This window comes from Ranitomeya variabilis, chromosome 2 (genome assembly GCF_051348905.1).
Source record: "Ranitomeya variabilis isolate aRanVar5 chromosome 2, aRanVar5.hap1, whole genome shotgun sequence".
Taxonomy (NCBI): domain Eukaryota; kingdom Metazoa; phylum Chordata; class Amphibia; order Anura; family Dendrobatidae; genus Ranitomeya; species Ranitomeya variabilis.
Genome location: NC_135233.1, coordinates 274,655,994 through 274,728,082, shown reverse-complemented (window position 1 = coordinate 274,728,082; position 72,089 = coordinate 274,655,994). Strand labels below are relative to the sequence as shown.

The window sequence follows — 72,089 nt, the reverse complement described above, 5'->3', positions numbered from 1 at the left end:
CACATCCGAGTTCATGATCCATGATTCATAACCCGTAAGACCCGAATTTGTCAGCCTGATAAGCTAATATGACGCTGTCCCGATCTAGTTACTCTGGCAAGGAAGAAGGTTGTCCCAGACGTTTACAGTAAGCAGCGGAGAGGAAAGACCCCGGAGCCAGCATCAATGGAGCATCTGAAGGACCCTCCTGCAAGTTAGCTTTGGTGGCACGCATCGGTTGGTGAATGGCTACTTTCCTCTTGACCACGCAGCAGTCAGCGGACTCATTATTACAGCATCTGGATCCAGGTCAGTAAGTCCTGAGATCAGGCCCTACCACAGTGATCGCGTTGGGAGTGTTGGCTAGCCTGCAAGCAAATGTAGTTAGTTTAGCCCCAAACTTAGGCAATTATGGGCACCGGATTGCGTCAGTGCCCAGGAGACTCCGCTCTCAGACATAACCATATAGGAAATGGACCACAGCAGTGGAAAAGTGTGCACAACGCCATATCGAACATTTGCTAGGTGAATTACCTATGGGGCAGGAGCAAAGGGAGATTAAGGCTATGTGCACACATTGCGGATTTGTGTGCCGATTTTTTTGCACCGTTTTTGCAAAATCCGCAGGTAAAACGTCCTGCATTTTACCTGCGGATTCCACCTGCAGCTTTACACCTGCGGATTCCTATTGAGGAGCAGGTGTAAAAGGCTGCGGAATCCGCACAAAGTATTGACATGCTGTGGAATAAACAACGCAGCGTTTCTGCGCGGTATTTTTCGCAGCATGTGCACAGTGGATTTGGTTTTCCATAGGTTTATGGATCGCCCCCAGTGTAGGGCAATGGGGTACTCGGTACCGGGTCCTGCGGTTCGAGGGATGTCACGGTGGCTGACCCAGTCCGTGACCCTCAGGGGTGTCCAGTAAAAGAGTTTATATATGGGCAAGGTGCAATAAAGAGAACAAGGAGACAGGTTTGCAGTCTTTTACCTTGTTTACTGAAGACTTCAGATGGTATCCTCAGCCCGGAGCAGAGTCCGGTCGGTCTGAAGGTAATTCCAGAGTCCCCTTGTCCAGGTGGAAATCAGTAACCTTCCTACCAGCGCCTGGGTGTTGTAGTACCTCCCTGCTGAGCTTCTCGGTAAGGACCTCACAACTCTTGTAGATGTTCTAGATGTTGTTATTTCTTCCTCTCTGTCCCCCAGATGGTATGGATAGGACAACCCGTATGACTGGGATAGCCTGGGGCTTGTTTGTAGGGACCCTAGAGATGCCCCAACCCCCACAATTTGCCACCGTGTCTTCTTAGGTATTAAGGTCGGGCAGCCAACTTGGAATTGACTGTTCTGCCGGTCTCTGAAGTAATGCGTAGAGTCAATTACTCCCTCGGTGTTCCTGGCTTCTGCGCCTCAGAAAGGAGCAGCTTGTTCCTGGCTGATCTCCCTCTGATTTTCCCCTCCTGTGCTCTGCTTTCCTGCACACTCTCTGCAGTATGTTCACCTTTTTGTGTCTTTTTCCAGGAGTTGCAGCACTTCAGGCCAGCAGAGCTCCACTTCTTCTGTCTGCCTGACAGAAACTGAACTCCTCTCCCTCCAGATCAGGATGTCAATAGGGGAGCTCACCCTAAACAGGCTTAGAGCTCCCCCTTCTGGTCTGGAGTGTGAACATGTTGTATGCGTGTGATACCTGAATGTGGTTGTCTTTCACTGCCTTCAGACATGACATCACTTCTCCCCTGAAAGGATAATGACATCACTGCGACAACCAGGACACTGGGGCACCGCATTTACATGGTACTGTAAACCGCATGGAAAACAGCTGCGAATCCGCAGTGGCCAATCCGCTGCGGATCCGCAGCCAAATCCGTAACGTGTGCACATAGCCTTAGAGTTTGCTGCTAAGTTTGTGAACCACCAATAGGTCATCCTTGACACCCATTTGATTACACATGTATCCTAGATAAACTTTTCTTCTACCGTACTAGGCGGGGGTGCTATTAGGCAAATTAAAGCAACGTAGTGACTACACCTGAGTCTACTGAGTTGTGCAGCACAGTGGTCCTAGTCAGCAGTGATTGGGTGTATGTGAATCTATTTGGGATCTTTTTCTTGTTTTTAGAAAAGCCTTTATTCAAGGTCGTTAGTTTTTTTTAGACTTTTTTTTCCCCCTTATTTGATGTGGTTTTGGTGCAGATGTGAAGCAGCCTTTTTTTAAGTGGTTTTTTTTTTTTATAGTACGGAAAAGCTTTGATTCTGCACTTAAAAAAAAAAATAACTGCAGTTTGATACATGCATTTATTTTATTTTTAGGCTCCACATAGAAACTTTTAGTTAAAAAGTACCAAAACTGCACAGTTCAGCAGTGTGTTTAGACACACAGCGGGAGAAGTTTTCATGAAATCACGTCCACTTTGCTTGAACAATTAATTTCTGTGCAAAAAAAAAAGCAGCAGAAAATAGGCTACATGTGAACACGGTCTAAATATCCAAGCAAAGTGGATATCATTTAATGAAATCTCCGTCCTCTGTGCCTCTGAAGATGCTGCTGAACTGCAGGTTTGGTGCTTTTGTTTCTCCTCTATAGGCTTCTATGTGGAGCCCGGAAAAAAAATTGCTGTTGCATTTTTAAGCGCAGAATCAAAACATTTCTGTAATATAAAAATAAACATTAAAAACACGACTTCACATCTGCATCAAAAACACATCAAATATGGGGGAAAACACTCAAAAGCTCAGCAAACACACAATAATTAGATAAGATTGTTATTGCATCGTGATGAAGAGTATACAAAAAAAAAGCATCAGAAAAAAACAGAATTTATTCTACGTGTGAATATGGCCTCAGAGGTACATTTTTATTACATTTTTTTAGGAGTTTAATAGAGAAAAACATCAATTCCGCCATTTTTTGGCAACATTTAACAATCACCATAAATATTCTGATTGTTGTGTGGTCTTTACGATTATAGGGGCACAAATATGTATGACATTTACTGATTTGTGATATTTATTTATTTTATTTTTTAAAGTGCAATAAAAATGACATTATTGTAATTTTTATTTTATAGTAATTTATATGAAGAAAAAAATCCTTTATTCTTCCTCTAGAATAAAGGGGCATGGAGATACATCTGTCCATAGCATTATATCGCTATGTATCAGTATAATTTGCTTCTAGGGTCACTTCCTGCACTACAGATCAAATATACAAAATTTTCCCAGTGATAATTGTGCAGCGCCCCAGGGTCCTGGTCGTTGCAGTAATGTCGTTCTTCCACCAGGAGGAGTGATGTTATGTCTGAAGGCAATAAAGGAGATCTTTTTACCAGGTATCACAAACCACACAACACACTTCACACTCCAGTCCACCAGGGGGAGCTATGCTCCTATCTATTAGGGCACTCTTCACAATTAGGTAAAACTGGTGGGCTGGACAGGAAGTTAGGCAGAAGCGAGCTGGGCTTCACCCAGTAAGTGGTAGTGGGCCCCTGACAGGGGTGGGATCCTGTCACAGGCCTAGACAGAAGGCCACGGAGCTGCGCCTGCCCGACGTGCGGCAGCATCCTAAGAAAGAGACATTGGAAGAGAATTGGTACAAAACTAAAGAACTCGCAGTCAAAACTTCCCATAAAAGTATAGCTTTATTAGTACAAAAATACACATAAAAAACACTGAAGACCAGGTTAATGGACAGTAGGGGAACCAAGACACACATAATTATAATAACGGTCCATATGCCCACAGGCTCAAAGCAGGCTAGCAGCGACGACATCCGTATGATAAAATCACTCTAATGCATAGAGTATGGGGCCCATGTCAAATGATATAAAAAGTCAATACCCCAGAAAACACAATAATAGCGCAGCATTAGAAAATCGGTATAAACATGTATAACTACCTGATGCCGTACACAGCCAGACGCCGAGACCGCACCCGACGTACGTTTCGGAGCTCACCGCTCCTTCCTCAGGGGGCATGCCAACACCAGTTGTGAGGACCTTACCGAGACGCTCAGCAGGGAGGTACTACAACACCCAGGCGCTAGAGGAAGGCTACTGATTTCCACCTGGATAAGGGGACTCTGGATTTGTCTTCAGACTGGCAGGACTCTGCCTATCCTGTGATCTCGTGTTCTGGACTGTGGATGCTGAAGCCTTCAGTAAAGGTAAAGAGACTGCAACCTTGTGTCCTCGTTCTTCACTGTGCCTTACATCATCCACCATCCACCATCTACACTCTGGGAAGCCCTGGGGATACACTTCACCTGTGGGAAGGTATACCATCTAGCTGCCATAACATCACCCCAGCGGACCCCTCACAGCAGCATCGGTCACCCTGACCAAATACCACAGGTGGCGTCACAAACATTATCCCTTTAAAGACCTTTCCCCATTTACCACGGACGTCTCTAGGGCCACGGACTGGGTCAGCCACCGTGACATCCCCCTTTAGAACCGAAGGGCCCGGTACCGAGTACCCCATAGCCCTACTGGGGGCGCTTCAATTGATTTCAGTGGAGCTGGGGCTCATGGCTTTTGCTCCTGCCTGCAATGTTGTAGGTTGCGGGTTCGACTTCTAGGGACACTCACAAAAAAGAGTAAATGCTCTTTTGGTCATAGTTTCATTGTTTTTAGTAGTTTTAAGTGCAAAAAAACTGACTTTTTCTTCACCTCTAGAATATAAGGATTTAGAAATACACTGCTATTTACAGATGTATCTCTATGCCTCTGTATCACCTTCTTCTGGAATCACTGACTGCAATACAGATTAAGATTACCAAATTCTGCTTTTGTTATTGTTGTGGGCTGTGGCTCATGGATTAAGTTCCTGCCTGTGAACATATGGATATTTTGAGACCAGATCACAAGGGAAGAAGGCAAAGGTTTATTTAATTTATGTAATTGTAGAGCTGGCAGTCCAGCCCACAAGGAGGAGGAACAATGGAGACAGGTGAATATTGGAAGTTGGGAAAAAACTCTGATATGTTGGGACAGTCCTGCTGAACCTGGGAATTTTGGGAGCTATGCTGTTCATAAATTAATCTGCTACACTGGGCAGACTTCATTGTTCTCACTATGGCAATAGCATGGTCTATAAAAGGAAGGAGGCATGTACACTGGAAGACTCCAATCTCCTAATCTTATAGATGAGAGAGCCATACTCTGTTTTCTTAGATATGGTTGGTATAAGATGATATTCAGCCATTCCCCAGCAATGCACAGTTTAAGCAAGCAATTAAACATGACATTTCTGCCTGAAAGAGGCAAAATCATCCACATAAATACATTTTCATACACACAGGCCCATCATTGCTCAGCATATCAGTCATAACTAGAGATGAGCACATTTATTGTAGTGGAATTGAAATCCAGTTTTCAGAATACAGATTTTTTTTTGTCAATTTGCTTTAAGCGTATTCAGCATTTTGCTTATCTGTAAATGGCCAGCAAAGGTGTTTGTTTTTTTGTTTTTTTTTTAAAAGCAAATTATACTTCCTTCACTGCTCACCTGTCAGGTCCCTACACTGCTCACTGCCCGCCATACAGTACTCAGTGCTGCCCTTTTTTTTCCCTTGCCGCAAGCCAAATTTCCTGGCGTGTTCACTCTAGGCTGGGATTTTGGCTGTGACAAGGCCTCCGAGATCACTGCATATTGCATGTTGTGACCCATGGATTTTTGACATGTGTAACACCCCAGGGTCCTGGTTGTTACAGTGCAATTGCTTTCCTCACAGGGAGAGTGATGTCATGCTTGGAAGCGAAGGAAGATCTTCTCTATCAGGTATACACAACATGCAACATGTTCACACTCCAGGCCAGAAGGGGGAGCTCTGAACCTGGTTTTCAGGGGAACTGGATATTCTGGTCTGGAGGGAAAGTTAGTCCGTTAGTGCCAGACAGCAGTCTGGAGCAGTCTGAGGCAGAGATCAGTGTGAGGGGTTGTGCAGCCAAGAGGGTGCTGCAGCTCTAGGATTGAGAGAATACGGAGAGAACAGTTTGTAGAGAGCGTGCAGGAGAGCGGAGCATAGGAGAGTGAGACCTGGGGAGGATAGCTGCGACTGAGCTATCTCCGTGCAGAGCGCAGTTACCGGTAGCCAAAAGACCGAGATTGTGTCGGAGTCCACGAGGCACAGCAGGACAGCTGAACTGCACGTCACCAGCCCACCCTAACACCCAGGAGACACCGTGGCACATAGAGCCCGGGTCATAATAGAGACCCTGTAAAAAGGCTCAACTCACCTGTAATACAGGTTTGTGTCCCACCTTTATGGAGGACAGAGAGAACAGGCACAGGCAGCAAAGGACTACACCACCTGCGCGAGTAGGAAGGCTTTTAACTCCACCTGGTAAAGGGGACTCTGAACTCGCTTCCAAGCCAGCCGGACCCTGCCTGTACCTGTGATCTGGTGCCCTGGACTCTGGCTGCCTGAAGTCTTCAGTAAACCAGGTAAAGGGACTGCAAATCTGTGCCCTCTTTCTTACTGCATCATCCACCGTCTTCATCTACACATCGGGAGACCTGGGGACCCAACTTCACCTGTGGGAAGTTATACCATCTTAGCTGCCATAACATCACCCCAGAGGACCCCTTTAAGTAGCATCGGTCCCCACTGACCGAATACCACAGGTGGCGTCACGAACACAAACTTTATTCAAAACCCCTTTAAAGACATTCCCTTTACTTTGGCGCCCAGGGCCACGGACCGGGTCGCTGCCACCGTGACATCCCATTTAAGTACCGAACCCAGTACCGAGTACCCCTAGGCTCTGGCGGGCGACTCACATGCAGTGCTTGTTATTTTAGCATTTGGACCCTAAATGTTGAGGCATCTTCAGGTTTTCACCAGGATGTGTTTGCCATCCAACAATACCTTTTAGAAATTGGACATAGAAGCCCTCAGAACTCTTCTTGTTGCTGTTTAGGCTCCAACATAACTCCCTGCTTCAATCAGTCCCAGCTCAAATCGCAAGTGAAAGACACAAGAATTGAAATCATAAACTTCCCCTTCAAAAAATGAAAATGTAGTGGTGAAAAGGACATTCTGGTGGTAAGATGTCTGCAAGATGAAAACATTTCTTTAGCACAGCATAATTTCAGAATATTACCGCTAGCCATCCTTATGAATCACACAGCTATTGTTGTTAGCTATGTCCACTAGTATTTTTATGTTCCATTTCATCAGCTAAGAGTGGTCTGTGGCAGCTGGATGAGAGAGGGAGTAAAACCGCTTACCTAGTGTGGCATCCACGGCTCTTCTTTTGATTAGGCAACATGGTTCAATATCACATGCATCACATGGCAAAGATGGTATCACACCTAGCCGGCTGGTAAGAGGCGGAACTCCATTTCCCATCCAGCGGCCACAGACCACTGTTATGTCCCACCAAACAGGACTTGTACTGTAGATTGAATCGCATCAACTCCAATCTTCACTATACTTTAAAACACTGTAGTATCAAAGTAGAGGTCTGAATGGGTGGAAAGGAGAGGGCAACCGGGACATGTGCCCTGGTTGCTAGCTGTGGTATGTGGGGGATTGAGTACTTGGGTGCAGACAGTAAACTCTTTGCCTGTTCCGAGGTATTTAGATACAGGATGATGCCAATATATTAAATCTAACAAACAGGCAATCCCTGCATGTGTTTTAGCTGTTGAACACCCGTGAAACATGCAGGCTCGGGGACTCAAAACATATTTTTCGAGCACGCTGAAGTCACTCGATTAGCACCCGTGCCTGCTCGGATGACACTTTATCCAAGCACTTTTACTCATCACTAGTAGTGAAGTGGTGTTCCTTGTATAGATCGCTGTTCCACCTGTTGGAGCCGACAGAACAGCTCATTAAAACAATTTTGAGGCAAAATATAAGACAAAAAATAACCTGATGGCCCAAGGAAGAAATCAGATCGATTTTAAAACAGGTTGCTGTCTTTTTTTTAATAAACGTGCGGTTTTGTTTTCACATATCTCATCCTACTCCTATAATATCAGTATTTTTAAGGTGTATTCAATTTACAATACAAGAACAGTGGCCTACTATAGGGCGATAAGATATTCCTCTGCTGATATACAATATCTCATATTTGTGTCCAGGAATGTTAGTCCAGGGAGCAGCTCCTCTAGTACAAGTCCACTGTATTAACATAAGACAGAAGGCGACAAACTTCTCAGGGCGCTAGCAAAAGTCTTTGTAGATGCAATGGAAATGGCCTTTGCTGATCCTTTGTGACACAATGGGATGAACCCATAAGCTTGGCCTCCTCCTTTCTTCTCTAGCCTTTGCTGCTCTCACCAGCCAGACCTTGAGGGCACGGTCAGGAGCCTCAATGTGGAATGTGGCATTCTTTCAAGAATAGAAAGCACAGTTGGATTACCAACAGAAAAACCACCATTGTCCGGTGCCTTCTGTGCTGTGTAACAGGAGACAATGATGTGATTGCTATCATGTGACCTTCCTGGAGGATTTGAATATGGTCTTGGTCCAAAAGTTGGCAAACGTGCGACATCCTTGTGAATTTTACCATCCAAGAGATATTGAACAATTTTTTTTTTTCTCAGATGTCACCCTAGTTGCATCCATTTTTTTTCTCATGCATTTATTTCCAATTAAACTGTTGGTCTGAATTTTTTTTATCCATTTTGGCTGGGTTAAGATGATTACATTAGAAATTTGTGTGATTTTCTTCCAGAAAAAATGGACGAGTTACATTCATGTCATCTGTGTGTCCTGTTTCTTACATCTGTATTGCATCCTTTTTTACTACATCAGCATCTTAAAATGTACAATCAAATAGTTTCCTAGGTTAATAATGGCAATGGATCTGTGAAAATCAGATGCTACACAGATGATCCATATAGGACCCTATTTTTTAAATTTTTTCATACACCTAAAATGGGATAGGTGAGTCTTATCCAAAATATGGAAGACAATAGTGCATATTGCAATTTTTTTTTTTTTCACGTGGACACTGGATACTGGTGAGAAAACTGTCATCTGGACAGCCCCACTGAATTACATGGTCTGTGTGCTGTCCATATATCTGCAGCAGATGGAACACTGAAGAACAAAGTATGTCTTCCATGTTTTATACGGATCCCCATAGACGTTAGTGGCTGAGTCTGATCCACAAATCCGATGAGGTTAGGAAATGGGCCACGCTCATAAATATGTAAGCCAAAACCAGGAGCGCAACTGCAGCGCCCCAGGGTCCTGGTCGTTGCAGTAATATCATTCTCCACTAGGGGGGAGTGATGTTATGTTTGGAGGCAAAGAAAGACAACTGAAACCAGGTATCACAAACATGCAACACATTTTGCACTCCAGGCCACCAGGGGGAGCTCTGCTCCTATTTATTAGGGCACTTCTCACACTTAGGTAAAACTGGTTGCCTGGGGAGGAAGTTATTGAGTTGGTGGCTGGGCTTCGCTCAGGTAGCTGGTCCCTGACAGGGGTGGGATCCTGTCAGAGGTCGAGACAGAAGGACACGGAGCTGTGCCTGCCCTAAGTGCGGCAGCTTCCAGAAAGAGACACTGAAGGAGAACTGTATTGTAGAGAGGGTGAAGAAGTCGTAGCAAAGGAGTGGATATCAGAGGAGTTCTGCCCTACACAGGCTGCCTCTTTCTGAGGCGCAGGATCCTGGTAGCTGGAACACCGAGGGAGCAACGATCCTTTATGCCTTGTTCCAGAGACCGGCAGGACAGCTAATTTCACGTTACCTGTCCTCCCCTACACCCAGGAGGCAAGGTGGCACCCCTTAGAGGCTGGGGCATGATAGAGTCCCTGTAAAACACCTCAAGCCACCGGTCATACGGGTTTGTCCTATCCATCTGGGTGACAGAGAGAGACATAACATCTTCAACAGTTGTGATGACCTTATGAGAGGCTTAGCAGTAAGGTACTACAACACCACGGCGCTAGAGGAAGGCCACTGATTTCTACCTGGACAAGGGGACTCTGGATTTGCCTCCAAACTGGCCAGACTCTGCCTGCCCTGTGGTCTGGTGCCCTGGACTGTGGATGCTGAAGCCTTCAGCAAAAGATAAAGAGACTGCAACCTTGTGTCCTCGTTCTTCACTGCGCCTCTCACCATCCACCATCCACACACCGGGCAGCCCTGGGGATATACTTCACCTGTGGGAAGGTATACCATCTAGCTGCCATAACATCACCCCAGTGGACCCCTTAAAGCAGCGTCGGTCACCCTGACCGAACACCACAGGTGGCGTCACGAACATTATCCCTTTAAAGACCTTTCCCTTATTACATATGTTTATAAATCAACAGCCAAATTTACATAATCAAATATTTCCTGTATTAATTGCAATGCATATGTAAAATTTTAGTGCACTATGGATGATGTGAATGTGCTCCATTTTTTTGTGTGCACCCATAGACTTGAGTAGGCAAGTCTCATCTAAAATATGGAAGAAACTCGTTCATACTGCAAATTTTAGTATGCCAAAAAATGGGCAGCCCTATCCAGTAACATTGGTCAGTGTGTTGCATGCGCTATCCAAATTTAACCCAGTCATCACGTAGACATTTAATACACTAGTCTGAACAAGCGCTTAGTGCATGCACAATCTGTGATCGGGAGTTTCCATTGAGAGCTATAAGGAAACTAATAGAAATTCATTAGACAGTCAAACAATGTGATCTTAAATGAAACTATCTCCCTCTCGGTCATGACAGTCCCCACAGATGTGTGGGAAAGTTCTCAGATTCCTAGTGACCTATTTTAAGGAAGCTAATCTATCTTCTTAAATGTTGAAGTAAAAGTCACAGGAAATGGAAAGGTTAAAGATTAAAATGTAATGTAGAAATCAAAAAATAAATATTACAGTAAAATTGTCAGTTTATTTAACCCATTTATGACTAAATATAACATACAAACCCAATTTAAAAAAAAGTTGGAATGCTGTATAAAGAAAAGAATACAATGATTTCCAAATCTTATAGCCATATTTTATTCACAACAGAACCTAGAACACCGATCAGAAGGTGACATTTAGACATTTATCTATTTTATTTGATACATTTGCTCATTTAGAAATTGGCATCAACACATTGCAAAAAAAGTTGGGACACGGTTAACAAAAGGCTGTAACAGTAAGTGGTGCCAATGAACAACAGTTGAAAGGTTAAAGGGAATCTGGCAGCAGGTTTTGCTACCTCATCTGAGAGCAACCTGAAGTAGGCAAAGAGACCTTGAATCCAACGATATATCGCTTAGATTACTGGGTGCAGCCGTTCTGACACTGAGTTCTTAGATTTATAATGAAGCAGGGCTGAGGAAGCTAACCACGCCCACACCAGTCTCTGCATATACAATGTCCATAGACAGTGAGCTGCCTATCACAGGAGGGGGCGTGCTGGACCAATGCTCACAGGACCAGCTAGTCACAGCAATGATAAGCTTCTGATGCTAAAACAATCATTCTAAGTAAACAAAACCTTGGAACTTGATAAGAGAGGAGTTGCTGAAATCTGTATTTTAACCCCTACATCATGCTGTCTTCAGATTACATAGAAAAATCCTCCCAACAGATTCTCTTTTATTTGCAAATAAGGCACATGACTGTTGATACAAACAGCATGTTAAAGAGACACAATCTCTCAGAAGTAAAAATGGTCAGAGATGTGACAGGCCAGGCCTACCACTGTGCTGCTTCCCTTAACAACATTCTGTAGATTTCTGACGAGTGAGAAGACCAATTGCTGAAGTTTTGAAACAGTAATGTTGCCCCATTCTTACCTGATGTAGGATTCTAGCTGTTCAACGGTCCTGGGTCTTTTTTGCTGGACACGACATCTGTGGTTTCCATAAACAATTTCAAATTTTGATTAGTTTGACCACGGAACAGTTTTCCATTTTGCCTTAGTCCATTTTAAATGAGCTTCAGCTCAGAGAAGAAAATGTTTCTGGATTATGTTGGTATGGCTTCTTCTTTTTATGATTGAGCTTTAACTTGCATATGTGTATTGCATGCTGACCTGTTCAGACAATGATTTCTAGAAGTATTGAGCCCTTGTAGTGATTTGCATTACTGAATTATGGCTGCTTTTAATGCAGCTCCGCATAAGGGTCCGTTGATAATGAGAATCCAGTATTGACCGTCAGCAGCGTCGGACTGGAGCACCTTGGGCCCATCAGAGAAAATCATTCTTGGGGCCCACTATGTAGCTACATAGAAATAAATACAAGACCACAATTGTGCGGTAAAATGCGCTAATATTAGGGTATAATATAAGGTAGTGCATGTCTTAATTGTGTAGCAGGGGTTGGGGTAGCCCACTTTTAGAATATAAAGTAGCCCCATCATAGAACATAATGTAGCCCCCTCATAGAGCATAATGTAGCCCTCTCATAGAATATAATGTAGCCCCCTCATATAGTATAATGTAGCCCCCTCATAGAATATAATGTAGCCCCCCATATAATATAATGCAACCAGGACTCACTGGGCAATAAAATATATATATATATAATCTATCTATATCTCTAATTTATATAATTGCCTTGTAATGTTTTTATTTACTGTTCTGTCTAGATGTCACCGGATCCCAGAATTCCAAGCGGAGGAAGTTCACCGACCGCCATATTGGGACACCCAAGTGATGGGTGTCTCAATATGGAAACTGCTGCGGGTGCCAACCTATTGCGCGGTACCACCAGCGGAACACCGTCGCACCACACACACTCACACTCACTCACACAGCCTCTTGCGCGGTACCACTAGCGGAACACCATCATGAACACGCCGCTGTCGGGATCAGCCAAATGATTCACTGACTGCCGCCATCTTTGTACAGGAGGAGCACACGCACAGTTTTAATGTGACTGTCGCTATCTGTCTACACAAGGAAGGCGGCCATCTGATTTACTGCGCGAATTACGAGCAGGTACAGTGCATCATTCGGATGATCCCGACGGCAGATGCGTGACGTGTCTGCAGGCAGAGGTGTTTTCCCACAAGCAAAAGTTCATTTTACAAATTGACTGTGCCTGACGTGTACAGAGCATACCAGTCAGTCGTACGGAGTCAGTATTGTCTTTTGCTTCCTCCCCTGCCCAGGATGTTCTGTACACGGTCAGACACATAAACCGCACCACAAAAAGTTCATTATTTACATCAACGGAACATCATAAGCACTGACAGGCTGTTCCAATGGCAGATACTTCTCTGCCCGTAACCCCCTTTATCTGGAGTTACATTACAGGAGCTCCTGCTCCACACACTGACTCCTGTCAGTTTTGGTTCCTAGGGAAGCTGCCAAACTGGCATCACCGTCCTTGTTACCAGGGCACTTCAGATAGTCCAGACTCCCAGAAGGAACTGTAGCTTCCCCAACACAGTAGCCATCACAGGCTCTGCAGATACGGCCTCTCCATGCGCTATTCAGGAAGTCCAGTCCCAGGCACTTCCAACACAAAGCCCCTCAGTCCATGGCCTTACCATGTGCTTCCAGGAATCCAGTCCACTCCAGGACATTCCAACACAGACCATCCAGGACTTTACACACTGACCATTCTGGTCCATACACTCTGAACCATGTGACCAAACCCTGGTCACATTATGTAGCTGTAATCACCCTCATAGGTGGGAGGTGTGTGTGGTTAGCCAGACCCACCCAGCTCTCTGACTAACCCTGCAAGCCTCCCTTTTAAGTAAACAAACACAAATACTTGTGGGACTACAGGTCCCAGAACAACAATACTACAGGCTTACAGCGCAGACTCCCTCTGCGACATATACTGTCCATTTACAATTCTGCCGGTCACTGTTTCACCATCACCATTACAGATACACCTCCATGCATATCCTGAGGAGCACATACAGCGCCCCTGGCTGTAACATGGGTCACTGCATCACATACCCTCTCCCTCTGTTCAAACTTGCGGGGTTGAGCACTTGACATAAACCAGGGGTCCCGAGACCACGTACCCATGTCACCTTACCCTACAAGTTGAGAGGACCGTCTCAGTCGGTTTTGGGGGTCATTCAGCAACACACCTTTGTTAGGCCTCCCCCACCCCCAGCGGTCAATTTGTCGGACTTGGGCTTCAACCCTTGAGTCACTCTCTGTCTGTGTCACCAGACCCTTTTTAGTCAATTCACTTTCCAAGTGTGCCCCTTCTTGTGACCTTTCTTTCCATGGCCGCCACCCACGGTTGTTGTGGTCATGAGTTCACCATCCTGTCGAGCCTAGTGACTGATCTGAGTCTTACTCTTTGTTACTACGTCTGCTACCGGGTCTCCACCCGGGTCACTCAGCCCTGAGCTAACAGAGGAGTCACTACTTTGAACTCTTCTATTCTTTATGGTATTTTTTCGTATCTCCAGGCCCTAGATTGAAAGTGGTCGTCATCTTATATTCTGCAGCTCTTTATTAATCTGTAGACGGACCATTCTTAGCTGCTCTATCTCCTTCAGATCTGTCACCCGGTATTCAAGAAGCATTCGAATGTTGCTAAGGCTTTCTCTTGAGCCAATTACGACAAATGGAACCATCCCATCTTCACCAGCTACCTGGACTTCACCATCATCTGGAATCCTCACTCTCACCACATTGGATTTATTCACCAGGTCTTGCATCACTTTTCCTAATCTTCCAGCTACTTTCACCACCAAATTTCTCTATCTATCTATCTATCTATCTATCTATCTATCTATCTATCTATCTATCTATCTATCTATCTATCTATCTATCTATCTATCTATCTATCTATCCCTGTGTGTGTGGTGTGTGTGTATGTATGTATATATATATATATATATATATATATATATATATATGTGTGTGTGTGTGTGTGTGTGTGTGTGTGCGTGTGTGTATGTATATATATATATATATATATATATATATATATATACGCGGTGAACTGGTGTCATCGAGCACCAGCTTGCAGAGGGGACACTCCTCCATTATTGCTTTCATCTGTATCGGCATCTATATATCAATACAGTTGAATGCGGAGTGCACTGGGGGGCGGCACTGTCACTGGGTCCCCCTGACTTATTGCTCCATGGGGGCGTGGGGAAAAGTGAATATTCATTTATTTTTAGCAGCAGGGACATATGAGCCCCATATATTGCTACATATAGTATAATGGGCCACATATAAGGATCCATACAGAATAATGGGCTCCATATATCGCTCCATACAGTATAATGAGCCCCATATAATGCTCCAAACAGTATAATGAGCCCCATATAATGCTTCATACACTAATAATGAGCACCACATATTGCTCCATACATAATGGGTCCCATATAATGCTCCAGTATATGATGGGCCCCACATATTGCTCCATATATAATGGGTCCCATATAATGCTCCATACAGTATAGGATGGGCCCCATATAATCCTCTATACAGTTTATGATGGACCCCATTTAATCCTCCATATATAATGGACCTCATATAATGCTCCATATATAATGGGCCCCATATGATGCTCCGTATATAAGGGTGGGCCCAATATGATGTTCCAGTATATGATAGGCCCTATATATGATTCCCCAGTGTATGGTGATCTCCATATAATGCTCCATATGTAATGGGCCCCAAATATGATGCTCCACTGCATGATGGGCCCATATAATGATCCATATATAATGGGTACCATATGATGTGCCATATACAGTTATATGAAAAAGTTTGGGCACCCCTATTAATCTTAAGCTTAATGTTTTATAAAAATAGTTTTTTTTGCAACAGCTATTTCAGTTTCATGTATCTAATAACTGTTGGACACAGTAATGTTTCTGCCTTGAAATGAGGTTTATTGTACTAACAGAAAATGTGCAATCTGCATTCAAACAAAATTTGACAGGTGCATAAGTATGGGCACCCTTATCATTTTCTTGTTTTAAATACTCCTACCTACTTTTTACTGACTTACTAAAGCACTTTTTTTGGTCATTGAGCTTTGAACTTCATAGCCAGGTGTATGCAATCATGAGAAAAGCTACTTAAAGTGGTCACTTGCAAGTTGTTCTCCTGTTTGAATCTCCTCTGAGGAGTGGCATCATGGGCTCCTCAAAACAACTGTCAAATGATCTGAAAACAAAGATTATTCAACATAGTTGTTCAGGGGAAGGATACAAAAAGCTGTCTCAGAGATTTAACCTGTCAATTTCCACTGTGTAAGGAAATGGAAGAACACAGGTACAGTTCTTGTTAAGGCAAGAAGTGGCAGGCCAAGAAAAACATCAGAAAGGCAGAGAAGAAGAATGGTGAGAACAGTCAAGGACAATCTTCAGACCACCTCCAGAGAGCTGCAGCATCAACTTGCTGCAGATGGTGTCACTGTGCATCGGTCAACTATACAACGCACTTTGCACAAGGAGAAGCTGTATGGGAGAGTGATGCAAAAGAAGCCGTTTCTGCAAGCACGCCACAAACAGAGTCGGCTGAGGTATGCAAAAGCACATTTGGAGAAGCCAATTTCATTTTGGAAGAAGGTCCTGTGGACTGATGAAACCAAGATTGCGTTTTATGGTCATACAAAAAGGCGTTATGCATGGTGGCAAAAAAACAGTGCGTTGTATAGTTGACCGATGCACAGTGACACCATCTGCAGCAAGTTGATGCTGCAGCTCTCTGGAGGTGGTCTGAGGATTGTCCTTGACTGATCTCACCATTCTTCTTCTCTGCCTTTCTGATGTTTTTCTTGGTCTGCCACTTCTGGCCTTAACAAGAACTGTACCTGTGTTCTTCCATTTCCTTACTATGTTCCTCACAGTGGAAATTGACAGGTTAAATCTCTGAGACAGCTTTTTGTATCCTTCCCCTGAACAACTATGTTGAATAATCTTTGTTTTCAGATCATTTGACAGTTGTTTTGAGGAGCCCATGATGCCACTCTTCAGAGGAGATTCAAACAGGAGAACAACTTGCAAGTGGCCACTTTAAGTAGCTTTTCTCATGATTGCATACACCTAGCTATGAAGTTCAAAGCTCAATGAGGTTACAAAACCAAAAAAGGTGCTTTAGTAAGTCAGTAAAAAGTAAGTAGGAGTATTTAAAACAAGAAAATGATAAGGGTGCCCATACTTATGCACCTGTCAAATTTTGTTTGAATACAGATTGCACATTTTCTGTTGGTACAATAAACCTCATTTCAAGGCAGAAACATTACTGTGTCCAACAGTTATTAGATATATGAAACTGAAATAGCTGTTGCAAAAAAAAACTATTTTTATAAAACATTAAGCTTAAGATTAATAGGGGTGCCCAAACTTTTTCATATAACTGTATAATGGGCCCCATATGATTCTCCAGTGTACGATAATCCCCATATAATGCTCCATATATAATGGGCCCTATATATGATACTCCAGTGTATGATGGACACTATATAATACTCCATATATAATGGGCCCCATAAATGATGGGCTCCATATAATGCTCCATATATAATGGACCCCATATGATGGTCCCCATATATTGCTCAAAACATAAAAAATGAAATACCGCCCCTCGCTGATCTCTGCTCTGCTCCGGACTTCTCAGTGTCGCCGTCTTCCGGCTCTCTGCAGTGTGACTGTTCAGGCAGAGGGCACACAGACGTGATGTCATCACGCCCTCTGACCTGAAACGTCACAGTCAGAGGATGCAGTGGGAATAGCTAAGTATTGCAAGTGCCGGGGCTCTAAGCAAGCGGGGGGCCACTTGTGGGCACCAGCACTGGCACAGGCAGCAGGCCTCCATAACATGCTGGTGTCCCCGACGGCGAGTGGGGCCCCCTGCCTGCTCAGGGCCCCGGCACTTGCCTGGGAACGCTGGTGCCAGCCCTGGCACTGCATATGTAGGTTGTATACAGGAACTGAGGAGCATGTACTGAATATGCAGGCTGCTATGTATGGGCTGATATCCCTTGATCCCAAGCTCCTTTCTGCTTCTTATAAATTACATTAGAAAGAGACTTTCCACAATTTTTTGGAGGAATACACGTAAGACTAATTCTTTGTTTTGTCAGAAAGAAATGATATAATGTGTTTAGATTATTTGTTTATTAGATTTGCCAGCAATACTGCATACAATATCTGTCTATGGATATTACTCCTTTGTATCTTATCTTTAATGCCTTATTCATCAGCGTACACAGTTATATGAGCATTATATATGACATATTCTCATTGACAATCTCTCAACAAGACAGAATCGTTCCCTTTACTTTCTCTGTAAGCCATAGACTAGGAATGTTACATTTCCGTAAATTAGTTGGTAAGTTAAATACATTCTCTTTATTAGTGTGTTCTAAAGATTACTGTTATCTAAGGGGTAAAGTGTCTCCTTGCGGAGACTGACATGTCAAGCCTGACATACCAAGGTTTCACTGAGTGATCGACAAAACCTAAGAGGCAAGCTTATTCCAGTTCACATTAGGATGTCACTAGTTTTATTCATATTTGCAAAACATTTAATTTGTTGTTTTCAGAGTCAGCCCTGCAAATGAATAGAACTTTTTGTACATTTCCGGGGACCGCAATTGTGTGAATATGTTTTCCTATATTACCAGATAATAAAAAAACCTTGAAACTAAAAATACATCCTTGCAATTAATGAAGTCAGTATGAAACCTAACAATAGTTTGAAGCTTTTAACCGTTATATCGAGTTAAAGATGCAACAATTTAGTACACAATTTGTATTATTTCTTCCTAAACTTGGGCTCTCAAGACCATGTATAAGATACATTGGTTTACATGAATAATTTAAGGGCCTGAATAATGGTGCTATTTTCAACAAAATTCACGAAATGTTGCAAAATTTTTGTGCAAAAAATGTAGACATTTTTTATTCTTACAGCACTCTGCGTCAGCTCCACCACTTTTTAAAAAAATAAACAAAGCTTCACGGGGAGTGGGCATGTCAATGCACAGCCATCAAATTCATCATAATTCACGTCACAAGCATAATTAACCCCTTCATGACCCAGCCTATTTTGGCCTTAATGACCTTGCCGTTTTTTGCAATTCTGACCAGTGTCCCTTTATGAGGTAATAACTCAGGAACGCTTCAACGGATCCTAGCGATTCTGAGATTGTTTTTTCGTGACATATTGGGCTTCATGTTAGTGGTAAATTTAGGTCGATAATTTCTGAGTTTAATAAATAACGTTTCCCACATGTCTACTTTACATCAGCACAATTTTGGAAACAAATTTTTTTTTTGCTAGGAAGTTATAAGGGTTAAAATTTGACCAGTGATTTCTCATTTTTACAACAAAATTTACAAAACCATTTTTTTTAGGGACCACCTCACATTTGAAGTCATTTTGAGGGTTCTATATGGCTGAAAATACCCAAAAGTGACACCATTCTAAAAACTGCACCCCTCAAGGTGCTCAAAACCACATTCAAGAAGTTTATTAACCTTTCAGGTGTTTCACAGCAGCAGAAGCAACATGGAAGGAAAAAATGAACATTTAACTTTTTAGTCACAAAAATGATCTTTTAGCAAAAATTTGTTTATTTTCCCAAGGGTAAAAGGAGAAACTGGACCATGGACGTTGTTGTCCAATTTGTCCTGAGTACTCTGATACCTCATATGTGGGGGTAAACCACTGTTTGGGCGCACGGCAGGGCTTGGAAGGGAAGGAGCGCCATTTGACTTTTTGAATGAAAAATTGGCTCCAATCTTTAGCGGACACCATGTTGCGTTTGGAGAGCCCCCGTGTGCCTAAACATTGGAGCTCCCCCACAAGTGACCCCATTTTGGAAACTAGACCCCCCAAGGAACTTATCTAGAAGCATAGTGAGCACTTTAAACCCCCAGGTGCTTCACAAATTGATCCGTAAAAATGAAAAAGTACTTTTTTTTCCCAAAACAATTATTTTAGCCTCAATTTTTTCATTTTCACATGGGCAACAGGATAAAATGGATCCTAAATTTTGTTGGGCAATTTCTCCTGAGTACACCGATACCTCACATGTGGGGGTAAACCACTGTTTGGGCACATGGTAAGGCTTGGAAGGGAAGGAGCGCCATTTGACTTTTTGAATGAAAAATTATCTCCATCGTTAGCGGACACAATGTCGCTTTTGGAATGCCCCTGTGTGCCTAAACATTGGAGCTCCTCCACAAGTGACCCCATTTTGGAAACTAGACCCCCCAAGGAACTTATCTAGAGGCATAGTGAGCACTTTAAACCCCCAGGTGCTTCACAAATTGATCCGCAAAAATGAAAAAGTACTTTTTTTTCACACAAAATTTCTTTTAGCCTCAATTCTTTCATTTTCACATGGGCAACAGGATAAAATGGATCCTAAAATTTGTTGGGCAATTTCTCCTGAGTACGCCGATACCTCATATGTGGGGGTAAACCACTGTTTGGGTGCACGGGAAGGCTCGGAAGGGGAGGCGTACCATTTGACTTTTTGAATGGAAAATTAGCTCCAATCGTTAGCGGACACCATGTCGCGTTTGGAGAGCCCCTGTGTGCCTAAACATTGGAGATCTCCTACAAGTGACCCCATTTTGGAAACTAAACCCCCCAAGGAACTTATCTAGATGCATAGTGAGCACTTATAACCCCCAGGTGCTTCACAGAAGTTTATAACGCAGAGCCGTGAAAATAAAAAATAATTTTTCTTTCCTCAAAAATGATTTTTAGCCCAGAATTTTTTATTTTCCCAAGGGTAATAGGAGAAATTGGACCCCAAATGTTGTTGTCCAGTTTGTCCTGAGTACGATGATACCCCATATGTGGGGGTAAACCACTGTTTGGGCGCACTGCAGGGCTCAGAAGGGAAGGCACGCCATTTGGCTTTTTGAATGGAAAATTAGCTCCAATCATTAGCAGACACCATGTCGCGTTTGGAGAGCCCCTCTGTGCCTAAACATTGGAGCTCCCACACAAGTGACCCCATTTTGAAAACTAGACCTCCCAAGGAACTAACCTAGATGTGTGGTGAGTACTTTGAACCCCCAAGTGCTTCACAGAAGTTTATAACGCAGAGCCATGAAAATAAAAAATAATTTTTCTTTTCTCAAAAATGATTTTTAGCCCAGAATTTTTTATTTTCCCAAGGGTAATAGGAGAAATTGGACCCCAAATGTTGTTGTCCAGTTTGTCCTGAGTACGATGATACCCCATATGTGGGGGTAAACCACTGTTTGGGTGCACGGCAGGGCTCGGAAGGGAAGGCACGCCATTTGGCTTTTTGAATGGAAAATTAGCTCCAATCATTAGCGGACACCATGTCGCGTTTGGAGAGCCCCTCTGTGCCTAAACATTGGAGCTCCCACACAAGTGACCCCATTTTGAAAACTAGACCTCCCAAGGAACTAACCTAGATGTGTGGTGAGTACTTTGAACCCCCAAGTGCTTCACAGAAGTTTATAACGCAGAGCCATGAAAATAAAAAATAATTTTTCTTTTCTCAAAAATGATTTTTTAGCCCACAATTTTTTATTTTCCCAAGGGTAACAGGAGAAATTGGACCCCAAAAGTTGTTGTCCAGTTTCTCCTGAGTACGCTGATACCCCATATGTGGGGGTAAACCACTGTTTGGGCACATGCCGGGGCTCGGAAGGGAAGTAGTGACGTTTTGGAATGCAGACTTTGATGGAATGGTCTGCGGGCATCATGTTACGTTTGCAGAGCCCCTGATATGCCTAAACAGTAGAAACCCCCCACAAGTGACCCCATTTTGGAAACTAGACCCCCCAAGGAACTTATCTAGATGTGTGGTGAGCACGTTCAACCCCCAAGTGCTTCACAGAAGTTTACAACGCAGAGCCGTGAAAATAAAAAATCATTTTTCTTTCCTCAAAAAAGATGTTTTAGCAAGCAATTTTTTATTTTCACAAGGGTAACAGGAGAAATTAGGCCCCAATATTTGTTGCCCAGTTTGTTGTGAGTGTGCTGGTACCCCATATGTGGGGGTAAACCACTGTTTGGGCACACGTCAGGGCTCGGAAGGGAAGTAGTGACATTTGAAATGCAGACTTTGATGGAATGGTCTGCGGGCATCACGTTGCATTTGCAGAGCCCCTGATGTGCCTAAACAGTAGAAACACCCCACAAGTGACCCCATTTTGGAAACTAGACCCCCGAAGGAACTTATCTAGATGTGTGGTGAGCACTTTCAACCCCCAAGTGCTTCACAGAAGTTTATAACGCAGAGCCGTGAAAATAAAAAATAATTGTTCTTTCCTCAAAAATTATGTTTTAGCAAGTAATTTTTTATTTTTGCAAGGGTAACAGGAGAAATTGGACCCCAACAGTTGTTGCCCAGTTTGTCCTGAGTACGCTGGTACCCCAAATGTGGGGGTAAACCACTGTTTGGGCGCACGTCGGGGCTTGGAAGGGAGGGAGCACCATTTGACTTTTTGAACGCAAGATTGGCTGGAATCAATGGTGGCGCCATGTTGCGTTTGGAGACCCCTGATGTGCCTAAACAGTGGAAACCCCTCAATTCTAACTTCAACACTAACCCCAACACACCCCTAATCCTAATCCCAACTGTAGCCATAACCCTAATCACAACCCTAACTGTCATGATCTCCATGGCCAGAGAACTAGCATAAGCCTCAATAGGAACAAGCTCTTGGAAGATGTAACTGTACTGACCATGAACTAAACCTACCGCATCATCTAGAAGTAGCCAGGTAGCATGTCCTACTTTTTATCCCTATATGCCCAGCGCCGGCCGGAGAACTAAATAATGCTAGCAGAGGGAAATATAAGACCTGACTCACCTCTAGAGAAATGCCCAAAAAGGAGACAGAAGCCCCCCACATATATTGGCGGTGATATGAGATGAAACAACAAACGCAGCAGGAAAATAGTTTTAGCAAATTTGAGGTCCGCTTTCTAGATAGCAGAAGACAGAAAGCATACTTTCATGGTCAGTAGAAAACCCTAACAAAACACATCCAGAAATTACTTTAGGACTCTGGCATTAACTCATAATACCAGAGTGGCAATTCCTGATCAACAAGAGCTTTCCAGACACAGTAACGAAACTGCAGCTGTGAACTGGAACCAAAATACAAAAACAAAACATGGACGAATGTCCAACTTATCTAGTAGATGTCTGGGAGCAGGAACAAGCACAGAGAGGCTTCTGATAACATTGTTGACCGGCAAGCATCTAACAGAGAAGCCAGGTTATATAGCGACACCCAGATCTAATCAGAACAGGTGAACAGGGAAGATGATGTCACAAGTTCAATTCCACCAGTAGCCACCGGGGGAGCCCAGAATCCAAATTCACAACAGTACCCCCCCCTCAAGGAGGGGGCACCGAACCCTCACCAGAACCACCAGGGCGATCAGGATGGGCCCTATGAAAGGCACGAACCAGATCAGAGGCATGAACATCAGATGCAGTGACCCAAGAATTATCCTCCTGGCCGTATCCCTTCCACTTGACCAGATACTGGAGTCTCCGTCTGGAAACACGGGAGTCTAGGATTTTTTCCACAACGTACTCCAACTCACCCTCAACCAACACCGGAGCAGGAGGCTCAACGGAAGGCACAACCGGTGCCTCATACCTGCGCAATAACGACCGATGAAAAACGTTATGAATAGAAAAGGATGCAGGGAGGTCCAAACGGAAGGAAACAGGGTTAAGAATCTCCAATATTTTATACGGACCGATGAACCGAGGCTTAAACTTAGGAGATGAGACCCTCATAGGGACAAAACGAGAAGACAACCACACCAAATCTCCAACACAAAGCCGAGGACCAACACGACGGTGACGGTTGGCAAAAAGCTGAGTCTTCTCCTGGGACAACTTTAAATTGTCCATCACCTGCCCCCAGATATGATGCAATCTCTCCACCACCGCATCCACTCCAGGACAATCCGAGGATTCCATCTGACCGGAGGAAAATCGAGGGTGGAACCCCGAATTACAGAAAAACGGGGACACCAAAGTGGCAGAGCTGGCCCGATTATTGAGGGCGAACTCCGCCAATGGCAAAAAAGCAACCCAATCATCCTGGTCAGCAGACACAAAACACCTCAGATATGTCTCCAGGGTCTGATTAGTCCGCTCGGTCTGGCCATTAGTCTGAGGGTGAAAAGCAGACGAAAAAGACAAATCTATGCCCATCCTAGCACAGAATGCCCGCCAAAATCTAGACACAAATTGGGTTCCTCTGTCAGAAACGATATTCTCAGGAATACCATGCAAACGAACAACATTTTGAAAAAACAGGGGCACCAACTCGGAAGAAGAAGGCAATTTGGGCAGGGGAACCAAATGGACCATCTTAGAAAAACGGTCACACACCACCCAGATGACAGACATCTTCTGAGAAACAGGCAGATCTGAAATAAAATCCATCGAGATGTGTGTCCAAGGCCTCTTAGGAATAGGCAAGGGCAACAATAATCCACTAGCCCGAGAACAACAAGGCTTGGCCCGAGCACAAACGTCACAAGACTGCACAAAGCCTCGCACATCTCGTGACAGGGAAGGCCACCAGAAGGATCTTGCCACCAAATCCCTGGTACCAAAAATTCCAGGATGACCTGCCAATGCAGAAGAATGTACCTCAGAGATGACTCTACTGGTCCAATCATCAGGAACAAACAACCTATCAGGCGGACAACGATCCGGTCTATCCGCCTGAAACTCCTGCAAGGCCCGCCGCAGGTCTGGAGAAACGGCTGACAAGATAACTCCCTCCTTAAGAATACCTGTGGGGTCAGAGTTGCCGGGTGAATCAGGCTCAAAACTCCTAGAAAGGGCATCCGCCTTAACATTCTTAGAACCCGGTAGGTACGATACCACAAAATTAAACCGAGAGAAAAATAATGACCAGCGCGCCTGTCTAGGATTCAGGCGCCTGGCGGTCTCAAGATAGATCAAATTTTTGTGGTCAGTCAATACCACCACCTGATGTCTGGCCCCCTCGAGCCAATGGCGCCACTCCTCAAACGCCCACTTCATGGCCAAAAGCTCCCGATTCCCAACATCATAATTCCGCTCAGCGGGCGAAAATTTACGGGAAAAGAAGGCACAAGGCCTCATCACGGCGCAGTCAGAACTTTTCTGCGACAACACTGCCCCAGCCCCGATCTCAGAAGCGTCGACCTCAACCTGAAAAGGAAGAGTCACATCAGGCTGACGCAACACAGGGGCAGAAGAAAAACGGCGCTTAAGCTCCTGAAAGGCCTCCACAGCATCAGGGGACCAATTAGCAACATCAGCACCCTGTCTAGTCAAATCGGTCAATGGCTTAACGACATCCGAAAAACCAGAAATAAATCGACGATAAAAGTTGGCAAAGCCCAAAAATTTCTGAAGACTTTTAAGAGAAGAGGGCTGCGTCCAATCACAAATAGCTTGAACCTTGACAGGATCCATCTCAATGGAAGAGGGAGAAAAAATATATCCCAAAAAGGAAATTCTCTGAACCCCAAAAACGCACTTAGAACCCTTGACACACAGAGAATTAGACCGCAAAACCTGAAAAACCCTCTTAACTTGCCGGACATGAGAGTCCCAGTCATCCGAAAAAATCAGAATATCATCCAGATACACTATCATAAATTTATCCAAAAAATCGCGGAAAATATCATGCATAAAGGACTGGAAGACTGAAGGGGCATTAGAAAGACCAAAAGGCATCACTAAATACTCAAAATGGCCCTCGGGCGTATTAAATGCGGTTTTCCACTCATCCCCCTGCCTGATCCGCACCAAATTATACGCCCCACGGAGATCAATCTTAGAGAACCACTTGGCCCCCTTTATGCGAGCAAACAAATCAGTCAGCAACGGCAATGGGTATTGATATTTAACCGTGATTTTATTCAAAAGCCGATAATCAATACATGGTCTCAAAGAGCCGTCTTTTTTTGACACAAAGAAAAAACCGGCTCCTAAGGGAGATGACGATGGACGAATATGTCCCTTTTCCAAGGACTCCTTTATATATTCTCGCATAGCAGTATGTTCAGGCACAGACAGATTAAATAAACGACCCTTTGGGTATTTACTACCCGGAATTAAATCTATAGCACAATCGCACTCCCGGTGCGGAGGTAATGAACCCAGCTTGGGTTCTTCAAAGACGTCACGATAATCAGACAGGAACTCAGGGATTTCAGAGGGAATAGATGATGAAATGGACACCAAAGGTACGTCCCCATGAGTCCCCTTACATCCCCAACTCAACACAGACATAGCTCTCCAGTCAAGGACTGGGTTGTGAGACTGCAGCCATGGCAATCCCAGCACCAAATCATCATGTAGATTATACAGCACCAGAAAACGAATAGTCTCCTGGTGATCCGGATTAATACACATAGTCACTTGTGTCCAGTATTGTGGTTTATTATTAGCCAATGGGGTGGAGTCAATCCCCTTCAGAGGAATAAGAGTCTCCAAAGGCTCTAAATCATACCCACAACGATTGGCAAAGGACCAATCCATAAGACTCAACGCGGCGCCAGAGTCGATATAGGCGTCCGTAGTAATAGATGACAAAGAGCAAATCAGGGTCACAGACAAAATAAATTTAGACTGTAAAGTGCCAATGGGAACGGATTTATCAAGCTTTTTAGTACGCTTAGAGCATGCTGATATAACATGAGTAGAATCCCCACAATAGAAACACAACCCATTTTTCCGTCTAAAATTCTGCCGCTCGCTTCTGGACAGAATTCTATCACACTGCATGTTTTCTGGCGTCTTCTCAGTGGACACCGCCAGATGGTGCACTGGTTTGCGCTCCCGCAGACGCCTATCGATCTGAATGGCCATTGTCATGGACTCATTCAGACTTGCAGGCACAGGGAACCCCACCATAACATCCTTAATGGCATCAGAAAGACCCTCTCTGAAAGTAGCCGCCAAGGCGCACTCATTCCACTGAGTAAGCACAGACCATTTACGGAATCTTTGGCAGTAAATTTCAGCTTCATCTTGCCCCTGCGATAGGGACATCAAAGTTTTTTCTGCCTGAAGTTCCAAATGAGGTTCCTCATAAAGCAAGCCCAAGGCCAGAAAAAACGCATCCACATTGCGCAACGCAGGATCCCCTGGTGCCAATGCAAAAGCCCAATCTTGAGGGTCGCCGCGGAGCAAGGAAATCACAATCCCAACCTGCTGTGCAGGGTCTCCAGCAGAACGAGATTTCAGGGACAAAAATAACTTACAATTATTTCTAAAATTCTGAAAGCTAGATCTATTCCCTGAGAAGAATTCCGGCAAAGGAATTCTCGGCTCTGATACCGGAGCATGAACAACAAAATCTTGCAAACTTTGTACTTTCGTGGCGAGATTATTCAAACCTGCAGTTACACTCTGTAGATCCATTATAGACAGGTGAACATAGAGCCATTCAAAGATTAGAAGGAGAGAGAAAAAAAAGAAAGACTGCAGCATAGACAGACTGGCAAGTGATCCAATTAAGAGCACACTCACAACTAGAGAAAAAAAAAAAAAAAAAAAATTCTCAGCAGACTTCTTATTTCTCTCCTTTCTCAGCCAAGGATTTTAACCCTTTAGTGGCCGGTCAAACTGTCATGATCTCCATGGCCAGAGAACTAGCATAAGCCTCAATAGGAACAAGCTCTTGGAAGATGTAACTGTACTGACCATGAACTAAACCTACCGCATCATCTAGAAGTAGCCAGGTAGCATGTCCTACTTTTTATCCCTATATGCCCAGCGCCGGCCGGAGAACTAAATAATGCTAGCAGAGGGAAATATAAGACCTGACTCACCTCTAGAGAAATGCCCAAAAAGGAGACAGAAGCCCCCCACATATATTGGCGGTGATATGAGATGAAACAACAAACGCAGCAGGAAAATAGTTTTAGCAAATTTGAGGTCCGCTTTCTAGATAGCAGAAGACAGAAAGCATACTTTCATGGTCAGTAGAAAACCCTAACAAAACACATCCAGAAATTACTTTAGGACTCTGGCATTAACTCATAATACCAGAGTGGCAATTCCTGATCAACAAGAGCTTTCCAGACACAGTAACGAAACTGCAGCTGTGAACTGGAACCAAAATACAAAAACAAAACATGGACGAATGTCCAACTTATCTAGTAGATGTCTGGGAGCAGGAACAAGCACAGAGAGGCTTCTGATAACATTGTTGACCGGCAAGCATCTAACAGAGAAGCCAGGTTATATAGCGACACCCAGATCTAATCAGAACAGGTGAACAGGGAAGATGATGTCACAAGTTCAATTCCACCAGTAGCCACCGGGGGAGCCCAGAATCCAAATTCACAACACCTAACCCCAACACACCCCTAACCACAACCCTAACCGCAACACACCCGTAACCCTAATTCCAACCCTAATCCTAACCCTAATCCCAACCCTAACCCTAATCCCAACCCTAACCACAACTGTAACCCCAACGCACTCCTAACCCTATCCGTAACCCTAACCACAAGCCTAATCTTAACCCTATTTCCAACCCTAGCCCTAATTCCAACCCTAACCCTAAGGCTATGTGCCCACGTTGCGGATTCGTGTGAGATTTTTCCGCACGATTTTTAAAAAATCTGCAGGTAAAAGGCACTGCGTTTTACCTGCGGATTTACAGCAGATTTCCAGTGTTTTTTTGTGCGGATTTCACCTGCGGATTCCTATTGAGGAACAGGTGTAAAACGCTGCGGAATCCGCACAAAGAATTGACATGCTGCGGAAAATACAACGCAGCGTTTCTGCACGGAATTTTCCGCACCATGGGCACAGCGGATTTGGTTTTCCATAGGTGTACATGGTACTGTAAACCTGATGGAAAACTGCTACGAATTCGCAGCGGCCAATCCGCTGCGGATCCGCGGCCAATCCACTGCGGATCCGCGGCCAATCCGCTGCAGATCCGCGGCCAATCCGCTGCGGATCCGCGGCCAATCCGCTGCGGATCCGCAGCCAAATCCGCACTGTGTGCACATGCCATAACCCTAACCCTACCCCTAACCCTACCCGTAACCCTAACCCTACCCCTAACCCTAACCCTACCCCTAGTTCTAACCCTAACCCTAGTGGAAAAAGAAAAAAAAATATTTTCTTTATTTTATTATTGTCCCTACCTATGGGGGTGATAAAGGGGGGGGTTTATTTATTATTTTTTTTATTTTGATCGCTGTGATAGAACCTACCACAGCGATCAAAATGTACTTTGTAATGAATCTGCCGGCCGGCAGATTCGGCGGGCGCACTGAGCATGCGCCCGCCATTTTGGAAGATGGCGGCGCCCATGGAGGAGGCGGACATGCACCGGGAGCCTCGGTAAGTATAAGGGGGGGAGATCGGGGCACGGGGGGGGCGTCGGAGCACGGGGGGGTGACATAGGAGCACGGGGGGAGCGGACAGGAGGACGGGGGAGCGGAGCACAGGACGGAGGGGACTACGGGACAGATCGGTGGCTTGGGGGGGCGATCAGGGGGGCGATCGGTGGGGTGGGGGGGTCACTTCAGTTTTTCCAGCCATGGCCGATGATATTGCAGCATCGGCCATGGCTGGATTGTAATATTTCACCAGTTTTTTAGGTGAAATATTACAAATCGCTCTGATTGGCAGTTTCACTTTCAACAGCCAATCAGAGCGATCGTAGCCACGGGGGGGTGAAGCCACCCCCCTGGGCTGAAGTACCACTCCCCCTGTCCCTGCAGAGCGGGTGAAATCGGAGTTAACCCTTTCACCCGCTCTGCAGCGACGCGATCATTCCATGACGCCACATAGGCGTCATGGGTCGGATTGGCACGGGTTTTCATGACGCCTACGTGGCGTCATGGGTCGGGAAGGGGTTAAGTAAATTAAGATAAAAATGACTGGTGTAAATCAGTGGTGCCTGGCAGCTGAAAGAGGCACCAAATTCATTAGGATACCACTAACTTTTAATGAATTTTCAATCTCACTCCAGCACACTTATTCATCAAGACTGGCGTAAAAACTCCAGTCTTGATTAATTGGCGCCTAAATTTAGATAATGGCTCACCTCCTTGTTGGATTGGGATTGGGAGCAGATACTCATTTTCCCTGGGTGTTTGGTTTTTGTTATCCTTGCATCAGTATTTTTAAAGTAACAGGTGTTTTCAATTACTCATTTGTCTGCTTTATCACCTTTCGGGTGCAGCTTTATATACTTTCCTTCTGCTGGTATTTCTTTCTGGTTATAGTCTCATTTGGATGTCTAGCTATTCTGCTGTAGTACAAGCCAGTCAGTGAAAAACCAGCCAGGGTTTATCTCTCTCTTCTGTTTATGTCCTTTACCCTGCACCTAGGAAGCAGGTGGCATATTATCTAAGAATACATACTTAATCCTTTATTTTGTGGTTTTCTTTTTACTCACTCTGGGATCTTTCTATTTTAGAACATTTTCCTTTCAATAGGCAATTTGCTTCACTTAGTTTTCTTTGTGCAGCTATTGTGATACAATCAGAGTTTTTAGATCTAGCATAATGCAGAGCTCATTGCGCTAACCTCACCCACACCATATCTTTCTATATACATTGTCTAATGGTAGTGAGCTGCTTATCAGAGGAGGGGACATGTTCGGACCAGGGTTCTTGTGAGCTGTAGTCCAGGCAGTGATGATTTCCTGGTGATTAAAGCCTTCATTGTAAGTAAACAGCACACAGCCTGATAAGTGACACATTGCTGAATTCAGTGTTTTAACCCCTGCCTCATACTGCACTGAGATTACATAGCAAAAACCTGCTGACAGATTGCCTTTAATGTTTTTACCATAATAAATCAATTGACGTCATAATTTTTCATCCAGAGGTAATCATTGTATGGCATTTATTGCAGCACATTGTACCAAAAATCTTTCAAAATGTTCCTTTACTAGTGACGGTGAAGCACACTTCCTTTGCCTCAGATTTCCTTTTCTGAATTTGTCTTGGAATTTCAGACGATACTTTGTTACTCCTAAATTTCCTTGAAAGACGAACCTTTCGATTACCAGTTGTAAGAATACAAACTACGGAGACAATGAGAAATATTATTAAAATGATGATGAGAATTGTGAGGAGGCTTAGCATTGTTTTCGGGGGGCAGTATTGGCTCTGAATGTAAGAGTTATTGACAGGTACACTCATATTAGTATCTGCATAAATGCAATTTGTGTTTTCAAGATCTAGAATTTTGATTCCAGTATTCGGTAAATGATCCAACCAGGTAAGGGAGCAGCAGTCAAATGGGTTACCACTGACAAACAGCCGTCTCAGACTTTTCATCCTATCAAGAACTGTTGTTTCCTCCAGAAGACGCATATCATTATTCTGGATGTTTAGACTCTCCAGTACAGAACACTGTAGATGGTCTGGAATCACAGTAAGTCTATTACTGGACAAATCCAGAGTTTTCAGCCATTTTATACAGGGAAGGTTTGTCTGCGAGTCATTCATCAAGTTCCCTTTCAGTGATATTATCTGGAGGGTCTGCTGAACCTCAGTTAGAGCGCCTTCATGTATGTTTAACCCTACATTGTCTGACAGATCTAGAAAATATAAAGGTACGTGTAGAAATACATTTGGTGGAAGGCGTGTAATGTTATTGTTTTGCAGATTTAAATACCGGAGATGATGAGCCCCAGAGAACGTGGTGCAGACATTTACTGTTGAATAGTCTGTTTCTTCAGGAACGCAAAACCTAATGTTATTGTTCTTAAGATTAATTTCCTCAATTTCAGGTAGCAAATCAAACAACCATGGTGGGATATAAGTAATAAAATTTCCATGAATATGTAGCGTCCTCAAAGTGCGGAGAGCTGTAATACTATTTGTTCTGTTTTCATGGGACATCTCATAGTAGAAGGCATCAGTCATGTCATGTAGGCAGTTTTCGGCCATGTTAACATGTTGGAGTGAGCTGACGTAGGATAGAAATTGCCAAGGAATTGAGGTTAGATGGTTGTAACTAAGATCCAAATCCATAATGTTTGTCAAATGTGAGGTTTGTGGAATGTTTTCCACAGTACTGAGAAGATCCAGATAAGCGATGGTGTCATGCCAGGAGGTCAATTCTAAGTTTTCCTCAGTTTCATTGGATAAAATGGACAACTCAGCGATATTATTCCTTGAGAGATTAAGATGTTGCACCATGTTGATTTTGGGCAGAATTGGAAATCTCACCAGTTTGTTTTGGCTTAGGTCTAAATTTCGTAATTGGTAGAATTTTTGAGAACTCTGACTAAGAAAGAACCTAATGGAATTTGAACTCAGGTTCAGTAAATGTAGCTGAGGGAGATCAAAGCTTGAAATGCAAGTTATGGCATTCTTAGCAAGGTTTAGAGCCCTTAGGTGCAGCAGAGAGTCAAATGTGCCGCTCTCTATCTCTGCTATATAGTTGTTGGAAAGATTTAACTCTACCAGCCGTGGAACCCCATCAAACATTCCGGAGAACAAAATTGCAATTGTGTTCCATGGCAAATCCAGATTTACTAATGAAGTAATGTTTGACAGATAGCAGTGTACCATATCACTATCCAAGTTATTATGTGCAAGATTTAATCTTTTTAGACTTTGTAAACTGCCAAAAGCGCCTTTGTTAGATAAATAATGTTTGTGCAATCTGTTAGAGGCAAGGTTAAGAGACTGAAGTCGTAATAAAGCATCCATTGCTCCATTTTCAATGGTTTCCAGGTGATTATGTTCAATGTTGAAATTCTCAAGATTAAGCAGATTTGATATAGATATATGTGTTAGTTCTTGAACGAGGTTATGAGATAGATCTAGTGTCTTCAAACTGTCTGGCAGTCTCTTCGGAACAGACTGCATGGCGTTATGTTGGCATTTCATTTCATACATATTCTAGGGAAAAAAATACCTTAGAATTAGAACCATATTTGAGAAAACTCAGGACAATCATAGACATGAGTATTATTAATTGGCCATGCATAAAAAGCAAATCTACCTATTTCCAAATGAAGGTTGCTGCATTCATCATATGCTGTTTTAGCTAATCCATTATAATAATAATTATTTTTTGCAAAGTTTCCTGATATATACACTATATTACAGTGGCATGAGAAAGTTTGGGCATCCCTGGTCAAAATTACTTTTAAGCAAGCTGAAGATTAAATTATCTCTAAAAGGGCTATAGTTAAAGGGAACCTGTCACCTGAATTTGGCGGGACCAGTTTTGGGTCATATGGGCGGGGTTTTCGGGTGTTTGATTCACCCTTTCCTTACCCGCTGGCTGCATGCTGGCCGCAATATTGGATTGAAGTTCATTCTCTGTCCTCCGGAGTACACGCCGCGCAAGGCAATATTTCCTATGTATTTTCGGTAAATATATATATTGTTTTTTACATTTAAAAAATTACTAAAAGGAAAGTGAGCCGATGCAAGTGTTTGGGCACACTTGGAGATTTGTGTGCTCAGATAACTTTGACCAAGGTTTCAGACCTTAATTAGCCTGTTAGGGTTATAGCTTGTTCACTATCATTGTTAAGGCCCCGTCTCACTAAGCGATTTACCAACGATCACGACCAGCGATATGACCTGGCCGTGATCGTTGGTAAGTCGCTGTGTGGTCGCTGGGGAGCTGTCACACAGACCGCTCTCCCCAGCGACCAACGATCAGGGGAACGACTTCGGCATCGTTGAAACTGTCTTCAACGATGCCGAAGTCCCCCTGCAGCACCCGGGTAACCAGGGTAAACATCGGGTTACTAAGCGCAGGGCCGCGCTTAGTAACCCGATGTTTACCCTGGTTACCAAAAAAAACAAACAGTACATACTCGCCTTTCGGTGTCCAGGTCCCTTGCCGTCTGCTTCCTGCTCTGACTGAGCCGCCGTACACTGAGAGCAGAGCGCAGCGGTGACGTCACTGCTGTGCTCTCACTTCTCACTGTACGGCCGGGAGTCAGTGAGAGCAGGAAGCGGACGGCAAGGAACCTGACGGACACCGAAAGGCGAGTATGTAGTGTTTGTTTTTTTTTACATTTACGCTGGTAACCAGGGTAAACATCGGGTTACTAAGCGCGGCCCTGCGCTTAGTAACCCGATGTTTACCCTGGTTACCAGTGAAGACATCGCTGGATCGGTGTCACACACACCGATTCAGCGATGTCAGCGGGGCCTCAACGACCAAAAAAAGGTCCAGGCCATTCCGACACGACCAGCGATCTCGCAGCAGGGGCCTGATCGCTGGTACGTGTCACACATAGCGAGATCGCTATGGAGGTCGCTGTTGCGTCACAAAACTTGTGACTCAGCAGCGATCTCGCTAGCGATCTCGCTATGTGAGACGGGGCCTTTAGGAAAGGCCAGGTGATGCAAATTTCTCAGCTTTCTAAAAACCCAGCCTCCTCTAACCTTGTGCCATAAAACAGCAGCCATGTGTTCTTCTAAGCAGCTGCCTAGCACTCTGAAAATGAAAATGGTGTGAGGCCCACAAAGCAGGAGAAAGCTATAAGAAGATAGCAAAGCATTTTCAAGTTGCCCTTTTTTCAGTTCAAAATGTAATTAAGAAATGGCAGTTAACAGGAACTGCGGAGATCAAGATGAGATCTGGAAGACCAAGCAAAATTTCAGTGAGTAAAAACCTATAAAACTAAATCCAAAAAATTAGGCAGATAATAACACTGTACAATTTATATTTCTTTATTATTAATATATTAAATCATAGAAAACACAAATTAGAAAGTGAAAATGGGAAACAGGAAAGAGGGGTGGGAAAAGATAAAATGAAGAGGGGAATCAATGTGCACTGGCTACATATATCTCCAATGTAACAAATCAAAGGCCAATAATGCATAATGTAGCATCATAAACCAAAAATCATACCGATATTAATATCAATCCAAAGGATGAAAGTGCACTTTATAAAAATAATTAGATATAATAATACTATGGTAACCAGGATGACATAGTAGAAAAAAAACCATGCAGGAATGCAGAAAACAGCTGTAAAAATAATGAATATGCATAAATGTACCGGTATATGAATTGCAATAAATAAATGACCATTGTACAGTGCTGAGTATGGTTAGCACAAGTGTGGCTATCCAATGATGAAATTATGAAGGCCATGGGGAATATGGAAAATGTACCATATCCTAACCAGGAGCACACCGCCACCCCCTCCACCTACTGAAACGCATGTTTTGCTGCTGCCAAGTCAGGGAGTCCCTGGAAAAGTATAATGTTACAGGGTATATACACTAGATTCCTTGATAAGGCGTTGATCCAGGGAACTAGTCTGATTGCCGTATGTGGAGTCGGGAAGGAATTTTTTTCCCCATGGTGGAGCTTACTCTTTGCCACATGGGTTTTTTTTGCCTTCCCCTGGATCAACATGTTAGGGCATGTTAGGTTAGGCTATGGGTTGAACTAGATGGACTTACAGTCTTCTTTCAACCTTAATAACTATGTAACTATGTAACTATGTACATTTATGTACCCAGTGCACATCCATCCCATTCTCATTTTGTCTTTTCCCACACCTCTTTCCCTTTTTTACCAGTTTTATTTTCTTTTTAATTTGTGTGTTCTATATTTTTAATATAAATAAAAAATAAAGAGAAATTTTACAGTGTTATTCTCAGCTATATATATATATATATATATATATATATATATATATATATATATATATACCGTATTTCTCGCTTTGTAAGACGCTCCGGATTATAAGACGCACCCCAAAATTTGAGGAGAAAAATAGGAAAAAACTTTTTTTAATAAATTGGTGGGGCTTCTTATAATCCATGCGTCTTATTGCTTACCAGGGGTTGTGGCTGCAGTGGATCAGGGTCCCAGGGTCGTTGCTGGAGGCAGGAGTGGAGCATTGCTGCAGGCTGGGATGAGGGGGTCTGCAGGGAGGCTCCTGTGCTGAAGGCTGGGTTGAGGGGGTCTGCAGGGGGCTCCTGTGCTGCAGGGGGGCTCCTGTGCTGAAGGGGGCTCCTGTGCTGCAGGCTCGGATGAGGGGGTCTGCAGGGGGGCTCCTGTGCTGCAGGGGGGCTCCTGTGCTGCAGGCTGAGATGAGGGGGTCTGCAGGGGGGCTCCGGTACTGCAGGGGTGTCTCCGGTGCTGTGGGGGGGCTCTGCCGACATTTTGTGAAAGCCCAGAGCCCCCGGCAGTTCGTCCATGCTTTTCTGTGTGGTGGACTTCGGGAAAATGGCCGCCGGGAGGCGGCGCATGCGCAGATGGAGATCTTGGGACCAAGATCTCGAGAGATGAGATCTTAGCACTGAAATCTCATCTCCCGAGATTCCGGCAGCCATTTTCCCGGAGTCAGTCATACAGGAAAGCATGGACGAACTGCCGGGGGGCTCTGGTCTTTCACAAATTGTCGCCAGAGCCCCCCGCAGCAACGGAGCCTCCAGCATCACCTGGGGCAGCAGCGGACAACCGCGGTGGCGGGCGGCAGCGGTGGCGGACAACCGCGGCGGCGGACACCCCCTCATCCCAGCCTGTAACGGTAAGCGGTATATCCGCTTTGTAAGACGCAACCCCATTTTCCCCCCAAATTTGGGCGAAATAAAGTGCATCTTACAAAGCGAAGAATACGGTATATATATATATATATATATATATATATATATATATATATATATATATATAGTGTTGTAGGGTTATATTCAGTTATATCTATTCTGTTATATCTATAGGCTTTCATATATTTTGAAATTTTTGGTATTTCCTTCTAATGTAGGTTTGCGGTTTAACATTTCAGTGAGAGCTGCTCATAGGATTGCTAGAAAGGCAAATCAGAACTCCCACTTAACCCCTTCATGACCCCAGCTTTTTTCAATTTTGCATTTTCGTTTTTCACTCCCCTCCTTCCCAGAGCCAAAACTTTTTTATTTTTCCATCACTATGGCAATATGAGGGCTTATTTTTTGCAGGACAAGTTGTACTTTTGAACGACATCATTGGTTTTAGCATGTCGTGTACTAGAAATCAGGAACAAAAATTCCAAGTGCGGTGAAATTGTTGAAAAAGTGAAATCCCACACTTGTTTTTTGTTTGGCTTTTTTTGCTAGGTTCACTGAATGCTAAAACTGACCTGCCTTTATGATTCTCCAGGTCATTACGAGTTCATAGACACCAAACATGTCTAGGTTATTTTTTATCTAAGTGGTAAAAAACAAATTCCAAACTTTGCTAAAAAAATTTAAAAAATTACACAATTTTCCAATACCCGTAGCATCTCCATTTTTCGTGATCAGGGGTTGGTTGAGGGCTTATTTTTTGCATGCCGAGCTGACGTTTTAATGATACAATTTTTGTGCAGATACGATCTTTTGATCGCCTGTTATTGCATTTTAGTGCAATGTTGCAGAGACCAAAAAAAGTAATTCTGGCGTTTTTAATTTTTTTCTCTCTACGCCGTTTAGCGATCAGGTTAATCATTTTTTTCATTGATAGATCAGGCAATTCTGAACTCGGCGATACCAAATATGTGTACATTTGATTTTTTTTTGTTTTATTTTGAATGGGGCCAAAAGGGGGTAATTTAAACTTTTATTTTTTTTTCATATTTTGTAAAACTTTTTTTAACTTATGCCATGTTTCAATAGCCTCCATGGGAGACTAGAAGCTGGCATAGTCTGATCGGCTCTGCTACATAGGAGCAATGCTCAGATTGCTCCTATGCAGTAGAATTGCTGCATTGCCATGAGCGCCGACCACAGGGTGGCGCTCACAGCAATCCGGCATCAACAACCATAGAGGTCTTCAATAGACTTCTGGTTGTCATGCCGACACATTGCTGACCCCCGATCACGTGACGGGGGTCAGAAATGTGTGCATGTCCGACCCGATGGCCGGAAGCCTAGTGAAATGCCGCTGTCAGCATTTGACAGCAGCATTTAGCTAGTTAATAGCGGCGGGTGGATCGCAATTCCACCTGCCACTATTGCGGGCACTTGTCAGCTGTACCAAAACAGCTGACATGTCCCGGCTTTGATGCGCTATCCCGTCCGAGGTCAGAAAGGGGTTAATGAAAGAGTAATCGAAGAAAACCTCTCCTGCATCCTTGCCATAAAATTTAGCTTAAGTATGCAAAAGAACATCTAAATAAGCCTGATGCATTTTGGAAAAAAGTCCTGTGATCCGATGAGGTTAAAATAGAAGTCTTTGGCCACATTGGTCAAAGGTATGTGTGGAGAAGAAAGGGCACAGAAATTCAGGAAAACAACATCTCATCAACCATTAAAGGGAACCTGTCACCCCCAAAATCGAAGGTGAGCTAAGCCCACCGGCATCAGGGGCTTATCTACAGCATTCTGTAATGCTGTAGATAAGCCCCCGATGTAATCTGAAAGATGAGAAAAAGAGGTTAGGTTTTACTCACCTGGGCGGGCGGTCCGGAGCCTCCCATCTTCTTACAATGATGTCCTCTTCTTGTCTTCATGCTGCGGCTCCGGTGCAGGTGTATTTTGTCTGCCCTGTTGAGGGCAGAGCAAAGTACTGCAGTGCGCAGGCGCCGGGCCTCTGAAGCTGAAGGTTTTACAATGGCCCTCACAGTCCCCTGATCTGAACATCATTGAAAATCTGTCACTAAACCTCAAATAGCATTGCATAAAAGATAACCCAGGGATATCACAGAAATGGAAGAATTTTCTAAGGAAGAATTGATGAAGATACTGCAAACAAGAACTGACACTTGTCTGACAACAAAAGCGTTTACAAGCTGTGATTCTTTCAAAAGGGGGTACTACTAGGTACTAACCATGTCCAAAAGTTTGCTTTGGCCCATTTTCCCTTTTTCCCTCTTCTGTTATCAGTGCCCCTCCAGTCATATTCTGCAGTTTGTGACCAGCTGGATCGCTCCAGTGTTTGCTGGGTGAGCCGGAAGTCACTTCACATTGTAAGTCTATGAGAGCCAGAATGGGGCTCTCATAGAATTACACTGAGTGCTTGTAGTCGTTACCTCTGACTTCCGGTCAGTTAGAAGCTGTGGTGACAAGATAACGATGCAGGACCGGAGCAGCGCTAGGAACAGATGAAGAAGGTGGCTAGTAGGTATAATACTAGTGGCAGGGAACTTAGATTAGTGACACCACTGCAGTACTGAAATAAGAAATTGCTCTAGTGGTCCTTTAATCTCTTCCATGCCTGTGTGTGTTGTAGAAATTATATACAATATATTTTAGATTTTATTGATTACAGCCTGAAGCAACTATACAGCAACCTTCCCTTTTCATTGGAGATAAAGTTGCATTGTCATTCCTGAGAAGTATCACATCCGTACACATTTCCTTTTTGAAAAGCAAGAAGATACCCATATCTGTAAATAGTCATACAGTGCTGACTGAAAGTAACATTATATATAGTCTGTACCACAGTGGTATTTTCCTTGATATGTTCTCATTTTTATAAAATTTAAACTTTTCCAAAGTTTAATCATCACAAGAAAGTCTGAGTTTCTGCACACAGCCATAATGCGGGTCAATGTGTGAGCTGTATACATAGTGCCTGTACAGATATCCTAAGGATCAATCATGACCGCGTATCGCCAAAACTGGGTCTTTCCCGTACCCAATCTTCCTGACCCCCCACCCCATCCCCAGGGCGCCATTCTCCCCTTCCCCTGTAAATAAAATTAAACACAACACGTAAATTTCTTTGGATAATTTTGGCCACAGCGGCCATTTTATTAAAACAAACAATAACATAAATAACAACATATATACCATATGTAAAAACCTTGAGGGGAGGGTTCTTGGGGGTAAGAAATCTGGCTCAAAAATAGGCATAAAGCCACCACCAACTTTAAAACCAAAACACTTCTTTACCCTCAGCCGTGACCACCAGCTCAAGGGCACCATGTAACCCATTTCGGGCAAACCAAAACCCCAAAGCTCCCGAGGTAAATTCCCCGTCCAGAGCCCGTAAACAAAAGCCAGATCAACCCCGTAAAAACGTCATCACCACCTCCAAGAACCCCACCCCCCGCCAAACTGCCACTGTGACAATGATAACGAAAAATCCCCTCTGGCAATAACTGATTAAAACACCGAAATGAGAAAAAACCCAACTCCCCGGCTACCCCCCCAGCAAAACTGTTCACTTAAACTAATCCTCAACAAAGGGAGGGAGGGTGGGCTTCTCTCCTGGTGATTCACCTCACAAGTGATCCTTCCCGCACTTTCCCAGCCCCCGCCTCCTTTCTCCACTAGGTACACCCCCTATTCAAAAATTTCCACCAATCCCCTTATGATCCCTGTTTATATTCAAACTCCAAAACTCCCTTCTTGGCAACGCAGTCATGTGGGGGCTTTCATCCAGCTGCGCCCATTACAGCCCCCCTTCTTGACCGCGTATCGCCAAAACTGGGTCTTTCCCGTACCCAATCTTCCTGACCCCCCACCCCATCCCCAGGGCGCCATTCTCCCCTTCCCCTGTAAATAAAATTAAACACAACACGTAAATTTCTTTGGATAATTTTGGCCACAGCGGCCATTTTATTAAAACAAACAATAACATAAATAACAACATATATACCATATGTAAAAACCTTGAGGGGAGGGTTCTTGGGGGTAAGAAATCTGGCTCAAAAATAGGCATAAAGCCACCACCAACTTTAAAACCAAAACACTTCTTTACCCTCAGCCGTGACCACCAGCTCAAGGGCACCATGTAACCCATTTCGGGCAAACCAAAACCCCAAAGCTCCCGAGGTAAATTCCCCGTCCAGAGCCCGTAAACAAAAGCCAGATCAACCCCGTAAAAACGTCATCACCACCTCCAAGAACCCCACCCCCCGCCACACACGAACAGCCCTGACCACCTCAGGCTCGTGAGTGCCCCACCGCCACCAAAGCTCTCTCGACTCCTTCCTGTAGCCCGAGTGCCCATAAATCCATACCAACATCATTAAGATGCACTCCATCATCCCTCCAATAATTGCCAATCCCATCCTCCAGCTCCAAATGTCTGACGGCAATACCCCCGTTCCGAGGCACAAATCCCGCCACCGCCCTATTCAGCTTCACCCGGGCTCTATTAATCCCTTTATGGGACCGTACATCACGCCACTTCCGCCGTGGTACAATGTCCGACCACACCGTCACAACACCCGGGAAAGATACCCACAACCGTAAAAAATCAAAACGAATGTCTCTAATTAACTCCCTCACTGGCCTAACTCCCAAATCATTTCCTCCAAGGTGAACCACCAAAATGTCCGGGGGTCGATCCAGTCTAGCGGCGTTGGCAACTGCCGGCAACAAACTCCGCCATAACATACCCCGAGATCCCAACCATCTAATAACCACCGCATCCCTTCCAAAGCCTAATTGCCTACCATTTTGCCTGACATCCGCACGAAGCGCACCCCAATGAAAAAAAACCATGCAGGAATGCAGAAAACAGCTGTAAAAATAATGAATATGCATAAATGTACCGGTATATGAATTGCAATAAATAAATGACCATTGTACAGTGCTGAGTATGGTTAGCACAAGTGTGGCTATCCAATGATGAAATTATGAAGGCCATGGGGAATATGGAAAATGTACCATATCCTAACCAGGAGCACACCGCCACCCCCTCCACCTACTGAAACGCATGTTTTGCTGCTGCCAAGTCAGGGAGTCCCTGGAAAAGTATAATGTTACAGGGTATATACACTAGATTCCTTGATAAGGCGTTGATCCAGGGAACTAGTCTGATTGCCGTATGTGGAGTCGGGAAGGAATTTTTTTCCCCATGGTGGAGCTTACTCTTTGCCACATGGGTTTTTTTTGCCTTCCCCTGGATCAACATGTTAGGGCATGTTAGGTTAGGCTATGGGTTGAACTAGATGGACTTACAGTCTTCTTTCAACCTTAATAACTATGTAACTATGTAACTATGTACATTTATGTACCCAGTGCACATCCATCCCATTCTCATTTTGTCTTTTCCCACACCTCTTTCCCTTTTTTACCAGTTTTATTTTCTTTTTAATTTGTGTGTTCTATATTTTTAATATAAATAAAAAATAAAGAGAAATTTTACAGTGTTATTCTCAGCTATATATATATATATATATATATATATATATATATATATATATACCGTATTTCTCGCTTTGTAAGACGCTCCGGATTATAAGACGCACCCCAAAATTTGAGGAGAAAAATAGGAAAAAACTTTTTTTAATAAATTGGTGGGGCTTCTTATAATCCATGCGTCTTATTGCTTACCAGGGGTTGTGGCTGCAGTGGATCAGGGTCCCAGGGTCGTTGCTGGAGGCAAAATGTCCGGGGGTCGATCCAGTCTAGCGGCGTTGGCAACTGCCGGCAACAAACTCCGCCATAACATACCCCGAGATCCCAACCATCTAATAACCACCGCATCCCTTCCAAAGCCTAATTGCCTACCATTTTGCCTGACATCCGCACGAAGCGCACCCCAATGAACAAATGAATGTCCGATAATCCATGCCAAGAGGGAGGTTCGACCTGAAAAAACACAACAATGATTAACACCATAACAAGGCTCTCTCCCCCACAGACTTAATTCCTAATATAAGACAGATATCGATCCGAACTCCATCTGCCTATTCTTTTGATCACATCAGCGCCTAGGCCCAGACCATCCGCCTCGGACGCAGCCCCAATTCGAAACGAATGCGACCCGAAGTTCTTCGGGTCCACACCCAACGATCCCAAACCCCCCTTCAACAGCGCCGTAAATTGGTAGCGCGACAAAAATTCCCCGTTCTGGTGTCGTAACAAAGGGCCTGCCCTCAGCGGCGACAGACGCCAATAAGATTCCAAACAGTGCTGCGGGCACATCCCGCTACCGTCAACTCTCCCCAGCACCACTCGCCTACCCCTACCAAGCTGATCAGTCTTAGAACGCCTGATCCAAAATACAATACCTCCTGCCCAAAAATCAACATCTTCCGCTAACAGACCACCCACCTTAGTTTTATTTGGGGACACCAGCTCCCCCAGGCGCAAAGCGCCAAAGAACGCTAAAGAGAAGGCTAATCTAAACAATACAACCTCAAACTGCGAACTACAAATACCGCCCAAAGCCTCCCCAAGCCGTTCCAGCATACCAAAAGAAATCGGCCTACGCTTATCAAAAGACACATTGCCCTTCCGAAAACCCTTCAAAGCCTGCCTTATCAAAAAATCTTTTGTCACATCAGCTGAACCTTGCAACCGAAAACCAAAGGCCAGGCCCGCAACAACTTTGTTTAACCTCGAAACGGACCATCCCCATTCGGCCGCCTTACCCATCAAAGCCAGCAGAGCCATAGTCTTATCGCCTTCAGATTCCACTGGGCCGCATTGGACCAACCAACCTTCCCACATCTCCCAAGCCGCTTCATAATCCGACCATGTCCGGCTTGACAGTGAGGCCTGTATTAAGCGACCTCCCCTTCCGCAACAATCTGCCACAGATGCGAAGGACATCCTGCTCCTGTAGGTTCTGAATCTGGCGCCAGTTCCCGGAATCGGTCCCACTGAAAACGAGATAAAGCATCAGCTATAGTGTTTTGGACACCTGGCACGTGCACCGCCGAAATCCACGAATTCAATTCCAAACACCTCAACACCAATTCCCTAACCAACCTAATCACGGGGGGAGAAGAAGAAGATAAACTGTTAATAACTGACACGACACTCAAGTTATCACAATGGAATCGTACCCGACGATCCTTAAAATTCTCGCCCCAAATAAACGCTGCCACTACAATTGGGAACAACTCCAACAATGCCAAATTTTTGGTTAGCCCGTTTTGTCGCCATTCTTCCGGCCACACTCCGACACTCCATTTGCCTGCACAGTAGGCGCCATAACCGGCTCCCCCTGCTGCGTCCGTATAAATTTCACAATCAAAGGCGTTCAAATCCTCCTGCTGAATCAATGTTCTGCCATTATAATTTTCCAGGAAACGTTGCCAAACCAACAGATCGTCCCTGTGCTCCCGGTTCAAACGTATGAAATGATGAGCTGCACGGACTCCCGCCGTAGCTCTGGACAACCTTCTGCAAAAAATCCGGCCCATAGGCATGATCCGGCACGCAAAATTCAAGCGCCCTAGCAACGACTGTAACTCCTTCAACGTCACTTTCCTCAATTTTCCGATTCTGGACACCTCCTGTTTCAGCAACAACAATTTGTCGTCGGGTAACCTGCATTCCATCTTTCTAGAATCGATAAGAATCCCGAGAAAATTTAATACCGTACAGGGACCCTCTGTTTTCTCCTGCGCCACAGGGACCCCGAAATGCCCGGACACCCATTCCATGGTGGCCAATAAATTACCGCACACCGCAGAGTCCGGGGGGCCCACAAACATGAAGTCATCCAAATAATGAATGACCGAAGGAACATCAGAAACGTCTCTAACAACCCATTCCAAAAAAGTACTGAAAGTTTCAAACAACGAGCAAGAAATTGAACAGCCCATCGGCAAACACCTGTCTAAATAAAAATCTCCATTCCAAAAACAACCTAGTAACGGAATGCTCTCCGGATGCACCGGCAGAAGCCGAAAGGCAGACTCGATGTCTGTCTTTGCCATCAAGGCCCCCGCTCCGTACATACGAACCCACTGCACTGCCGCATCGAACGACGTGTATACAACCGAGCATAATTCCTCCGCAATGCCATCGTTAACAGAACAACCTTTTGGATACGATAGGTGCTGGATTAAACGAAACTTATTTGGCTCCTTCTTGGGCACCACCCCCAATGGAGAAACGATCACCCCTTCCATAGGCAGAGAACTAAACGGGCCCGCCATTCTTCCTAACTCCACCTCTTTTGCTAACTTACACGAAACAACCTCCGCATGCAAACTCGCTGACCTCAGATTTTTTGTAGAAAAGGGGACCGTATGATTCGGGCGAGGAATCCTAAAACCTTCAGCAAAACCGTCCCTAATCACCACCGCCTTCAACCGGTCCGGATATCTACTTAGATAAGGGGCCATCTTTTGAAGCCTCACCGGCGTCACCCCCATGACCGCTACCCCCTGTTGGCTTGCCCCTTGCTTTTCTGAAACATTTTGAAGCCCCGTGTGAAGTTCCGCTACAATGGGAACACACGTGCTTAAACCTGCAGTTATTGCCATACTTGCACTGGCCGTCATTGAACTGCCAGCACGTGCCCGTTTTTTCTTTCGCCCCTTGGTACCCCTGTCCTCCTCCTCCCCCTTGTCCCGATTGCTGACCACTACTCCCCGCGCCCCCCTGAAAGGACTGCCCGTACCTCACAGGGGCCATCACCTTCAGCCACAATCCAATATCCTTATGCTCCCATTTTATCTCAGGCCTAACCGCCTTCCGCTGCCTGAATTGTTCATCGTAACGCAGCCAAGCCTGGCCCCCATACGTACGATGTGCCTCACCAATAGAATCAAAGTAACAAAAAAGACCCGAGCAATTTTCCGGGAATTTTTCTCCTATCACACTGGCCAAGATAGCAAAAGCCTGTTGCCAATTAACAAACGTTTGCGGAATCAGGCGCCAACGCCTTTTTTCCTCCTCTTCCTTTTTGCTATCATCTTTTTTCCCTTTGTCCAAATTAAATTTTTCCAAAGGGAGGAGGGAGAAAATCTCAACAAATTCATCCTTCCAGATCTTCTCCTTCACCTCCTTCTTTAAATGGGCACCGAGGGGACCCTCAAAGCACACAAAGACCTCCCCTTTTGCCCGATCATCCAACTTTATCTCATCCTTCTTACCCGTCTCCGTTTGAACCGACACTGACACCCCAGCTGCCTGTGCCAACACGGCTGCCCCAGACCTCGCTGAGTCCCCGGGGCCCCCCCTCCCATCTGCGCTACAAGGATCCACCAACCAAGCCCCAGCGGGTGACCCTCCCATATTACTTGCTGGCCCCGCGTCCAATCGCCTCAAAATATGCGACATACCTGCCAAAAGCTCTCTAACGCCAGGAAGCCCAGCGTCCCCTACCCCCTCCACTAACCCCACCGTACCCGGCACCGAAATAGGAATAGACATGTACTCACGAGGCTGCGCAGGTGCTGTGTCCCCACCAGCCGTGTCTCCGGAATCCCGCTGTTCGCCATCTTCCGGATGCTCGCTCTCAGATCCGGGGTCGTCGCAGCCGCTGAATTGCCTCAGGCCCGCGCCCCTGGCCTCCACGTCACCAGGGGGGACCGAGACTGGCGATACACTCCTGTCGCTGGACCTCCTGGCGGATCTTGACCTGACGGCTGTTTGTAATCCACCTCGGCCTCCTGGCCTACTTGCCCGACCGGCACCTGCCCCACGACCAACGCGTCCGGGGCCTAGCTGAACCACCGATGCCAGCCTGCCCGTCGCCCTGCTCTGTCGTCCCGTGCCGCTGCCAGGCCCACCTGGGGGAGGTGAGCCCGCCGCTGCCACCGCTGCTCCATAGCTCCCCCTCACTGCTGCCGTCGCTGGACTCCCGGCTCCTCCTGTTGTTGCCGCCGCTGACCGCGCTGTAACTCTGCTGTTCCTGGCGCCGCTGGGGGGCGCCGCACTTCCCCTCGATCCCGGACTAGGCCGCACTTCCTGTGCGGCCCTCACCGCTGACGTCGCTGTGCTCCCTTCTCCTCCTGACGCTGCCGCCGCTGTCCGCGCTGTGCTCCGGCTGCTTCTGGCACCGCTAGAGGGCGCCGCACCGCCGCTCGCTCCCGGACTAGGCCGCACTTCCGTTGCGGCCCTGGCATCGGGCCGTGCCTGGCTGGTCCCCGCTCCACGTCGCCGACTCGCGCCGGCAGGGCCGCCGGGTGGATTCCTGCCGGAGGGGGGAACGGGCAGGATGGTCGCGCCACGTCCCGCAGCCCCCGCAGGGTCCCCGGAGGGGCTCCGCGGCCTGCGCCTGCCGCGCGGCAACAAGTCAGGGGACAATCTTTCTGGGGGCCGGGTCCTCCTGGTCCTGCTGCCCCGGCTCCCGCAGTCGCCCAGCAGCCTGGTGAGCTGCTCCTCCAGCCATCCATCGCTCCTGGACCTGGACTCCCTGCGCAGCTGCTCCACGAGGCTGTCTACGGAGGCCATAGTGAGTAGCTGCACACTTCTTCTCTCCTGGTGATTCACCTCACAAGTGATCCTTCACGCACTTTCCCAGCCCCCGCCTCCTTTCTCCACTAGGTACACCCCCTATTCAAAAATTTCCACCAATCCCCTTATGATCCCTGTTTATATTCAAACTCCAAAACTCCCTTCTTGGCAACGCAGTCATGTGGGGGCTTTCATCCAGCTGCGCCCATTACAGCCCCCCTTCTGGTAAGCTGTACCAAAAAAAAAGTGTTCGTAAAGCCTGATGTGATTACATATGGTGAGTTCGGGTCCCATTCTAGGTACTAAATATATATGGCTTACACATTGATCTGCATTACAGCTGTGTGTGGACCCGTACTATGGAAACCTGTTCCGGTTTTAGTATAGAAATGTGGATCTGCTTCCATGTGTTCTGGTATGTTATAAAGGATATCATTATTACTCGTTTACTGCTTGCAGTATTGGTCTATCACTATCATCCTTTTTGCAGCCAGCTTATGCAGCTTTCAGCAACTAACTTAAAAAACTCTGCATAATGAATTGGTTTAAGCTTAAGGTTAGACTTAGGGCTAGGGTTAGGCATAACACTATGTTGAGAGTTAGGCTTATGCTTAGTGATTAGATAAAATTGTAACATAAAAAAAATTGTAAGCTAAAAAAATATAACCATGTACAACTTTTCTTTCAAATTAGAAAAAAATTCTAGGATAGGAGGTCAAAGCACAATCTATAATTACATCATTATTTTCCTCAAATTGCTATACATATGCTTGGGTGATAAGGTCTCAATGCTGGACTGGAGAAAGAACTTACGTCAAAGAATATCCCGGTGCAGGGCAAGATGGCAGTGGAGGCTGGTATGGATGTTTCTCCTCTAGCACTCATATTTTGCATATTATTAACATGTCTATAGATACTGTGATTTTCAGAATTTCATGTATTCTGTTTAGCACGTCCAATCATGTTACTATGGCTAGGTTGGGTGGCCATAAACAATGCAGGGGAGTTTACAGTATGTTTTACCCTTCAATATACATACCTTTCAAAAGGACCAAATTAAGGTTGGTGGAGAATCCTGATCAAAGCAATTAGAGTGGACCATCATCCCACATAACCCCTATTAGAACCTCCCATGGAGGCTATTGAAGCATGGCAAAAGTAAAAAAAAAAGTTTAAAAAAAATAAAAAAAAATATAAAAGTTTAAATCACCCTATTCAAAATAAAACAATAAAAAAAATCAAATCTACGCATATTTTTTTTTTTTTTAGCAAAGTTTGGATTTTTTTTTTTACCACTTAGATAAAACGTAACCTAGACATTTTTGGTGTCTGTGAACTCATAATGACCTGGAGAATCAAAATGGCAGGTCAGTTTTAGCATTGAACCTAGCAAAAAAGCCAAACAAAAAACAAGTGTGGGATTGCACTTTTTTTGCAATTTCACCGCACTTGGAATTTTTTTCCCGTTTTCTAGTACATGACATGCTAAAACCAATGATGTCGTTGAAAAGTACAACTTGTCCTGAAAAAAACAAGCCCTCACATGGCTATATTGATGGAAAAATAAAAAAGTTATGGCTCTGGGAAGGAGGGGAGCGAAAAACGAGAACGCAAAAACAGAAAAAGGCAAGGTAGTGAAGGGGTTAAAAACAACAGTATCACTGTGCTTGATTGCCAGCAAACTTGTCTGACCTTAAAACATAGTCAATCTATGGGGTATTGTCAAGAGGAAGACGAGACACCAGTCCCAACAATGTAGATGAGCTGAAGGCTGCTATAAAAGCAACCTGGGCTTCCATAACACCTCAGCAGTACCACAGGCTGATCGCCTCCATGCCACGCCACATTGATGTAGTAATTGATGCAAAAGGAGCCCCGACCAAGTATTGAGTGGATCTACTGAACATATATTTCAGTAGGCCAACCTTTCGGATGTTAAAATCATTTTTTCAAGATGGTGTTATAAAGTATTCTAATTTACTGAGATAACGACGTTTGGATTTTCATTGGCTGTAAGCCACAATCATCAACATTAACAGAAATAAACACTTAAAATACATCACTCTATTTGTAATGACGCTATCTAATATGAGTTTCACTTTTTGTATTGAAGAACTGAAATAAATTAACTTTTTGATGATAGTCTAATTTTGTGAGATGCACCTGTATATAGTCGACAAGACTCCTCCATGTGTCACACCTCAGTGCCAAACCTGCGATCCTACCTGCTCTCATTGGCTTGAAACAAATCGTAATCATCTTTAATATCTAGGCAAGGTGTTTGCAAATTAAATATGTCAGTGGCATGACTTCCCTTTTCCCTAACTTTTTTCTTCAATGTTTTGGTTCAGCACTGGTTGTCAAATAGGCAGTGCTCCATCTAATGCCAATATTATCTTTATAAGACTTCTTAAGAATACTTACCTGGAAACATGTTTCAGCAGCATCAGTGGAAGCCGTTTCCCAACATAGGACTGTCAGGGAAATGTGGATAATCCATAAGCGACATCTCAGCGGCTCTGCTGCAGCATGAGAGAAGATCATTTTCCTTCTGCATGTCGGACTCTCTTCTCTTCTATTTATGACTATTTGCTAGGGGGAAGGAAACGTGTGGATGCATCAGGAGAGAGAAGATAGTCACTATTTGCTTTTGTCAAGGAAATTATTATTTTTCTTTCAATCTGAAGCTTTTACACAATTGAAAGCCAATTCACAATACAAGTACTGTAGGTGTATACAAATAAACTATAGATCCTGCAAATAATGTACAACGCTCAAGATAGAATATTATATTTTACTATGTGAAAATTAATTACAACATATCACATGATGGGAGGGTGTATGTATGTGTATATAACAAATATATACATATATATGTATACTGTGTATGTGTGTGTATATATATATATATATATATATATATATATATATATACATATATATATGTATATGTGTGTATATATATATACAGTGTATATATATATATATATATATATAAAATTATTGTAATCACACGTTTTGTTTTACACAGGTTTATTTCCTTTCTGTGTCTTGGAACCACACAAAAAAACATGGAAAAAAAGGAAAATTGGAGATAATTTCACACAAAACCCTAAAATTGAACCTGACAAAATTGTTGGCACCCTCATCTTAATATTTGTGTTCTGCCCATCTTAATGTGCAATAAGTTAATTGTCATGTTATTCAAGTTGTGGCCACTGGAGGTCATCAGTTGCCTACTTTTCATGTTGTTTACCAACTCTTTCCCCAGAAGAGCAATGTCTTCTGGGTAAGTTCTGCCCTCATTCTTCTTGTGGAAGACGAGCTTCAGTAGCCATTTCTCCTCAGGTCTGATGAGAGACACACGTGCTCCTGTCTCACTTACTTTCCTACCCCTGTCCTAACGGATCTCGGTACGTTTATAAAGGGTTAAATGCATCTTATGTTTGTGTTAGTATCTGAGCCTTATGCAGCTCCTATAGTCTGATATAGTTAGGCAGATTGTGCTCTGCAGCTTGCAGTTAGGTTAATGTATGTTTACTCTGCATGTAGACAGATGCATCTTTGTATAGAATAGGGCAGTGCTGTTAGAATTACTGTGTAATACACTCTGTACAATTCTTGCTGTAATGTCCCAGTTATTTATATGATTGCACCCTGTATGTGCATATACTGATATGTTGTTATTCTTTACAGTTTTTCACCAGTCATCCACTATGATTATTCACTGAACATCCACTTTGTACATCAACATCATTCACTATTCGATCATCTACTATGAATACTATCCACCATTGTTGTTCAACGTTATAGTTTATGTTATCATCACCCTAATAAATAAGACTTAAGCATCAACACATTCTGTTTACTGGGATGTGGATGAAGGTTTAGCCGTATGTTGGAATCCACACAGCATTGTACGTGGAGGAAGGCAGAACAGTGAAAAACGAGACCGCTAGTCGCAGGCGTGATTGTAAAGCAAGAACAGATTAGCTGCCTTCAGTGAAACTGATAGCCGGTCGCAGGCTGTAGTTGATCAGACTGTACGGAACCGCTAACACCCACACTGCTCCGCATTCGGGTACCACAGCAGCCGCCATACAGCCGCAGAACTATACTGCAGCCCGCCAAGAAGAGCTACATCATTCCCGCCACGAGGAAGCTCACCGCACATAGACTCAGTTTCCCGCCAAAACACTCAGCAGTACGCAGCTAAGTGCACAATGTCTCAAAACAGCACATCCTCACTCAAGACGAGATCATGAGCAAGCTCTAGCAGGTCATCATTAGCAGAGCTGTCTGCTGTCGCCCGTGCTGAAGCTGAAGCAGCCAAAGCGAGGTCCTCCTTCGCCGAGAAAGAAATGCATCTAAAGCTGAGACAAGCAGAGCATGAAGCAGAAAATGCACGTTTGCGGGCAGAGCAAGAGGCAGAAAGTGCACGCCTGCAAGCCGAAACCGCACGTTTGCGAGCAGAGCAAGAGGCAGAAAGTGCATGCCTGCAAGCCGAAACCGCACGTTTGCGGGCAGAGCAAGAGAAAGAAAGTGCGCGCCTGAAAGTGTCTCTAGAAAGACTTATGGCAGACAAAGAGGCAGCAGCTGCAATAGCTAAGGCAGAGTACTTGGAAGCCATGAAGGATCCTGATTATGAGGGACGCAGCAACGTTCTTGGAACAGATCTAGAGCAGCAAGACCCAGCTCAGCGCGTCGCAGAGTACGTCCATCGACACTCCAGCATGGACAACACCCTCGACAGACTACATCGATCAGCCTACGCCGATTATCATCGATCCAACCCCGAACTTCGCTACTACAAACAAGAAGACGTCCAGCACAGAGGAGTCGACTACAGATACCGTTCCACTAAGAAGAAGGTACAGCTCCCACCTCACCTTAAAGAGACATCTTCACCAGAAAGGTACTATGCAGACTGACCGAAGCCAAGAGCGTCTCACAGGTATGGTGATGCACCACACACTAGACATGACTATAACATACCGGCTCGTACCAACACTGATCAAGCCACCGTAGACTTGGCAAAGTTCTTTGCCCGCCGAGAACTGGTAACAAAAGGACTTGTAAAGTTCACTGACAAAGCCGAAAACTATAGGTCATGGCGAGCTTCGTTCCAGAACGCCATTCAGGGACTGGACCTTTCTAGTAGTGAGGAGTTAGATCTCCTGGTAAAGTGGCTTGGAACTGAATCGGTCGAGCATGCTAAAAGACTAAGAGACATTAACATAGAACACCCACACATAGGTCTACGTAAAGTGTGGGAAAGACTTGATGAATGCTATGGGTCCATAGAAGTAATAGAGAATGCTTTATTCAAAAGAATTGAGGATTTCCCTAAGATAGGGCCCAAAGGTTATCAAAGGCTTAGAGAATTGAGTGATTTATTGATAGAGTTACAGGTCGCCCAGAAGGAAGGTCACTTGCCTGGATTGGCATTCTTAGACACTGCTAGGGGTGTCAATCCAATAGTACAAAAACTTCCTTACAATCTTCAAGAAAGGTGGATTATACATGGTTCACGGTATAAACAAATTCATAATGTACCATTCCCTCCTTTTACTGTATTTGTTGAGTTTGTCACCCAGCAAGCCAGGATCAGAAATTACCCTAGTTTTGATTTCACTCTGTCATGTTCCACTACCCCTGGTGTCAAACCCAGTAAGACACCCGTGGCAGTCCATAAAACTAATATTGATTCCACAGGTCCTCCTCACAAGACAGCTAAGCCCCCTACGGAAGAGAGCAAACCTCAGGATGTCAGTAAGCAGTGTCCTCTACACAGGAAACCACATCCTCTACTAAAGTGCAGAGCCTTCAGGGAGAAGACTTTAGAGGATCGCAAAGGTTTCCTCAAGGAAAACAACATCTGCTTCAAATGCTGTGCTACAACCTCTCACTTCGCCAGGAACTGTGAAGCTAGCGTGAAATGTGCAGAATGCAGCAGCACGGATCACAATACAGCCTTGCACCCTGGACCACCTCCACGAGTGTTGTCACAGGCAGAGGAGCATGATGAGAAGCAGAAGAACACCGACGAAGACACCCCTGCGGTCATCTCTAAATGTACGGAGATCTGTAAGGGACTCACAGGAGGAAGATCCTGTTCAAAAATCTGCCTTGTCCGAGTCTATCCAGCAGGCCACAGAGACAAAGCGCTCAAGATATATGCAATCCTGGATGACCAAAGTAATAGGTCTTTAGCCAGGTCCATCTTCTTTGACAACTTCAACATTGTAGGCCCCGGTTCTCCCTACTCCCTTAGGACATGTTCAGGTACCGTTGAGACGGCGGGGAGGAAAGCAACCGGATACAAAGTGGAGTCCATAGATGGCCAGATCTGCCTGTCACTACCGACCATCCTGGAGTGTAACCAGATTCCTGACAACAGGTCTGAGATACCTTCACCAGAGGTGGCAACATATCACCCCCACCTGAAGCGTATAGCCCACCTGATACCTGAGTTGGAACCAGAAGCCCCAATAGCTTTACTTCTGGGAAGAGATATACTACGAGTCCACAAGACTAGAGAATATATCAACGGCTCCCGGAATGCTCCATACGCCCAGAGGCAAGACCTTGGATGGGTCATTGTAGGAGATGTCTGTCTAGGAGGAGCACACAAGCCGGTCTCAGTCAACAGTATGCTTACTAGCACACTAGAAAATGGACGTCCATCTCTCTTCCAGCCGTGTCACAATAGTCTGCTGGTAAAGGAACTACCGAGCAGCACTCCCCTACCTTGCCCTTTCTCAGTTCCTATCAACGAAGACCACGCCTGTGAAGGTGAACAAGACCACATAGGATGTACAGTCTTCCACAGGACGAAAGAAGACAACAAGGTAGCGATGTCTATAGAAGACAGGATGTTCTCGGACATCATGGATGAACAAATAGTTAAGGATACGTCGAATAGTTGGGTCGCACCTCTACCATTTCGACCTCAGAGGAGACGCCTACCCAACAACAGGGAATTGGTCTACAGCAGATTCATCTCCCTAAGACACAAGCTTCAGAAGTCACCTGAGACGAGGGAACATTTCTTTACCTTCACCATCCAAGGAAAGCTGATGCTCAGGGACTTTACCCAAGACACTACTGATTGGGATGATCCACTTCCAGCAGAAAAGGCTGACCTGTGGGCAGAGTGGAGGAAGTCTCTTGAAGCCCTGACCAACCTTCGTGTGAAACGACCGTATGCTCCTGTGCCATCCACAGAGGTCAAAATGCAAAGACTTTGTATTTTCTGTGATGCATCAGTCAAAGCGATTGCAGCAGTAGCGTACCACAAAACCATAGACGTAAGCAGACAGTGCCATATCGGGTTCGTTATGAGCCGGACAAAATTGGCGCCACTTCGTGAACACACGATACCCAGACTGGAACTCTGTGCTGCTGTCCTTGCAGTTGAGTTGGCCGAACTGATCTCGGATGCGATGAGTCTGAAGATCAAGGATGCAGAGTTCTACACCGATAGCAAGGTGGTACTGGGGTACATCTGTAACGAGACACGACGCTTCTACGTCTACGTCAGCAACCGGGTACTTCGGATAAGAAGATCCACCGGCCCTAATCAGTGGCACTACGTACCTACTCACCACAATCCTGCGGACCACGCGACTAGATCTGTTGCACCCAGCTATCTGAAGGACACTACATGGTTCACAGGTCCTCCCTCTTTGTACCGTTCGATGCCCCACATCAGCAGGCCTGATACTTTCGAACTAGTGGGTCCAGACACAGATGAAGAGATCCGACCTCAAGTGTCTGCTCTACATACAGAGACTTCAGGCTGTCACCTCGAATCTCACCGGTTCAGCAGGTTCTCCACCTGGAAGTCACTTGTTCGAGCTATAGCTTGTCTATTTCATGTAACCCAGTCCTACAAGTCAACACTACCTGATAGCCCGAGACCTTGTAAAGGTTGGCATCACTGCAGGCTTGCGTTTACTGCTCCCGACTTGGAAAGAGCCAAGGTTATAATACTTTGTGTCGTACAAAGAGAAACTTATGGCAGAGAAATAGACAACCTCAACAAGGGACAACCCATTCCTGAAGTCAGTGGGCTGAGGAAGCTCGATCCGATTGTCGATCAGGATGGGCTGCTGAGAGTCGGTGGCCGTCTTCAAGAAGCTGAGGTAGAAGTTTCAGAGAAGCACCCGATAATAATTCCTGGACGTCATCACGTAACAACTCTGCTAATTCAACATCATCATGTCTTAGTGAGACACCAAGGCCGTTTGTTTACTGAAGGAAACCTACGGGCGGCTGGACTATGGATAGTTGGAGCAAAGAGAAGAGTGAGCAAACTCATCTACGACTGTGTTACGTGTCGCAAACTCCGGAGCACATTCCAAAATCCGAAGATGGCCAATCTTCCACCCGACAGACTTAGTACTGAACCCCCCTTCACCAACGTTGGACTAGATGTATTCGGTCCTTGGTCTGTGGCTACACGACGGACTAGGAAAATACTTACAGAAGCAAAGTGTTGGGCAGTTCTATTCACGTGTCTGTCCATCAGAGCCGTTCATATTGAGGTAATCGAATCGATGGACACATCAAGTTTTATAAACGCACTTCGACGCTTCATCGCAATCAGAGGCCCTGTGAAGCATATTCGTTCTGACCGAGGTACGAATTTCGTCGGAGCGGCAAGAGAACTCCAAATCCCTTCCAATCTGGACATCGCTAATGTGGAAAGGTATCTAGGCGAGCAAGGATGTACCTGGACTTTCAATCTACCACACTCTTCGCACATGGGAGGTGCGTGGGAAAGGATGATAGGGATAGCACGCAAAATACTAGACTCTATCTTCTTGCAAGCTAACACCAGACTTACACAAGAGAGTTTAACCACGTTCTTGGCAGAGGTCTCAGCCATCATGAATGCCAGGCCACTGACAGCACTTTCTAGTGATTCCGGAGATCCATCCATCCTTACTCCTGCGATGTTACTCACACAGAAAACCTGTGTCCCGAAAGCTCCACTCGGAGAATTCAATGACAAAGACCTCTACAGACGACAATGGAGGCAAGTACAAAGCGTGTCCAACGTCTTCTGGGATAGATGGAGGAAACAGTATCTCTCCACTCTGCAAACCAGGACAAAGTGGCAAAAAGACCGCCCAAATATTCAATCTGGCGATGTTGTACTCGTCAAAGACAGTCAGTCACATCGGAACGAGTGGCCATTCGGCCTAGTTGTCAAGACCCTTCCCAGCAAAGATGGGAAAGTGCGGAAAGTAGAGGTCAGAGTGTGCAAGCTTGGGGAGAACAAACTGTTCCTCAGGCCCGTTACCGAGCTTGTATTATTATTTTCCCCAAAAGAACCTAATTGTGGCATCTGTTGACGCCAAGCGGGGAGTGTTCTGCCCATCTTAATGTGCAATAAGTTAATTGTCATGTTATTCAAGTTGTGGCCACTGGAGGTCATCAGTTGCCTACTTTTCATGTTGTTTACCAACTCTTTCCCCAGAAGAGCAATGTCTTCTGGGTAAGTTCCGCCCTCATTCTTCTTGTGGAAGACGAGCTTCAGTAGCCATTTCTCCTCAGGTCTGATGAGAGACACACGTGCTCCTGTCTCACTTACTTTCCTACCCCTGTCCTAACGGATCTCGGTACATTTATAAAGGGTTAAATGCATCTTATGTTTGTGTTAGTATCTGAGCCTTATGCAGCTCCTATAGTCTGATATAGTTAGGCAGATTGTGCTCTGCAGCTTGCAGTTAGGTTAATGTATGTTTACTCTGCATGTAGACAGATGCATCTTTGTATAGAATAGGGCAGTGCTGTTAGAATTACTGTGTAATGCACTCTGTACAATTCTTGCTGTAATGTCCCAGTTATTTATATGATTGCACCCTGTATGTGCATATACTGATATGCTGTTATTCTTTACAGTTTTTCACCAGTCATCCACTATGATTATTCACTGAACATTCACTTTGTACATCAACATCATTCACTATTCGATCATCTACTATGAATACTATCCACCATTGTTGTTCAACGTTATAGTTTATTTTATCATCACCCTAATAAATAAGACTTAAGCATCAACACAGTCTGTTTACTGGGATGTGGATGAAGGTTTAGCCGTATGTTGGAATCCACATAGCATCCTACGTGGAGGAAGGCAGAACAATTTGGCTGCACACCCTTTGGAATAAATAACTGCAATCAATCACTTCCTATAACCATCAACAAGCTTCTTTCTCCTCTCAAGTAGAATTTTGGACCACTGTTCTTTTGAAGACTGGTCCAGGTCTCTTATACTCGAAGGGTGCCTTCTCCCAACAGCAATTTTAAGATCTCTCCATGGGTGTTCAATGGGATTTAGATCCAGATTCATTGCTGGTCACTTCACAGATCGCCAGCGCTTTTCCATCCATTTCTGGGCGCTGCTTGAAGTATGTTAGAACTCATTGTCCTACTACAAGACCCAAGACCTAGGACACAAACCCGGCTTTTAGACACCGGGCGCTACATTGCGACCCAAAATCCTTTGGTAATCTACAGCTTTCACGATAGTTTGCACACAGTCAAGGCACCCAGTGCCAGAGGCAGCAAAACAACCCCAAACCTCTGCCATATTTGTCAGTAGGTAATGTGTTTCTATTTTGTAGGTTTCATTTTGTTTTCGGTAAACAGAATGATGGGCTGTACCAAAAAGCTCTATCCTGGTCTCATCTGTCTACACGACTCTTTTCCAGAAGGATTGTGGCTTACTCACGTACACTTTGGCAAATTTGCAGTCTAGCTTTTTTATGTCAAAAATAAAAAATTGGAAGTCAGGCCGCACCCTAAATTAATAACGTCTCTATGGACAACAGGGTGCCCGTCCACACCAGGGGATCCATCCCAGTATAAAGTCCAAATGCAAAAGAAGAAACGGACAGCACCACAGCGACTTGGAGAGAAGGAATGCTGAGAGAGCGCTCCTGTCATGCACACCTATGGCAGATTTGTTTTTGTTTTCTTTGTGCTGCTGTTATATCGGATCTGCGACATGCGCACAAGACTCCTGCAGACCGATGATGTCATGGACATGTGTGCGGCGATGAACGTTCCTGTCCTGCGCACCTTTGATCCTGGTGTGGTGTTGTAATTTCGGATCTGTGACATGCGCATAAGACTCCTGTAAGCCGATGACGTGCGCACAGTGATGGACATGAGTGGGCGTACTCATTGGGGATGACACGTCGAGAAATCACTCCATGGATTGGTGGACTGCTGAACATTGCATGCTGGGGAGGTGGCGGTCACATGATGCGAGAGCTGGAGAATCGATTGGACTGTTACCGCTATGAACACTCCCATGCTGCTATGGCAATCACTGATGCTATGCTCTGATTGGTGCGATTGGTGTTGTTTACACCATGGACTCTGGGGATGTTTATGTGGATTTATGGGCGCAATTCAATAGTAGAGAACGATCAGAGTAAGTTGAACTATGTTAGTAGTTAGTATATACAGAGGGCTGGTTATTGTTTATTGTTTTTTACTGTGTATATGTTTGTTATATTTAATGTCGTTTTTTCTAATTGCACATGGCTACCCCATTGGTTACTAGTTAATTGATGGGTTGGGTCAGATGGTATATAATGGTGGTTATATGGTCTTTTCACTATGCTTGATAAAGGTCTCAGGACCGAAACGTTGCAGATGGCAGAATAAACACGTAAGCTGTTCTGTCACAATTGCTGTGGTGCTGTCCGTTTCTTCTTTTGCATTTAGCTTTTTTATGTGTCAGCAGTGGAGTCTTCCTGGGTCTCCTACCATAGTGCTTAATTGCATTCAAATGTTGACAGTTTGCGGTGACACTAATGCACTTTGAGCTTGCAGGACAGCTTGAATTTCTTTGTAACTTGATTGCAGCCTTTCATTAATTTTTGTCTGCCGTCCACATCCAGGGAGATTAGCTACATTGTCATGGGTAGTAAACTTCTTGATTATGTTGGACAAAGGAACGTCAAGATATCTGGAGATGGACTTGTACCCTTGAGATGGTTAAAATTGTCTAACAATTTTGGTTCTCAAGTGCTCAGTTCTGTACTCTTCTTTCTATTCTCCATGCTTTGTCTGGCACACAGACACACAGCGGAAATATTGAGTCAAGTTTTCTCCTTTTTATCTGGTTTGAAGTGTGATTTTCATATTGCCCATACCTTTTACTTGCCACTGGTGAGTTTGAATGAGCATCACATACATATAACAAACTTGTTTACCCACAATTTTGGAAAGTTGCCAACAATTTTGGGGTTTTGTGTGAAATTATGTCCAATTTGCCTTTTCTATGTGTTGTTCCAAGAGACACAAAGGAAATAAACATTAAACATGTGTATAGCAACATATATATAATTGCAATAATTTCCTGGGAGAAATGCTTCATTTTCTGGAACAATTTCAAGGGTGGGAACAATTTCAAGAGTGCCAGCACTTTAGGCCGTGTGTGTGTGTGTGTGTGTGTGTATAATCTTTAAATTAATATACAACATTATATTTATTTTAATTAATTTAAATTAATATATATCAGCCCTATATAAAAAAAATTGAGGCTGGTATATTGCAAAGTGCAGAAGGTTTTCCGACTCTATCTCCTATATTATATAATTATCAATCTACTGGAGAGTTTTTTGAAAATATAGAATGAATATCTACTCATATAATCACTCCATCTGTATATAAAGTAAAGATGAAAAAAATAAAACAAATTTAAGAAAAGCAAATGCTTTTTCATTATTCATTACAACAGTAGGATGCGATGAGTCATAATCTTGGATCATTTTTCACTGTTCATATTACCTGAAAAATATAGAAAAAAATATAATTACAGATTTAATGATATATGAGTAGATCTTTTCTATATTTTCAAAAAACTTTCCAGTAGATTGATAATTTATATAGGGTTGATTAATTTAAAGACATCACTTAAATAGATGGGAGAGTTCATTAGAGAATTTGCCTTTGTGCTGTTTAGCAAGGTCATGGACTTTTTTTTGTCCAGCGCTTGTTGAGAAACACATGTTTTTGTACACTTAAAAAACAGGTCTGAAAATAAGGGGACATGTTTGTCACGGTTCCATCTATTGGTGAGTCTGGAAGCAGTGAGTAAGTTCAGCCGTCCAATCTAGGACCGGGGCATGCTGAGCGGTCAGTGTGTTGAGAGACAGTTCAGCGGTCCAATCAGGGCTGGGGGTTTCATCTTGTGTCTGTTATTCAAGTGATTACCTGGGTATTTAGCTGGCTTTCTGCTTCCCATTAGTGCCAGTTGTTGCTTGGCTCAAACGGTGTGTGCTTGCTCTGTTCTCTGTATTCCTGTATTTTATCTTTGTTGTCCGACCTTAGAACTTACCTTTGACCAGCCATTTGTCTTGCCCTTTTGTCTTGATCCACTACCTTCCTGAAATTCTGACCTCGAACTGTGACCTGACTATGCATTTACCTTTCCCCTTTTTTTATGATGAGCCCTCTTGGTATCTGACCCCGAACCACTTGACTGACCAGACTTATGGCTTGTCCATAAGCAGTGACTAGTGTCACAATTTATTTCACTTCTAGTTGAGGAGCCGTTATTTATTCACATTCAAAACATTACTGTACACCTCTGTTTTCTCTATTAAAGGAATATTTTTTGGATGGCTTATTAAAAAGATATTGCTGCTTTATTTAGCAAAGTGCAAAGCTCTTTATACTTCCCAAACAGAGATAATTGTAGCACCTAACTGTGTGAAAATGTCATGGCTTTATCTGTAAACTCCAATGCATCTGCACCTTTCAAAAGGGATACTTTTTAGACTAATTATACAAATGTTTGATACTGCAGTGTACTGTTAAATACACTGTTGGTTACCTCTGTTTATCATCTGTTTCCCTATAGCCAGGTAGCTTGAAGTAATTTGGGCATTAAAAAGGCTGTGCTTGCATTACAGAACTCAAAATGTGTTCAATTGACTCCAAAGGGAACTGATGGTGTTCTACACACATTTACAGGCAACTAGAAACTTTTTATCATGCGATTCACATTAATTTATATGGTGATATTTTAATCATTCTTGGATATTTAGGGAAGCCAGCAAATTTGATTTTCAACATATCTGCTCATCTATAGGTGGAGGTTGTTTCAGAGAGTTTATCAGATATTGGGCTGTAGGATGACCACATTTGAAAAGAAATGTGTCACAATTGGACTGGCGAGTAAACTGGGACCAGGGGCATCTTTCCTGGCCCTTGCACTAGGGGGCGCCGTAGCTCGCCCTGTTCCCCGAGATACCTCAGATGGCAAAGATGCCCTGTGTCTGTCCCCCTCCCCCACCCAGGGAAAAGAGGTGCTACTGTGTACCGTAGTACACCAACCCGACAGACAGGGAAACAAAGACGAGGGTAAAAGAAAATTCCACTCACACAAAATATACTCTCTCAAATAACAGAGGTATTCACCAGGGTGTGAAGGACGGTGGGGAGAAAATAAAGCAGGTAAGGATGAGGAATTTCCAAGCGTACAAACCAAGCAACAGTCGCAATAAACTCCTCCAGGTCTCCAGACACCAGCTCCTCACTCTCCAGGTCTATTTAGCAAGTGCTAACTCAGACAACCACCTGGCCACAAAGCCTAACTTTTATAGCAGAGTGGAGTGGCTGACTGAGCACAGCTGGATGCAGAGATTTCCAGAAATTTCTGAAAGGAAACAAACACATTCAAAACACCGGCGAAGTGCTTCTGCTCAGTGGCGAAGCAGGAGCCAACAGACGCTGCAGTCTTCTGGCACTGCTCTGTCGCAGTTACTCTGTGACAAAATGTGAGAGTATGAGTATTGTATTGCAAAAGTAGATACTTTCTTCTAACACTCTGAGGCAGACTTCCATAACTCTGGTGGGCTAACCACTGCTACGTATCCTAGATCGGGATGAACGAACCCGAACGTCCATTACCGAACTCCGAACATGTACCTCCGTTTCCCTGTTTGAGTTCACCAGTCTAATAAAGCTTGTTGAATGGCTGCAGCGCATCTAATCAACACGATTTTAGACTGTGGGCACTTCTGTAGCCATACAGCCATGCCAAGTATAGTGTGTTAAAAAAAAAAAAATTAAATAAATAAAATAATTGCACTCTGCAATATTTTTTTGCGAGTACTGTGTCTTCCCCTTCTGATATCACTATTACATCAGAAGGATCACATAGAACGGTCTCCCCACCTTCACGAACATGACGTGGCACCACACTTGCTTACAACCCTTAAAGGATGAGAGGTCCCTTTTAGTGATGAACGAGTATACTCCATTGCTTGGGTTTTCCCAAGCATGCTTGGGTGATCTCCGAGTATTTTAGTTCTCGGAGATATAGTTTTCCTTGCCGCAGCTGCATGATTTGTGGATACTAGACAGCTTGATTACATGTCGGGATTCCCTAGAAACCAGGCAACCCCCACATGTACTCAGGCTGGCTAGCAGCTGTAAATCATGCAGGTGAGTCAACAGAAACTATATCTCCGAGCAGTCACAAATACTCGGAGACCACCCGAGCGTGCTCGGGAAAACCCAAGCAACGAGTATACTTGCTCATCACTAATCTGTTTCACTAGCACCAGTGAAACAGAGTGCTGCTAGCCCAATAGGACTGCTATCAGTTCCTTGTTAAATACAAGTCCCATACATTAATGGTACTATATTGGGCCAGAAACCAGCCCCGGTAGCATGGAAAGTTAAACAAGGAAACGGAAGTTTGAATTCGTGGATTGAGATAAGAGCGACACAACGTTAAATTATATATTTAATCGCTTTAAGGGCACACTAGACAATACATTTTATACACATTGGTTATGCATACACAATGGTCACATATGCAAATGCAATAGTGGTAGGACAAAAGATCTAAGCTGATGGATCATGTCAATTACCGGTTTTATGTTAGACCATCAGGGGGCGTGGGCTGCCTGCTGGTTCCTTGTTTCTTCACAGCATGTTACTCAAAGCAGCCCCCACTTTAAAAGTGAACCACAAGCATAACAGAGAGAGAGCCCATAAGGCTTGACTCCTTGCTGATGTAGATGTCCTGTTACAACTGCACATGGGAAGAGGGTTTTATAATCCCATGCCAAATAGGATACAAATGATTGAATGATATTGGAGATATAATTTCATGTCAGTGTCTAAGAAATCAGTGCATTCTACAGCATTTTTTTGCGTGTAGTGTCTAAAAAAAATTATTGTACTTTCTGATGCTTGCTTGTGAGTAGGATCTAAAAAATTATTTTATTCTATCACCATCTATACGAGTATTGTTTCTAAAAGTTACTCCACTCTGCAGTGGTCTTTGTTATTAGTATGTTTAAAGAAAAATTCTACCCTACCTCTTCATCTGTATGAGTTGTATCTGTGCCTGAAGACAATAACTGTGCCTTTAAGCCTCTGTAACCCTGCCTCTGGGAGTGCCATATTAAAAAGCCTCTGGTAGTATGGTGCCAAAATGCCTCTCTATACTCTACTGCTGTGTCTGTACGAGTTGTTGGCCAAAAAAAGTTATACTCTGCACCCGTGTCTGTGGGAGTAATTGTGCTTAAAAACAATTTTTTGTACTCTGCAATTGTGTCTATGGTAATATTGTGCCGGAAAAACGTGTGTTCACTCTGCACCCGTCTCTGTGGGTGTACTCTTTTTTTTGCTATAAATCTGAATAGGCACTGGAAAATAGACTGCACTGCAGTTTGCTTGTTCTAACAATGGCTAAGTGTGGCTGGTATACTTCTATATTCATCCAAAGTTATGGACAAGTCGTCTGGCATCCACACCTGGTACATGTTAATGAACGCAAGCTTGCACATGTTTGCTGAGGACAGGCACATGTGAGTAGCCCGCCAGGGCCATGGGGTACCATGGTACGGTGTTCACAGGGGGATGTCACAGTGGCAGCGACCCGGTCCGTGGCCCTGGGCGCCCATGTAAAAGGGAATTTTGAATAAAGTTTATGTTCGTGACGCCACCTGTGGTATTCGGTCAGTTGGGACCGACGCTGCTTTAAGGGGTCCTCTGGGGTGATGTTATGGCAGCTAGATGGTGTAACTTCCCACAGGTGAATTATATCCCCAGGGCTCCCGGTGTGTAAGTGGAAGATGGTAAATGGTGCAGTAAAGAACAGGGACACAGGTTTGTAGTCTCTTTACCTGGTTTACTGAAGACTTCAGGCAGCCACAGTCCAGGGTACCAGATCACAGGGCAGGCAGGGTCCGGCCGGCTTAGAAGCGAATCCAGAGTCCCCTTTACCAGGTGGAGTTAAAAGCCTTCCTCTAGCGCGGTGGTGTTGTAGTCTCTTTCTGCCTATGGCTTCAGATAAGGACCTCACAGCTCTTCTCTCTGTCCCCCATATAGGACAGGACAATACCTGTATGACAGATAACTTGAGCCTTTTTACAGGGACTCTATCACGCCCCAGGCTCTACAGTATGTGTTACTGTGTCTTCAGGTGTGTGTGGCGGACAGGTAATTTGCAATTCAGCTGTCCTGCCAGTCTCTGATGTAAGTCTTAGAGTCCCTTACAACCTCGGTGGTCTGGCTATCGGTTATCTGCGCTTCAGAAAGAGGCAGCCTGCTCGTAGCTGGTCTCCCCTGATATCTCCTCTCCTGTGCTTCGCTCTCCTGCACGCTCACTGAATGATGTCCTTTTCTTCTGTATGTCCCTTTCTCCAGGGGCTGTAGTACTTCAGACTACATGGCATCTTCAGACCTTCTGACACTCTGTCGGTCTGCTCTCTTCTGTCTGTCTGACAATCTGACCTCTCTTTCCCTCCAAACCACAATATACTGTATATATATAGGGGAGTCACCTAGGAATAGGATCAAAAGCTCCTCCTTGTGGCCTGGAGTGTGAACATGTTGCGTTTATTGTGATTATCTGATAAAAGATATCCTTCATCGCTTTCAAACGTAACATCACTCTCCCCGTGAGGAAAGCAATGCTACTGTGACGACCAGGACCCTGGGGCGCCACACATGCGCCTGTCGGTGATCATAACTCCTGCCGTGCTAAACACACATTCTGAAAGTACACTTTCCACAGGGCAGGCCAGTACCTCCAAAGTGTAAAGGGCCAACTCAGGCCATGTGTCCAGTTTGGAGACCCAGAAGTTAAATGGGCCAGACATGTTAATCAGTATGTAGAAACATGTGGACACATATTCTTCCACTATGTTGTTGAAATTGTCTTGCTTATAGATTTGATCCTTTGAGCTTGTGTTTTGTGGTCTGTTTGCCTTCCTGCCGAGCAACAGGATCACCTTTTCTGAGTGTTTGGGCTTTGTTTCCTGGCTGTAGTCATTCTAGCTTAACACAGGTGATTTCCTTTGTCCACCTCTCACTCTTTGGGTGCGGCTTTATATTCTGTCCCCCAGCAAATGTTTCCTGCTGCTTATATTAATTTAGACTAGGTGTTTCCAGCCAGCTAACGCTCGGCACGCTCATTGCTATCTAATTAACGCTGCTGGTGATTAAACTAAAGTAAATAATGACAACATTCAATAGCGCTTACGCAGGTGGTAAATTAACGTGTGGTAGTGTGTGGGGACGGAGCCTCGTGTGGTAATGTGTGGGGATGGAGCCTCGTGTGGTAATGTGTGGGGACAGAGCCTCGTGTGGTAATGTGTGGGGATGGAGCCTCGTGTGGTAATGTGTGGGGACGGAGCCTCGTGTGGTAATGTGGTGGGGGGCGGGATTATGTGTAGTAATGTGGTGGGGGGTGGGATTATGTGTGGTGATGTGGTGGGGGCAGGATTATGTGTGGTGATGTGAGGGGTCAGGATTATGTGTGGTGGGGGGCGGGATTGTGTGTGGTAATGTGGTGGGGGGGCGGGATTGTGTGTGGTAATGTGGTGGGGGGCGGGATTGTGTGTGGTAATGTGGTGGGGGGGCGGGATTGTGTGCAGGGCCGCCATCAGGGCATGACAGCCATGACTGGCATATGGGGCCCGGTGAGCAGAGGGGGCCCGCATCGGGCCCCATCTCATCTGCTCACCGGGCCCCCCCTGCAGGCGCTGCAGCACACTTGACGTGCGGGCCCATGCCCACACGTCAATAGTTAACAGCGGCCGCCAGCCAGTCGGAGGCTGGCAGCTGACTTGAGCGGCTGCAGTGCGCAGCCGCAGTCGCAGTTCGCCAGCATCTGACGTCATTGTCAGCCACCGGCGAGTGCGTCCTTCACCTGCGTGGAGGAAGAGAGCTTTGCCCGCCGCAGGAGCATGGCAAGGTAAGAACTCTTTTTTTTTTCTTTGAGCGTGGCGATCCAGGGGGGGCCCGGGGCAGAGATGCTGGACACAGGGGCAGAGATGCTGGACACAGGGGCAGAGATGCTGGACACAGGGGCAGAGATGCTGGACACAGGGGCAGTATGCTGGACACAGGGGCAGAGATGCTGGACACAGGGGCAGAAAGCTGGACACGGGCATTATGCTGGACACAGGGGCATTATGCTGGACACAGGGGCATTATGCTGGACACAGCGGCAGTATGCTGGACACGGGGGCAGTATGCTGGACACGGGGGCAGTATGCCGGACACGGGGGCAGTATGCCGGACACGGGGGCAGTATGCTGGACATGACGGCCCCCGGAAGAAGCCCACGCGAAACGCGCGTAGGGGCTGGCGTACTCCACACATATACCACGGCTTATATGGGTAAGGTGCAGTCATGGACTTTGTGTTTATGTTTACTCTGAACAGGTCCCTTATACAGTAGATAATGTCTTACTACTTATTTAGACTATCACTAGTGCCTGTACTCAACTAATGAATCTGCATCCTTGAGCTGTACTATATTTGGTGATGTGTGGGATATTTTGTTACCCGTATCCATGTTAGACTTAGGTTTTATTATCTGTTAAACCAGTCTTGATAGTTTAATAATCTGTTGTTATTTAAATAAACATTTACCTTTTTACTATATTACAAGTGACAGCTGTTTGACTCCTCTTTCCGCATGTTGAAAAATTATGCTGGACACAGCGGCAGTATGCTGGACACGGGGGCAGTATGCTGGACACGGGGGCAGTATGCTGGACACGGGGGCAGTATGCTGGACACGGGGGCAGTATGCTGGACACGGGGGCAGTATGCTGGACACGGGGGCAGTATGCTGGACACTGGACACGGGCATTATGCTGGACACGGGGGCATTATGCTGGACACGGGGGCAGTATGCTGGACACGGGGGCAGTATGCTGGACACGGGGGCAGTATGCTGGACACGGGGGCAGTATGCTGGACACGGGGGCAGTATGCTGGACACGGGGGCAGTATGCTGGACACGGGGCAGTATGCTGGACACGGGGGCAGTATGCTGGACACGGGGGCAGTATGCTGGACACGGGGGCAGTATGCTGGACACTGGACACAGGGGCAGTATGCTGGACACGGGGGCATTATGCTGGACACGGGGGCAGTATGCTGGACACGGGGGCAGTATGCTGGACACGGGGGCAGTATGCTGGACACTGGACACAGGGGCAGTATGCTGGACACAGGGGCAGAGATGCTGGACACAGGGGCAGAGATGCTGGACACGGGGGCAGTATGCTGGACACGGGGGCAGTATGCTGGACACGGGGGCAGTATGCTGGACACGGGGGCAGTATGCTGGACACGGGGGCAGTATGCTGGACAGTGGACACAGGGGCAGTATGCTGGACACGGGCAGAGATGCTGGACACGGGCATTATGCTGGACACGGGCATTATGCTGGACACGGGCATTATGCTGGACACGGGGGCAGTATGCTGGACACAGGGCAGTATGCTGGACACGGGGGCAGTATGCTGGACACGGGGGCAGAATGCTGGACACGGGGGCAGAATGCTGGACACGGGGGCAGAATGCTGGACAAGGGGGCAGAATGCTGGACACGGGCAGAATGCTGGACACGGGCAGAATGCTGGACACAGGGGCAGTATGCTGGACAGTGGACACAGGGGCAGTATGCTGGACAGTGGACAAAGGGGCAGAATGCTGGACACGGGCAGAATGCTGGACACAGGGGCAGAATGCTGGACACAGGGGCAGAATGCTGATACGGGGTATGATGAAAGACATGGGGGCATGACTGGAGACAGATGGGGAAGGATTGGAGACAGATGGGGCAGAATGGAGACACAAGAGGCATGATTGGAGACAAGTGGCAGGATTGCAGACATGGGGGCATGATTGGAGACACTGGGGGCAGGATTGGAGACAGATTGTGCAGGATCATGGGGCAGGATGGATATGATGGAGACAGATGAGTCAGGATGGGGAGATCATATGGGGCAGAATGGATACTCATGAGAGCAGGATGGGAGAACATATGGCTGACGCCAGGAATGAGACACACGTTGGCCAGGATGGGGAATATTATTACCATAGGGACTAATTTAGGGATATTATTACTGCAGTGATGTATTTATTTTATTTTTTGAGGATACTGTTTTAAATGAGGGGGCGGTCCTGTTACTGTGTAGAGTGATACTATGTCGCCTCTTTTTCTTCATGTGGTGTAATGTAGAAGTTGGGAAAAATTAAGTAATGTGTTCTGCAAGCGGAGCTCGAGATAACTGTGTTATTTCCTGCAGAGACAAGTCCTGGCTGGATGAAGTGATGGCGGTCTGTGCTGGATGAAAGATGAAGGACTTCACCTAGAGACGTCACTGGTGAGTCAGTGTTACCTATACACTGACACTATACACTGTATACTATATACAGAAGTCCTGTGTACAATGTCACCGGTGATCACTGTATTACCTCTACACAGACACTGCATACTAAGTACAGATCTCCTGGGAATACTGGCACTTATGGTGACAGTATGGTGCTTTTTTTTTTTTTTTATTACTGAATTACAGAATTGTAGTATTCAGTCACTATGTGGTGGTAATATGTAGTCTGGTCATGGTGCGGTGGTATTTGTTCCTTGTATTATTCGGGCACTGGTGGTAATATGTGGTCTGGACATGGTGTTGCGGTATTTGTTCCTTGTATGTGATATTATTGGTCATTTTAAAAATTGGAAAATAAATAAATAAATCTTTATTTTTATATAGCGCTAACATATTCCGCAGCGCTTTACAGTTTTGCACACATCATCATAAATAAAGATATACCTAAATTGTATTGCATATTTTAACAAATATTTAGTAGGTTATAGTAGAGTAGGGCCCGGCCAAAAGTGTCTACCGTGTTATGGTGGCGGCTTAAAAAATCTTTTGGCCAAAACAAAAGCTGCCAGCTATATGTGTGATCTGGTGATGGGAACTGTTAGGCTATGTTCACACAGTGCAGATTATTTGCGGTTTTTTAGCGTTTTTGCGCTATAAAAACGCTATAAAACCGCAAATAATCTGCATACATTAAGCATCCTATCATTTTTAATGAAATCCGCAATTTCTGTGCACATGATGTGCGTTTATCCGCATGAAAAACGCATTGCGGTAAAAAACCGGACATGCTCATTAATTTTGCGGTTTTTTCGCGGTTTTCCCACTGTCTAATGCATTGGGAAACGTTTGGGAAAAACCGCGTCAAAACCGCGTCAAAAACGCGTCAAAACTGCGTCAAAACCGCGCAAAAAACGCGCTAAAAAACGCATGCGGTTTTCATGCGGAAATCCGGCAGAAATGTCAGGATTTTCACAGGAATTTTCTGCATCAATTCCTGAACGTGTGTATGGGGCCTTAATGTGTGATAGGTGAGAAGTGGAGTTTTTTCAAGAGAGAGCGGTGGGACTGTGGACAGTTTGAGGGGTGGAGCATGGAGGCGGGGCTGGGGTGGAGCCTGGGCGGAGTCTCAAGGTGGCCCCGAAAATTTTGCCAGTATGGGGCCCCGAAATTTCTAGTGGCAGCCCTGATTGTGTGTGGTGATGTGGTGGGGGGGCGGGATTATGTGTGGTCATGTGGTGGGAGGCGGGATTATGTGTGGTAATGTGGTGGGGGGCCGGATTATGTGTGGTGATGTGGTGGGGGGGCGGGATTTTGTGTGGTAATGTGGTGAGGGGGCAGGATTGTGTGTGGTAATGTGGTGGGGGGCGGGATTGTGTGTGGTGATGTGGTGGGGGGGCGGTATTGTGTGTGGTAATGTGGTGGGGGTGGGAATGTATGTGGTAATGGGTTGGGGGCGGGATTATGTGTGGTGGGGCAGAGCTACTGTGCAGGGGGCGGGATTAGCGAGTAATCACGATGCCTCTTATACAGTATATATAGATATTCTGACATTGTATTGATGTTTAGAGCCAGTCTGTGAGATCTGAGCTAAGGATTTTCACCTTGTAGGTCAGAGTTGCCATCTAATAGTTCTTTGGGGCTATCTCTGTACCTGCAGGCACCACTAGGGAGTGCGGTGTCAGAATATTTAGTCTGTACATGAACTGGCAGGCTCGGTTATTATTTTTTTTTTTTAGTGTCTAACCTATTCCGAGTGAGTTGCTATACAGGGATAATGTAAGCACTGCCTCCTGCTAATATGGACTGTATCAGATGGTGGTGCTGGACGTTGCGACTAGGGTTGAGCAAAACAGATCGGACAAATTCAAAAATCGCAGACTTTCGGAAAAGTCAGGTTTCATGAAACCCGACCCGATCCTTGTGTGGGATCGGCCATGAGGTCGGCGATCTTCGCGCCAAAGTCGCGTTTCATATGAGGCGTTCAGCGCCATTTTTCAGCCAACGAAGGAGGATGCAGAGTGTGGGCAGCGTGATGACATAGGACTCGGTCCCCACCATCTTAGAGAAGGGCATGACAGTGATTGGCTTGCCTTCTGCGGCGTCACAGGGGGTATAAAGGGGCGTGCACGCCGACCGCCATCTTACTTCTGCCGATCTTAGCATAGGGAGAGGTTACTGCAGCTTCATCAGAAGAAGGGATATAGTTAGGGAGGGAAGATTAACCCCCAAACCGCTTGTGCTGTAGCGATTTCCACTGTCCAACACCATCTTTTTTTTTGCAGGGACAGTGGAGGGTATATTTTTGTGCATCAGCTCTGTAGCTTATTAGGCTGCCTTATAAGGCTCCCTGATAGCTGCATTGCTGTTTGCACGCTGCTGTGCAAACCAACTGCTTTTTTAAAAGCAAAAATCCTGTTGCTCCTTTCCGCACAGTTATCTTGTTTATTTGTCCACAGTGCACTTTTGTGTGCAGCAGTCCTTTGTATTGCTGCCATACTTGTCCTGAGATCATTGTAGGGAGATTGAAATTGTACTACAGTCCTTGTATTTTTTCATATATCTTCCAGCCACTTTCTGCCACTTACATTGTGTTGTGTTATACACTGGGCCTGAGTTTTGGTGCAGTCTCTCCCCAAAAAAGGGAGATTCAAATTGTCACAAAGTGAATATACGTCAGTTCTGTTAGTTTGTCGTATATCAGCCAGCCACGTTCTGCCACTTACATTGTGTTGTGTTATACACTGGGCCTGAGTTTTGGTGCAGTCTCCCCCCAAAAAAGGGAGATTCAAATTGTCACAAAGTGGATATACTTCAGTTCTGTTAGTTTGTCGTATATCAGCCAGCCACGTTCTGCCACTTACATTGTGTTGTGTTATACACTGGGCCTGAGTTTTGGTGCAGTCTCCCCCAAAAAAAGGGAGATTCAAATTGTCACAAAGTGGATATACGTCAGTTCTGTTAGTTTGTTGTATATCAGCCAGCCACGTTCTGCCACTTACATTGTGTTGTTTTATACACTGGGCCTGAGTTTTGGTGCAGTCTCCCCCCGAAAAAAGGGAGATTCAAATTGTCAACAAGTTTATATACACCTTCTACCTTGTTTTACAGTACCATATAATGGTTGTTATTAGTGTTGAGCATTCCGATGCTGCAAGTATCGGGTATCGGCCGATACTTGCTGTATCGGAATTCCGATACCGGGATTCCGATACTCTTGTGGTATCGGGTATCGGGTATCGGAACAACATTAATGTTAAAATGTGTAAAATAGAGAATTAAAATAAAAAATATCGCTATACTCACCTGTCCGACGCAGCCGGGACCTCAGCGCAGGAACCGGCAGCGTTGTTTGTTTAAAATTCCCGCTTTTACATGGTTACGCGAAGTCCCGGCTTGTGATTGGTCAGGGCGGCCATGTTGCCGGGCCGCGGACCAATCACAGCAAGCCGTGACGAAAATACGTCACGGCTTGCTGTGATTGGTCCGCGTCCCGGCAACATGGCCGCCATTAACCAATCA

General features: G+C 45.0%; 1 protein-coding gene across 1 annotated transcript; it reads right to left on the bottom strand.

The window, feature by feature from the left end:
* Positions 1 to 29,758: 29,758 nt before the first annotated feature.
* On the bottom strand, positions 29,759 to 49,440 carry LOC143809340 (transforming growth factor beta activator LRRC32-like). The gene is made up of 2 exons (XM_077292426.1): positions 49,309 to 49,440; positions 29,759 to 32,743 (listed from the first exon to the last, which is right to left on the bottom strand). Exons 1-2 carry the CDS (start codon positions 49,426 to 49,428, stop codon positions 30,761 to 30,763), a joined length of 2,103 nt encoding a protein of 700 aa, XP_077148541.1. The 5' UTR covers positions 49,429 to 49,440; the 3' UTR covers positions 29,759 to 30,760.
* Positions 49,441 to 72,089: the final 22,649 nt, after the last annotated feature.

Excerpts from the sequence above, each read along its gene's own strand:
- LOC143809340 (XM_077292426.1), bottom strand. The coding sequence starts at position 49,428 with ATGATCTTCTCTCATGCTGCAGCAGAGCCGCTGAGATGTCGCTTATGG. Across the intron at positions 32,744-49,308 it reads CTGCTGAAACATGTTTCCAG|AATATGTATGAAATGAAATG; the intron begins GTAAGTATTCTT and ends TTTTTTCCCTAG.